General features: G+C 27.1%; 1 protein-coding gene across 2 annotated transcripts; it reads left to right on the top strand.

Moving 5' to 3' along the window:
- The first annotated feature begins 29,349 nt into the window (after positions 1-29,349).
- LOC100869915 (uncharacterized) lies at positions 29,350-58,662 on the top strand. Of its 2 annotated transcripts, XM_003695691.4 has the most exons (6): positions 29,350-29,731; positions 37,872-37,992; positions 39,594-39,775; positions 44,538-44,630; positions 54,598-54,689; positions 55,889-58,662. In XM_003695691.4, exons 1-5 carry the CDS (start codon positions 29,410-29,412, stop codon positions 54,672-54,674), a joined length of 795 nt encoding a protein of 264 aa, XP_003695739.2. In that variant the 5' UTR covers positions 29,350-29,409; the 3' UTR covers positions 54,675-54,689; positions 55,889-58,662. The 2 variants fall into 2 exon arrangements, with proteins under 2 accessions (XP_003695739.2, XP_012344797.2); XM_012489343.3 differs by lacking the exon at positions 44,538-44,630 and having other exon boundaries at positions 29,373-29,731.
- Positions 58,663-72,089: the final 13,427 nt, after the last annotated feature.

Raw genomic sequence — 72,089 nt, 5'->3', positions numbered from 1 at the left:
TTGTTAATTTCGGTCTTCTTAATCAAATAACTTGCGCCATTATTTGTTAAAAATAATTAAAAACACAAATACATACATTTTATTTGTTAACTATAAACTCGAACGATATTTTTTATTTCGTTTAATTAATTTTATAATGAATGTTACATCTAATTGAGAATTCTGGAAATTTGATAAGATTTATTATTATGTAATTTATAAACAATTTAAAAAGCGAACAGCAAAGTGTCAGGAAATATGACAAAGACAAAATGGTTCTATTTCCATCTTATTTAAGATTGCTTATAACTTAATAATAATAAAAAAACCAATCTTTGCGTTCGTTTTGATTTCTGATATATTAACACCCTATATAAATTTGAACCAAAACTACTTTACTATAAACGTATTTTTACTAAAGTTAATACATTCGATGCACTTGAAATAGCTTCATATCGCGTCCCATATTAAAAGAAAATATCGATTTTATCGAGAAAGCCGTTAATTTTTATGGAATTTTATCGAAAAATTCAATCATATTAATCAAAAAGAGAAGACGACATAATCGAAAGTTTCGAGGTAGTTGACGTCGATTATAGAATGTAATTACCAAAGGAAGAAAAAGAAAAAAAAAGAAAAAAGATTGCAAAAATAAATGCAATATAATAGACCTTTCAACTTTCGTCTGATCCTTTCTCTCTCATTAAAGGAACATTGGATTCGAGATGTTCGTAGTAGTAGATTTTTGTACATACTTTCAATTGGGCTGAAACTTTTCCAATTCAGATGTCTCTGTAGAATTTTAATAATACTATATTTTCCCTTATAACGACTTACTTAAGCGCTTCTCTTCGTTTCAACATCTAAAATAAAATATTAAAAGAAATTTATCCTTTTTTCGATTTGTCGTTCTGCAACTTTAAAATTTGTCATAGAACTTTGGACAAATTCAAATCATATTTTAATTCTCTTTGGAGCGAAAAAATTTCAATAAATTAGTAATCATAATAAAATATATGTATATATATATATAAATATAAATATTTAAAATTATCTAATTCACCTTTTTACTAATAAATTAACTTATTTATCAAAATTTTTCATAGATACGTTAAATAAAGTAATAAAAGACAAGAGCATAGCGCATTTTCGATCATCCAACAAATCTTAAAAGTTTCAAATAATTATTTTCTGCGCTCTACAGTAGTTTTATGCTTATTTAAAATCCTGAAGATAAAATCCTCTTCGTGAAAGAGCGTTTATTACCATTTTTTTCCTTTTCATATTCGTTATGTTTTTTATTACATTTTTATTTAGAATCGATTATATTCTCCCTCGCTTTTCTACACTTTCTTGCTCTTTCCGATATTCTTGTTTTGTGTAAAGCATAAAACTTCATTCAACTCTTTCCAAAGATATATACGTACTTTCATCATGGAACGGGAAGTGATATACGATCGAAGTTTTATGAAACAGTAGGAATACTAGTTTTGATACACAACCTCGTATCAAAGCTCGTAACACGGGCTTTCGAGAGAAAGGTCGAAGAAAATAATAATATAAAAGTCACAAACTTTTAAGAATAATCGAAGATTATTCTCGAGTCGAAAAAAAGAATTTTTTAAAGTTGAATTTAAATTATTGAAACAATTGATATTGCTCTTCGTGAGAGAAGATGAGAAAAAAAATAAGAATCGAGCGCGTATATTTTAACATTTTACCGCAAAATTAACAAATGAAAGGAACAACGGTAAATTAGAAACGGCAAAAATAATCCGGCAAACATATTTCCACGTTGTGTTATCCGGGAAGAATGTTTTGCAAAAGTTTCCTGACGTTTTTACCTTCACTCCTGGTGAAAACATGAACGTCGATGCGAGGAAAAACTGTAGAAACACAGTATCGCATTGCTGTTGCAACATGTACCGATAAATACTTTGTTTTACAACTCAAACTACACACGTTCGTTTTAAAAGTTTGCATACCCGTGGAAACGAACGGAGGAAAGATGTTTTAAAACGTCTTAAACAACTTACGCGATACTTCGTTATTATTATATTATAACGTGTCAATTAAGTTGAATTTAAACAACGTACAAATACTTGGAAATTTCTCATTTTTACGACTTATATAAAATAAACGAGCAATAAAATCTTGTGGCTAATAAATTTTTCCCGAATGAAGAAATCCTTTGAATTTTCAATCTTCGTTCAACTAAACCATAAATTTTAACTTTGTCCATTTCCTTCACATTCACAAAGAAATTACTTTCAAATAAAATGGAATGTTAATTTCTCCTGAAAACAAATGACTTGAATCGAAATATCGAGATTATCGAAATATCAGACGAAAATTTTAAAATTCTTTTTCCTTCGCATAAAAAAATATCGTACATAATCGTTTAAAATATTCAACTTAAAGCTCCATGTCGTTTCCATAGTTTCACACGGGGGGAAAAATTATCTTGTACGCGATCTTCGCGGAAAAAATGCGGAATAAATAATCTCCGTGGATAAAAGGTTTACAGGAACAGTAACGATATCCGCGAGCGAAAATCCCTTCAGAGGTACACGTAAATTTTCATTTCACGGATCAGATTGCGCGTGAATGCAGTTTGTCCCTCCCATTATGTAATATTAGTTGAAACTCACCGCTCCGTGTAAACTAACTATTCATCATCGTAGTTGTATTTAACGCGGATGGACGGGAACTAATTTCGGGTGGGAGCTGCAGATGCTGGACCGGCCAAGGGATTTGACAGAGTCCGGTGCAACAAACTTCACCGTGGAAACATTGGATAAAAGTTTAACTCGTGAACAGACGTGCACCGTTGACGAAATTAAAACTACGTTATGCAACTATGCGAATTTTGTTGTACGAATTAAACAGATATTTATACCCGCTGCGATCGGCGTACCGAATGAATTTCTACCGTGAAACGAGGCGAATCTTTTTTTTTCTCTTTCTCGTCGATAAGGAAGAAATCTAGATTTTCGATACATAACCTCACACTTTTACGTATAAATCTAAATCGCGCAATTAACGATAACTTTCTCAAAGCGAAAAAGAAAGGAAAGAAATTAGACGATTTTTATTCGCAAATTTTCCCCTAAATTAACCCCTTCCCATACCATTTAGCTCGACGAAATCCATGCTCAAAAACAGTTGCAATACGATGTGATATAGTCATTCGCTTACAGCTCTTGTGGACGTAAACAATAATTCTTTTTGCTGTTATACATATATATATATATTATAAATCTATTACTTTTTAATAAATGACAGTTTCAAAACTATATTTCATGAATAACAATACTTTAATAGAAATTATAGTCTTCTGAACGTCTTCAAATGTGCCTTTGTTCTAAGGAATGTAATAATACTACGCCTAAAAATAAGTAGTATATTATAAACAAAAAATTTAATTATAAGAAATGCCCATCTTGAATCAATATCTAATAGAAAAATATTTACTCTAAAAATTAATAGTCTTGCATGCTTTCTTATTGGTACAAACACTATCACTGGATTGCTACCAAATGTAAATGTTTCGCATCTTGCATTTTGTAAAGGTTTATTATATAAAAGAATAAAATTATTAAATCTTACTTCAAAAACTGAAATCATTACAAAATCACTAACACATTTGCTTTGCAACTGGTAGATTATATGTTATCTTCTCGTGATGTTTAGGTTTGCTATTCATGTTTGGGCCGAAATCTTCATCACGAGTCAGAATTGTTATAGGGAAGGGGTTAATAATTAAATCGATTCGAACGATTTGACGTCGCGTTTTCCCATCGCGCGCAAAATGATGAAGAAACAACGTAAAGAGACGTTGTAACTCCGTCGTCATTGCTCGCCTCGTTTCGTACATTTCATTATAGACGACAACCCATATCCCGAAAACCCATTTGCTTCCGGGCCACGTCCTTTGCATGGCTTATTTAAAGCCTTCGAAGATCGTATTGCGATCAAATCGGAGTTTCCGCCTCGATTTTGATGCGCGTAAAGTAAGAATGAATAATTGATGGCGCGCGATGCCTCGATGGTAAACCGATTCGAAGGACGTCCTCCGCTTTTCGCCGTTTCTCGCTAACGTAACGCATTGCTGCGTGCCTCCATTAATATAAATTAACGCGGAAAGTTGAGGCGAACTTGCGCTCCTCGGTATCGCTATGCTACCTCCAAGATTCTCTCTATTTTCGTTCGGTATCGTAGCTGCTTTCGTGCCTCTTATACGTACGCTCTGTTTCGCTCATCGTTTCCCTTCGAGGGACGCGTTAGTTCGCGATTTTCCAATGTAACCGCTGTTTTTGATATTCTTCTTACGATTTTTTCGAACTTTTCACATTCTTCGCGACCGACGGTCGATAAGAAATATCTTACCTAGCGATTATTAATATATATTAACGCTAGTATACTCGCTCTGCACAAGATGCCGCGTATTGTACGATATGACGAGCGATTGGAATTATTGCATATCTTTCTCTGGAAAAAGAGAGCATCGATATTTTTTGTTTTTATCACCAATTCTTTTTTTCAATAAAGCAAATGGCAACGCCTCGAATTATGAGATGTAAACGCGGCCGTTGACGTTGATGATTTCACGCACAAATTAATGTGTAAAACTTTTATATTTTTATATTTTATTTATCTCTTACACATAAAGGAAGATAATTTGTTGAATATTAAAAATCTATATTGTTGCGTAATATTTTAATAATAAAATAATTATTAAGATGCATCCTCGATTTGTCAGGGCAAATATCAATAAAATATTGTTACAAATCTTACAATCCCAATAATGTGCTTTCATTTATTGTGTAGTATTTTCATTTTTCATTTTCTTATATTACATCTTTATTTTTATCATTATTTTCCTTCTCTCTATTATCAATTTCTTGAATAGAATAGAATTGAATGATATAATTTTGTTATTTAACAACGAAAAATCAAACTCTTGAACTAATTTCATTATAGTATTCCATGCTTACAAAATTCAAAAACTTTGAAAATAATATTTCTGTCGCCACGACTGTCAAAATCGGACTAATGTCGAAAACGATCCGCGATCACGGTCTAATTTCAGATAAAAAAATCTAAGCATTTGATAGTATATTATTCTACACTTTATAAATTTATATTTAAAGAGCTTAGGAATCTATTCATGAAGCGATATTTTAAAAAATCAAACATAAATAAATATTAAAAGGATTAATATATATTTTAATTATTTTCCACGAATATATTATTGCGAATTTTTAATAACCACGATACGTCGATATACGTATTTACAATTTAGATTTAGATAATCGAGAAACGGCGAATCGAAACGTGCCAAGCGAAATCTACGAATTATTCACAATTTTGATTATTCGCTTTTGCGTTGTTCCTGATTAACCTTAAACGAAAGTGGCTTATTTGCACCTCATGATCGGAAAAACGCGAACTGTGCACTTTTATACAATACTTTTATCACAAATTATAATTCGACGATCCTCGTTATGAAACGCGAGAGAAACTCGTGCAAGATTTCCCTCGAATAAAGCTCATAAAAGAGCGGAGCCCTACGGTTATCGATATCGCTCGAAGCTACGTAACCTGGTTAAAATTCTATTATAAATAGAGTTCATTTCCCCGAGCGAAGGACGAATCCCGTCGGGGGTTCACCGTGGAAGCAAAGGAAACGCTCTATCAACACGATCGAAAAATTTACTCGGTCTTTTCATTTCGCGGTAATAATAAAGGAGAGGTGGACGATCTCTGAGGATCGATCCTCGTACTTCGTGATACTTGATAACGTTAACCACGGTTAATTAAACTTCTCTTTAAAAATGTTGATCCTGCCTTTTTCCAAGTTCGATAATCTGACTACCTAATTAATTTCACTTTGGACAAATTATATATCGTCGTATATACGATTGATAGTTTAGCAACGAATTTAATTTTAATTTTATTTATATAGAATTTTAAAAAATCGTATACTATTCTTAAAATTTTTTTACATTTAGAAACGAAGGAGATCTAGAGATCTAATCTTTTGACTACGTTGCTCGAATATATAGTACGAATATACGATCCGATAGAAGAGAGTATATTCGAATATATATTCGAAAAATGAGAATGTTAATCGGTAGCTTTTATAACACCCTCTCTCTATTCTTTTTTCGCTCGGTTTAATTTTATCGATCGAGTATAATAGCTGTATTCTTTAACACGTTCGTCGCTCAGCGTGATTCCGTTGAGTTTCTCACGTATTTTGTATATTTTAAAATAAAATTTGTACTTACATATATATCAATTCTTAGTTTTCATTAACCACTCGTAACACCGATTCTGAATTAATTCTTTTCCAAAGTCAATCTTAAGTATTCTGGTCTGAATATAAACTTCTAATTAATTGTCCAAGTTTCAACTTAGTTCTGTATTATCGATGGAATTTATTGTTCTTAAATTTTAAATTCTGCGATTCCAATGTACAATTTTATATTTATATTTCAATCCTACATTTTCTTATTATACATATATTTATTAATATAAATAATTAATAATTAATATGTATAATTAATATAATTATATTCTCAGAGACTCTCTTACTTGATTGGTAACCTTCTTAAATACAAGTGCAAAGAGTTATAATCATATTTTTCTTCAAGAAGAAAGCGTCACATATATGGAAGCATACCCGTGTTTTAAGAAAGCAGTCGTTGCTCTCTAATCTTTTTCTCGTTCTTTCGGCAGAACGCTGGTAGCAGCTGAGCCTACTTATTCAAAAGTCAATTGCACTTCCAATTAATCTTCCGTTTACCTCGCGCTCCTCTTATCCCTTTCCTCGTCCACGTGTCGTTTACTCCTTGCGCCCTCCTGCGCACGTCTGTTGCAACCTGTATAAATCGTTTCGCTATTCTTGCGCTGTAGATTTCTCGGTGTGCGCTTGCAAATGGTCCAACCCCCTTCGGGTACCGACATTGAAATATATTACACGCTCTCCACCGAAATTACGAATATCGTGGAGAACAACAAGCGTTTAATAAACACGGAAAGAACTTGTGAAAATTGTACTTGCGATGATGTTTCTTTTAGAATCTGTTTCTCTGCTTCTTCTTCCCTGCCTCGAAAATGATTATTTTTACGAAATTAGCAAAAAAAGGAGATACATATATCGCAATAAAAAATAAATACAATAATCTCGAATCGAAGACGTAATTAAATATAACATACGTAAGATTTATAATTCTATCGATCGCGATAGAATGGTTTTTTTTTCAATTTTTTAGCAATTAATAATAATAAGTTGTTCGAGCAACGTTAACACTTTTTTTTCCACAGCAACGATCGAGAGACAACGGATCAGATAAAAAATTAATCACGAGCCAGCTTTAGAAACTATCACGAACTCCCTGATCGAGAAATCGGGCGGCTTTGCACCTCTCACGAAAGCCACTTTCCTCGCACACCTTTGCCACAACATTCGATAGCGCATCGAAGTGCACACAGGGTAATTGCGCTCGACGATTTATAACTCGTACGACGTTGCACGCGGTTATACCTCGTTATTTCTCCTCGCGCGGATGTTTCCACCCCCTCGTTCCGTATATCGATCAAAGCGCGCCTTTTCAACTGTAACGTTATTTTCGTGCTCTTTAAAACCCGACAGGGAGCGCAAAGAAAAAGCCGCCGATTTTATCTTTTCGCGAAAAAATTGTCGCGCGAAGTAAAGTTGTTTCCTTGTTTCAGAGACGTTCGACGCGAAAGCGCGAAAATGGATTATTCGATTTTACGCAGAATATATCGAAGCTGAAAATTAGGATATGGGATGGTATCGTTGATCGAAATTAGTCCATTTACGAGATGGAAAAGTATTTGAAAGTATTTCTCGTATTCGAAAATAAAAGTGTTAAAAGTGTTAAACTTTTTAATTTTCAAATTTATATATATTTGACGTTTCAATAATTGTTCGACTATATTTTAAAAATACATTGATATTCCTGTTCGACCAAACTTATAAAATATTACAATTATATTAATATAATAAAATTTTAAACTTTAAAACCGAATATTTCATAATTATTTCTTCGATTCGATGTATTTCAATTGTTCTCGTGATTTCCACGACTTTAATTCTTAGACGTTGTGTTCTTATTATTATCTTATTATTATTATTAATTCCAAGGAAAGAATGTAATCGACAAAGACATTTCCACGATATAATTGGTCGACAAGTTTTTAATTCGATAAATTACAATAATATCGCGGACATCGTAGAAAAAGGATCGATCATTCTGGAACTATGAAATCTCGAGAGACGTACGTGTGTGCGCAAGATGACGCGAATACAGTGTTTACGGTAAAATAGTAAACGTAATAATTTAGTTTCAGAAGCTGTGAGAATCCTGCGAGTTTCGAGCGATGAATTTAGCATCTCTGAGCAAGGTAAAAAGCGTTTCGGTTCGCGGTACATTAAGCCCTCGTGAAATTAAGCACTCCCGAGTGCTTAATTTATCACGAGACAAATTTCCGCTAAGTCTTCTCTTCGTTGTACTAAACAGTCGTCAAAGGATAAAATTCCTTTTATACAACAGGTAAACAGGAGAAATGGAAAAAATCGTGGAAGCTCGTGTAACACGCGCCAAGTTGTTTCTACGAAATACCTCTAATTATTCGCCTGGCAAAATTATCGCGTGAAGTGCGAAAATCTGATTTCCAAGCGTTGACAAACTTTTGCAACACTTGCAATTTATGTCTCGGAATTTATACTTTCTCGGAATCTTTTGTTCCGTTTATAGCACGATTTTTCAACTAATTTTCCAATCGCTTACAAGTTATCAATTTTAATATTAACACGTGCGAAATATGTTTCTATCGACGACTGACAGCTTCCATCCGGGAATTGATCTAACATTTTAATTATTGATCCGTCTAAATATTTCAGTAATCAGGAATAGCGCGTTCAAAAGGAGAAGCAAAACTAACTTGAAATCAGGTTTCATCAAGATTGTCGAAGTACAAAAATGTTTTACGCTTCTGTCCGTGTTTCGCTTTTCTTATCCACCATCTTCTTCCAAAACGAATATATCACGCTTGATAGACGATTTTTTCGTTCTCCTGATCGACTAACCATATTTCATTAATATCCAATGGATATGTATTTTCTCATTTTATGTTAAGCTACGTACGTACGAATATTTTTCTTCAATTTTTGAAAGTTTCTGTTAGGCTTTACATATGTAAGAAAAATTTATCTCAATCGTATATTCATTTTGGATCCATCATAATTAAGAAATTTTCATTAATTCAAAGTATACTTGAAAACAAAATTAGAACGACAGTGATAAAGTTTAAGTGTGCCTCGTTGATCAAAAGTTAGGAAGCTTTCGTGAATGCTCGTTAGTTTTCATTTGAAAACGAGAAACATCCCAAACAACGAACAATACGTATATATTATCGTTATAAAAGTCATTTTATTCGAATTATTTAACCCTAATATATTAAAACTTTTAATAATACTTTTAATAATTACGTTGATCTAGTCGTAAATATGCAATAAAAGTTTTCAATAAATTTAAACAATTAAGTATTTTATTTCATTTTCACACTGTGCTCAAAAAATTTCCATACTAAAGTTATCATCATTGAAATATTATTTGCGATACGAAATTTGATCTTCATTATATTTTATGAAGCTATAGCATTTTCAAAGAAATTGTCAAAAGATTCGTGAATAAAAATTTCTTTCGATTGTTATAATTCTATTAAATCTGAACCTGAGAAATATCATTCGATTATTTTGCTAAAAAAAACTTTCCAATTTCCTAAAATTGTGACTTTTATATATAATATGACAAAATTATAATCGTTAATTTTAACCTTTTCTTTCGATTACTCTGATATTTTTCTTTTTCTACTGCACTACCACAAAACGATAAAATAATAATAATAAATGTAATCGTATCTTGAAAATTCTCGAAAAACAACGACACCGTTACGTTCCACAAGAATTTACTGAAAACTTAAGCCATGTTTTTCCAAAGCGTTAGCAAAAAAAGAAGAAGATGAAATCTGGTTCGAAGAAAAGACCGAGTGAAGGAAGAAGATCTTCTGAAAAGTTGGCTGGAAACTTTTTAGAGGAATGTTGATACAAAGTTAAACGAATCCGCGTCGAGCAAACAAATCGGTACCGCGTCTGTTTTCTCTCCCAGCTACGACCCTAAAATCCGAAATTTTTTTCACGCTTCTCACTCCCTTGCCTCCTCTCCACACTATCGCAGCTGGCTTTGCGCTTTCTTCTTCCACGCCGTAACTACGTTCCACGCACTCATTTGTTCCCTCGACCAAGTTTCCGGTTTGCCGAATCTTCCTTCCGGATAAAAGGAAACTGCGCCGACTGTCTGTCGCCGATACGTGTCCGCGGTAATTGACCAGTTTTTCGCCCCTCTTTTCGTCCTCTTCTCCTTTTCTCGAGTCGCGATAAACTTTAACAAGTTTTTGACGTGTAACTCGATGCTCAGAAAAGACACGTCTCGAGCGATAGCCCACGATTCATTTAACACTAAAGCTGCCGACAGTTCTTGTGCACCTATTTCTATCTCAAAATGACCGGTGCTTAAAAAAGTTATCGTTTTTACGACTTAACGTAGATAATGGTTAATTTATTATTGAATGTATTTTTATGTAATTTCAATTATAAACTTAAAAACTTTATTTTTCCCATATAATATATTTCTGAAAGATTAGTTTTCAACGTATCTAATTAATAAACCAGGTTTTACAGTATGCGTATATACATTTTTTTTACAAATTATTTTATTATTTCAAATGTATATTTTTTGCATCTCGAACAGATTTTTGTAATCTTTAGTTTAGTTTTGTAACCTTTACAATATTTTACTTGATAAATTTTTCGTACGAATCTGAACTTGTTGATAATTTTAGTACATGGTTTTCGATCAAGAAATGAAATTTTTTTGGGGGGACAGATTCGAAATGATCGATTTGTAATATTTATAAAATTCTTCTAATGACAGAGGCAGTTGATAAAATTAAAAAGTAGTATTAGCGAAATAAAATTGAAATACTGCTGAATAATTCTGCGATAACTATAATTGATAATTTTTAAATATTGAAAATTTATATTCTATCAATTCGTAAATATAGAGAGAACAAAATCAAACCATTACTTTATAACTGAAATTTTTAAGTTTATTAAAGTTCAAAAAATTAGATATACGAGATTCTGAACAAAAGAATCTCAAAGAGAGACGAGAAACATTTCTGTGTAAGTATTACAAAACAAAGTAAAAAGAGACTTCAAAAAGAATGATAAAATATTTACGAAAAAAAAAAAAAAAAAAGGAGAGGTCGAAATCTCGAGAGATCTCAAAAATCTAACAAAAGAACGAAGAAAAGAAAAGAAAGAAAAGGAAACGAGAAGAAAGAGTAGAAAAGTAAAACGAAATTAGGAGAATAGAATCAAAGAAACAAGTGTAAAAGGAAATGTGAAGTTTTAAAAAGAAGTTATAAAAAGAATAATAAAATACCGACAAGAATTCTTACAAATAAAGATAAGACGTCTTTTGTTTTGTATTTTAGATAAAAAAAAAAAAGAAAAAAACAAAGTAAAATAAAGTAACATCGTGCAAATCTTATAAATTTCATGGATCATTTAACGGGAAAGAAAATAAAACTTTCCCGTAATTTTTAAATATCGAAATTAATAGCGTAATTCAATGCAATAAGTTACATTAACAAATAGACATTCGCGTATTTAAATCATCGCTCAATTAAACGCCACTCTTTCCAATCAAATTAATAGCTATCGATCAAGTCTTTCAAATTATCTGTATAAATATCATCCTACCGTTATAATTTTATCGAGTATCTTAATTTAATATCATTTATCCTTCGATTTTTATTATTTTCTCGTAATAAAAATTTATAACTTGAAATATAATTCGATGAAAAATATGTCAAATAATAGTTGAATTGCAGCTGAATTTAAATATCTTCTTTACCAAAGAAGGATAAAACAGAACAAAATTAAAAATTTCATAAATTTTAAAAAATATGATATCAAGATATTAAATCCATCCATCGCGTTGCCATTTCGATATATAAATAAAAGAAACCAAACCAAATTCCATTTATCTTACAAAAAACAATATGTTAAATTTTCATCAGAAAATATTTCAAAATTCGCGAATCGGTACAACACAGATATGATTACACGTCGAAACAACGAAACAACCACGTAAAATCCTTGTTATCGATCCAGAACGTCGAATTCGAAGAGAGGAAAGCGCGTAAATTCCCTCCAACTAATTTAATAGATGGAGGAACCGAGTGTAGAAAATTTGATCCACGGTTGAGCGGCGAGAGGAGGGGACTCGCTCGCAATCTGGCGGTCATCGTGGCGCGGTGTCATTCGCACTGGCCGGATCGCTTCCTTTTCGTTTGCCCCGCCGCAAGTACATAGAGGAAAAGATCGAGGCGTAATCTGGATCCAAGGGAATTGCGTCCTTAGGAAAGCCGAGGAACCGAGCCACTTTAAGCCTGACTCGAAACACGGACTCCTTCCCGTTCCGTGAGATAAGGTGGCTGGCTCAGGTGAAAGCGTTTATTGTTCTTCCTCTTGACAAGATCGAAAGAGGGAAAGGCGATTCTCCCTCGAATGGGAGAAGAAAGGGGTGGGCGAATCAATAAGCACGATCTTCGCTCTCCCGCGCTTATCGGCCATTTCAATTCTTCGTCTCACAATTTCCGGGATCCGTATTGCTGCCACCGAATCGATTCTTCCAAATTTCGCTCCAACGTGTATCCAAGCATTTGTAATTGTTAACAGATCGTTGAAAACTTGTTAATTTTTCATTCTATGGTTAAAAAGTCACTATGATTTTGTAGATGATCTCTCAACAAGAAAGATATTTCGATAACTGCAGTAATGCTTATTAGAAATTAAAATATGATTGAAATCTTCAATTTTCTAACAAATTGCACTAAAACTATAAATAATATTTCATGAAGAGGAAGAATGTTCAAAAACGTTTATTTCGATCGTTACGTCTCACGCTTCTGTTTAAATAAGTACTTTTTTCGTTTCTGAGAAATAAAATAAATTTACTTAAAAGTAGTATTAAAAATTATATGCGCTCGAAAGATTGATATTCTTGATATTCGATAACGGTTGATTATAAAAATTAAATTAAAAAAGAAATCTTAGACGACGAATTCCAAAAATTTCGATTCGTTGGAAACGCGTAGAAAATAAAGGAGTAAAAAGAAAATCCCGCGGAAAGGGATCTGTGAGGAATTCAACGGGAGGAACCATATGGAGGCGTATGAAGTTACGAAACGAAGGAGAAAAAGTACAAGAGACAGAAGTTGAAAGGAAAAGCGGAGAGTGCATGAAAAGATAAAAGCTAGGTGGATATAACGTTAAGGGAGTAAACTCGGAAACACGAAAGAAATGTCGTGCCGTGCATTTTACCGAGAATGGAAAGTAAAATAGCGAGTTCGGAGGGCGAGGGAGGGAAGAGGATTAATATAAGGGGGGGGGGGGGAATAGCCGAGGAAATGGAAGAAACTAACGGATGAGGAAATGGAAAGTCGAAGGAAAGGGCGGAACGAAGGGAGAACGAAGGGAGGAAAATAGGATCGCGAGGAAAACGCGATGCAACGACGTAGAAAAGATTGTGCGAAAAGCTACGTGATATCGGTCACATCTTTTTAAGAGAGAATCCTCCTGCGAAATGGAGGAGGGAAAATAATTATACCGGAATTATTCAGGATGTAATACGGTATTTTTCTTTCTTTCTTTCTTTCTTTTTTTTTTTTTTTAGCATTTTATAATAATTTTTTTTCTCAAATTCTTGCATTTACGTAATAAAGAGATACTACGATTTTTGAAACGATCATACAATTAGATTTAGATATTTTTTCCATATTTTTTACATTTTAGGAAGAGTAAGATGTATATTTTCTGGAATGAAAAATTTTAAATTTTCTTGGGAAAAAAGGAAACGTAATTCGTTCTTTGACGTTAAAGTTCATTGGAATTGTTTTGCAATATACTTACGGGATATTTCTTCTTTGATACACAAGTCTTGTATCGTAAATATTTTAAATAAACGGCACATTTATTTATCGTATCTTTGACAAGTTCTCTTGGGAAAGAAAAATAATTACGTTCGAAGTTATTTCTATATTTCATCATAAATGCGATATAAAAATACTATATATATTTTAAAAATTAATGCAATTTTCAATTATTAATTTTTTAAATTTTTTCAATTATTGAAAATTCGTGATACATATATATATATATATATGTTTATTCGTAAAATCCAATTCGAGTATTATTCTATATAAATAAATATTTTTAATTATTTCGTATCAACGTAATTACAATTAAAAATAATAGCAAATAACGTTGTTTTATTTATCGCGTTTGTTAATTAAAGAAAAATTGCGCTAAACTGATTCGTGTCGATATTCGTACCACTTTTGACAAAAAGAAACACGTTAAATAAAAATCACAGGAAAGTTTAAAAGGAATGCAAGATGAATCAAAACTTTTTACCGTAAACTGTGCTTTTCTGTTCTTTCCAATATCACATATTGAATGTATAATTTATATTAATTTGCTCATCCTATCTTTTTTTTCTGCTCTTTTCTTTTAACGATATATAAAATCAGTATAACAAATAAACATTAACAACATATATTAACAAATAATAGCTTATTAGAAAATATTTATTTATATTCTATCACGATACTTAATCGTAAAATTTTAAAAGAGAAGAACGATACCGAGATGTTAACTGTTTCGTGGTTCGCTACGACTGTTTCAAAATTCATTTTCGCGACGAACCGAAATATTATGTTTACGTATCGCTTTCGACGAACGCTCGAGCGAAGGGCACGGTTTTATTCCGATATTTATTCTTTCTCCTCTTTTCATTTATTGCACAAAATTATACTAAACATGTAAAATCAATTTATTCATGCTATTTAAGCTAATTTGATTTGTTAATAATAAATTAATTTATATAAATAGGAAAGTATTTTATAGATCTTTTTATTTTTATTTTTACAGATTCATGATTTTTTAAAATTGGAAATTCTCAAAATTTCTGTAAAGATCGATCAGAACTGGAGGGAAGTAATTCACGAAGAGTTTATCGGCGCGTTTCTGTCAGTTAGCGATCCCCTTGGAAAGTTTGTCATTCCCTGTTTCTTCTTCGAAATTCCCTTTCCTTCCTTCGGCTCGTCACTCTTAAAGTTATAGCGAATACCTCAACGACTCCTGACTTTACCTGCAAGTTCGTTGATGCGGCGACACGGGCACCCGTAACTCGTGTGCAATGCAAACCTTGTTGCGAAACTTTTGCAACTTGACATGCATCATAGCTCGAGCATGCGTTGTCCCGAATCTCTTCAACTCTATTAACGACTGTGAGACTGCAACAACTTTGATTTTAACGTCGTTCCTTAATTCCTCCGATCATCGTTGTGCAATTCATGATTTCCAAGCTATTTGAACAATTTTTTATTTCTTAGAAAGGAATAATCAATTCTGCGAAAGTATTTTCTACAAAATTTACAATCACGAAGACTAATTCCAAAAGAATCGACAGATTCTTGAGAATAAGTGAACTATGGAAAATCATTTCAAGAAAAGAGTAGAAAGAAAAATCTTTTGGCAATCTGTCACACAAATGAACGGACGAATGAACGAACGTGGCGCAACAGAAAGTGGCGCAGCTCTATTATACGCTATCAGAATGCATTATAATACATGTGGGTGGAGAACCTCTGCTAGATGAAGACGTAAGGGTTAGTAACCATATAATCACAGTTCTAAGCACGGAACTCGTATCCCTCTCTTCCATTTCTCTTCCTAGCTACGTATATGGAGGAATGCAATGGCGTGTCTGTGAGAGTAACACGATTTGCACATGCCGTGTAAATGCACTTACCCAGGCGAACCACCCTGATTCCTACCTTTCTCCTAATCTAGTCTTTAGTAACATTCTTCGAAACGTGAAAAACGCGAATAGTTGAATTACGCAAAATACATGGTCCTTCACGTGATTTTAACATTCTTAGGAAAGATGGTGGATTCTTGAAATCTTATTCTTGTTTAGATATTTATTATTAGACTAGATATTATTCATAACAAGAAGTAGAAGAAAATTTGTTTATATAGAATATTAATTTCATACCAATCATGTTACGAACGTTTCCTGATTGGTATCGAAATTGCGTAAAATTCGATGAAATTTATAGTATAGTTTAGTAGAATGTATAGGAAAGATTTTACTTAACACTGAACCTACCACAGCGCGGTCAAATGACCGTTTTTGAAATTTCGTGTTAGAATTTCTTGCACACAAAGTTACTGTATCGCCATATGACTTATTGACTTTTTCTATAATGTAGATACAACCATTTTTCAATATTCACAACTTTCTGTATTGTTTACTTTACGAATCCAATTAGCTAAAATCTCTTTCTATATTAAGATACAAATGTTTCTTTGCAGCGGTCATTTGATAGGAATAGGTATATATGAAATGTCGGTAGGTTTAGGGGTAAAAAAATATAAAATTAAGAATATAAAAATGTGATCGCATAAAGTAAATTTTATATACAATCATTTTAACGTAACCCATTTATGGGTGATGTTTCCTTCTTCAAGAAAAATAAGATTTTAACCATTTACATTTGTATTTATATTTAAGAATGTTATCAATCAAGTAAGAAGAGAGCCCTCTAGAATGTTATATTATATTATATATAATTATATTATACATATATTTACTAATGTAAATACATATATTTATACACATATATATTAATGTAAATATATGTATAATAATAAAATATAGGATAGCGATTATATGGCGACATATGAATGCAAAGAGTTAAAGCGAAATTTTGAAAGAAATTTAATGGAATAAGCACTGAAATATAAATATAAAATATACTTTGGAATTTAAAATTGAAGAATATAATAAGAATAATAAAAACAGAAAAGAGGGACAAGTATGATTTGTTAGCGAATCATTCAGCATTTTTATACAATTTTAAATCTAAAATTATACGGTATATAGTAACATAGGAGGGTAGTATTACCACCGATAATATAGAACTGAATTGAAGTTGCCAATTAGAGACTTATATTCAGACCAAAATACTTAAAATTGACCTTGGAAACGAACGAAGAAATAGAAGTAAAGACACTGAAAACAACTAATTCAGAATCGGTATTACAGAATTAGTTAATGAAAATTAAGAACTATATATATATAAATATATTCCAACTAAATTTTATATTAAAATATATAAAATAAAAATATTAAAACTATTTCCATTTATCGCTCTGTTTACATTCTTACGGCTTAATAATAAGTTATTATTAAGATATAGTATATTATATTTTACTTATTACTAAGTGTAATATAATATAGAGATTATATTTATCCTGATAACATTAAAAATAAAAATAAGAAAGAATTTTGATGATATTATAATTAAAAATTATATTTCAATTCCTTTAAACGCGTAAAAATAATTCTATATTCCTTTCATTTAAAATAATTGCATTAATTTTAATCTTAATTTTAATCAAATATGAATTGGAATATTTTTGATTTTCGCCATTAAAAATTATAACACGTATATGTTTTATATTTTTGTCGGATCAATCACCTACAATCATAAATAATATAAATATAAGTAATTTTCATCTTACGAATCTTTCTTTCAAATCTTTTCGAAATTACTGCCATACGTTGTAAAATACGAATCACAGAATTTTCTTTTATAATTATTCGTTAATTTTCCTTGATCGACCGCAAAAGATATAATTTTCATCGATATCTAAATAATCGTGTTGAAAATTTGAAGCGAAAGTTTATTCCTCCTTAATTCTCAGCAGAAGTAACAGCTGCCGGTTGTATTAAACTCGGAACGAGTTTCTGAGAATACTCGTTCATTAGTCCAGGCCGATGACCGAGCTTTTTACAGAAGAATTATTTAATTGAAAAGAAATGAATGCGAAATGAAGCGACTTTGAAAACTAATTGCGAAATCTGTATGTGATCAGCGATTTTAATTAGTCGAGAATCAGGGTGTTACGATTCTATTGGAGGTGTCGCGAGAAACTAACGAACTTTATTTTTTCCTTGCAATCACGCAAACTTATTCGAAAATGTTGACCGCAAATTTTCTCGCTTTATCTTATTTCAATAAGATTCTCATTAGATTAGACTCGATACCTAAAACATTGATAAAGGAAGGAATGAAATAGAGATAAGAACAAAATACGAACTTGTTATTATTATTATTACAATTAACAAAACAGATACTTTTAAATTTAAATAAACAGATATTACCAAAATCTAAATATACACACGTAATAAATACATTTAATTGTTTAATTGCTTATATCAAACTTATTATATCGGATCTGCTTTATCGTTAAAAGATATAGATTAAAAATAAAACAAGCCTGTTCTCTCGATATTACATTCCGTCAAAAAAGTATACCCGACATCATTCCTATTTATTTTTCTAATTTTCCAACCAAAGAAGATCCAGGCAAAGATGTAACCTTCGTCTTATTCCCTCGCCCAAGCGAATAGTCATGGTCTCGTTGCATTATTCAAATTCAACCCGATACCCGCAAAATGGAGAGGGAGAAATTCGATGGAGCAGATGTATGTATAGGGAGGAAGAAAACGTAGGTCGTGTCGCGTTGCAGCATCGACGAGTATTTTCCTATTCGAACAATCTCTAGAAAGGGAGATTAATCGTGGATGTTATTTTCCTCCGGAATATTCCCGCCGCGACCGCTAATTGGGGATCAACTATTCCCCTATTCGCTTCTTCGTCGCGACGTGGACACGTGGAGATAAGTACACAAGCGACTCGACAAACACGAGGAATGAACACTGCGGCCGAGATGTCCCAACTTCACCGCCGCCAAAGTAATCGTGTTAATTGTATCGTGTTTGTGCGTTTGCGCCACCACCTTGCCGCGAAGATGTATACGAAACGCGACTCGATAGCCTCGATAAACGATACACCGGGGCCGCCACCACTTAACAAAATTACACGATCCTCCAAGGGCTAATAATTTGAGACGCGGGCGCATCGCTTCGAAGCAACGATGCGCGATAATTTATTTTCTTCCGCCACATCGAGAATCTTGACTCATATTCCGTGGTTTTCTCTGCAAATATTCTCACCATTCTCATCTATAAATCTTCGATAATTTTTGATCTTATGTCAAAAAGATCAGATTTTTACGATATTATTCAATTTTGGTTTCGCTAATAGTAAATATTTTCGAAATATAAATAAAGATACGAATAATAAGATCATGTTATATTGGGAAAGCTTTTTTAGAGAGGATAATAAGTTTTAAATTTTAAGTAAAGATAAATAAGCGAGGAAGATGAATTAATGAAATGGATATTTAAAAAAGCAATTTCGTTCGAATTGATTTGCCTAAATTAATTTTCGATTTGATTTTTATTAAAGATTTTTAAAAAGTTGTGATTAATAGATTAAAGAAATCAGATTTATTAAACTGTTGAGAAATTCTTTGGGAAGAATAAAGTAGATTTTAGACTTCATATATAAAATATAACCATATTTTAAATGATAAATATAAATGGATTATGAATTAAATATGCATATAATCATTACAAATTTGAATTTGAATCGAATTTAATACTCTTCTGATCTCTGCAAGTCAGATCAGTATCGAACATCGAATACTCGATCGAGTTTTCTATATTGTTTTTTTGATCGCAATTCTTTTTCATGCATGCAAGAATTTGTTAAAAACTTTATTCGATATTCCTATTCGGTGATATCCTAATCGACTTCACTCACCTCGAAACATATCACGCTATTTTGAACACAATTTTTCTTCAAAATTTTGTATATTTTTTAAAATGATACAAAAATGTCGATTAAAATTTATTTAATGAGTCTACTAGTCATAACTATAATGTACTTGATTATTAGTCATAATTGATTAAAATTTGCATCAGACAAAATGAAATAAAACGAGACAATTCTATTTCTATCATATCGCTTCTGTCTCGTTCTATTCCTATCTCGCTTCATCAAATTTCAATTACTTACAATCTAATAAAGAAGCATTAATATAGTTTGTTTGCCAATATCGATGATTATCGCTTTTAATCTTAATCTTTTCATTTTGATTTACGTACAAATAAAGAAAAAAAAACAAATAAAAAGGAATCGAATAATTTCAATAAATTTCAAACGACACATTTCGTATTATCGATATTAATTTTATTAACCGACGTGTATCACGAAGAGATTATCGTTTGAATTTTGTAAATCACGTGTATTTGTGCACGAGCCGTTACGACGTTGATGGACTCGCATCATCATCATCATCATCAATTCATTAACAATTCATTAGCCATTGTATATCGCAAAGATATCATTAGATGCATATTTCAACAAATATTGACTTTAGGGGAATTTAAAACATACGCTGTACTTTCATTTCTAAAGACCCAAAAATCCAAAGAAACACAATTCTACTTATTGTGTAATTCATGAAATTATTGAATTGAATTTTTTTAAATGATGCAACGTATTCTTAGAATACACATACAGAAAAAAATTGTATCATTTTTGTGTAGACATTTTTTTATCTAAACACATCGAAACACATCATGCTTTAATGCCAATTAACCGTTATGTTAAAATTATTGACAAATAATTATAACAACAATAATATATATATACATTGAACAAAAACTTATCGATCGAACAATAGAACAAATATTAATAAAAGATGAAAGAAGGAAGACGAAGAAAGAGGGTTAAAAAACGGTGATGGGTGAAAAAAGTAAGCGCGTTGTATACGTGTCAGATTAAGAGGAATCGCGAAACAAGAAAAAAGCGCGCAATTGGCGGAAAAACAATACGTGACGGCAATTCATTCCTAATTGTATGGTCAGCACATTGCGAAACCATGCTGTATTGTCCAACAAAGAAAATCCGTGTGACAAGAATTGCACATGCGTATGGTGTGAATCGAGTTAATATAATTTAACCTGCGCGTGACCGTGCATGTGAAAAAATAAAAAAAAGAATAAGATCAAATAGATGAAGGAAAACAAAGAGAGATTGGATTCACGAATGCTTCTTTCGCGTTTTGTCGATAGATAGGATTAAACGACCAAAATAGATTTATGGAATGGTTTCGATTTATCGACGTCAATTATTATTCCCTGGTCAATTTAAAGATTACAGAGACAAGTTTATTTAGAAATTCGACTTTTTCTATTTTTTGCACGTTTTTCAAGAGTCGATATACGATATCGATGTTTTGCAAGCGTTTTTGTGTAAGTTGCATAAGTAATCTAAAGGTTAAAAGTTTTATAAATTCTTATAGAAAATTTCTTACGATAAATCGATAAGTTGTATAATTGTTAAATGGCAGAGTAATTTACAGGTTTAAACAAATTTAAATAATTCGAGAGGGATGAAATAATTTAATTACTTCGAATGGAAATTTGTAATTTCTCTCTTCTTCTTTCTTTCGTCTTTTCTCTACAAATCAATAGAAATCATAAATTACAATCGTTGGAGATTGAAATAATTGTGAATGCATTTTGGAATCTGCATAAATTACCTCTATTTGCATATCAATGCAAATTTTATATCTTCATATAGAAAAGAACTGCGATCATTTTGTCAAAATTTCCTCCAATCTATATTCAATTTTCCCGTATATCTATACGAGACATCCTTTAACTTAATGCGTATCTTTCATAAATTGAATCTTAAGCAGAAATATCCAAGATCTTTCTCTATAAAAACAACTCGATCTTGACGCGAAAGATACGATAAAGTAAAATAAAATAAACTCTTTTTCTCAATCGTTTCTTTAGATTAATTATAGAAACTTTCTATTCGATCATTTCTTATTTGTCAATTTTTTTTTTTTTTTTTTTTTTTGCGAGAAACAAAATGTCTCAAAAATTATAAGATAGAGAAAAGAAGAGAAACGAAAAGAGGGAATACGATATAGTAGACAGGAAACGGATGAATCGAGACCGGGATATTAGAATATCGTTTCGTTGATTTATTGTTGCGGCCGGTAAAAAGAATTCATGCATATTCGGCTCGCTATTATCTTAAATTCAATCCCGTTTCCAGGAGGTTAAGCGTGAAAATTGTGTATGCAAATACGTTTATAAATTCTCCGCGCAGGAGAATAGGGACAGGAGTGGGAGATGGAACAAGCTACCTAAAATCCTGTTTCTCGATATTCTGGAAAATTACGTCTGAGTATGTTTCAATCGCGAAGATGGAAATGCGAATCATATCGTTTTTATTACACAAATTTCGGGGATAATCGAAATGGATTAGTCTCAGTATCAGGTATTCCGAGTGAAAATCATCGGGATTTGTCATTTTACCAAACGAAAGAAATCAATAAATTTTATCGAAGTCGTAAACTTGTTAAAAAACTTTTTTCCATATTTTCCATTTATCTTTTTTCGTTATCGATAATAATAAAATAATAATATGAAATATGGAATAAACGATAACTCTGATTTTCGTCGATTCTTAATTTTAAATCAAGAATCTATTTCTCATGATTCTCTGAATTATGTATACATCGAAAGATTGGTCCAGAAATGGTCATTCTTCGCAAACTTTTATCTTTAATCATCTAAAATCTTAATACATATTTATAAAAAATCATAATTTATATCAATCGTCTTCTACGATTAGATATCTCGTTCTATTAATTTTTCTTTTATCAAATTTTTTTTACGTTAAAAATTTACAAGAATATTAGAAAGTTGAATATTAGAAGAATCCGTGGAATTCTAATGACCATTCTTGAATCTTTCATTTTTAGAAAAAAACATTGAATCCTAAGAGTCGAGTAAACTTTTATCTACTATTTATACGCTCTATTTTGTCCACCGTGAAATTTCATTTATTGCCAATCGTTTTTCCAATCGCTGAGACAATTTCGGGCGTCAAATATCGTTCGAAACGATTCGAAAAGATTCACTCGCGAGCAAGGGATAGTTTTTGCATTCTTGAAAAATAACTCGGTTTCTACGCGGAGCAGGATTTTCTCGGCCAAGTACCTTGAATGCTTTGCATGAAAAATATCCTTCTTCTCGAAGTACACGTATAGATCCGGTCGTGCGATAGCTTTGAAGGGAAGAAATAAAAGAAAAAGCCGCGCAAAGGAGGTGAGCTTTGCAGTTCGGGATACTTGGTTCGTGTGCATATTTTTGTCACGAAGAAATAAAGTTATCGTCACTTTCACGTGCATCGAATCACTTTGAAGCTTCGTTCTTCGCATTTTTCATTACGTACGATCGTACGAAGTATCGTGAATATTTCTTATTGGGATTATTGAAAATCTGGAGAAAGTTTCGTACTTGCTCGAACAGTTATAATGGATATGGCAAATTACGATCCGCGGATTTTCATCACAATTTAAGAGATCGAGGAAGTAACTAAGAAAGTAAGAAACTTTAGAAAACTCGAATATCGAGGAGTTTCAATTTCAACAAAGTGGAAAATAAATTAATCGATTAATAATTTTTGAAAGATACTGGCATATCTCGCGTTTCACGCGAATACTTTTTTTTTTATTATATAAACGTATTCTTCATTCTTCTTTCAATTAAATGTTGCAAAGTATTTTCTAATATTATTTTTTTAATATTCGTTGTTATATATCTTAATATATCTAATACCGATATTTGTCCAATTAAAATGAGAAGAATGAGAAGAAGCTTTAATATTCGTCCTCTAGTGCATTCGTAAATTAATTAAAATGCTAAGCATTTGTGTAAACTTACCAACAATTTGCAATTCGTATTACTTTTTAATCGACTGTGTGTTCGCGAATAGATCGAAATGATGCAAATACAGATTTCCCGCCATCTGAATTCCTTACTAGAAATATATTTATATCCTTTATATATCTTATATTTATAAATCTTCTATTAAAAATTAACAAACTTGGTAACAAAACCATCATCCTAACGATAAATTGTAATGCAAGATTTCGTAGTGATACGTAGCAAGTTCGTGTGACGGAGTAGTGAAACTTGAATAACTGTATAACGAGCAAGTGAAGTATACGCATCGTTAGTTCTTCACAAAGAATCTATTTTAGAAACTTGCTTACGTATACAATATTTTGAATAATCATACCATTCACCAATATTAAAATTACACATTGTATAACGTAATATTAATCCAATATTTGTTGTTGAAACTTCCATTTCAGAAAAAGATATAGATACGAGAAGAAAAAAAAGTTTTTCGACAATTTTAAATCGATATAAAAATCAAGAGAAAAGATAACGAACAATAAAATAAGTCTAATTTTCTATCTTTTTTCGTTTCTTCTTCTTCTTCTTCTTCTCTATATTTTCAAACGAAAAACGCATCTTTGAGTCGGTTACTAAACATTCGAAATACACTTTGTTTCGATGCAAGCTCGAGATTATTGCCGAGTATAGGCCACCTAACCGAGTAAAATATTAGCGAGCATGACGTTCAACCATTTTTCGTATCGTGATAATCCAGGTCGAAGAGACTTTGTCCAGTAGTTGGTGATAAAGGATCGTTCATAAGGTGTGGGTGTTGATTAAGTCGGTAGCATGCAAATCGTTCATTCCACCTTCCTTCATCCACCCTTTTATCAGTTGGATAAACTGCCTCCAATTCTCCTCGTTTTATATGAAGCGTGCCGGACTCCGATATAATTATACGCAATTTGTCATAATTGAGGACGGTATCGCGATCTCGATCTAACGAAAACTGTCTACGCAATTGAGAAACATACACCACCAGCAAGATAAGATGCCACGAGGTTTTTTTATACGATACTTATATTTCGTAACAACATAATCGTAACAACATTGCAAAAAGAATTGTAAAAATTTAAACGAATTCATTTATGAACGAATTTCGTCGATCTTTGCATATATTTAGTTATACATATTTTTTACCAATAATGCGTTTAATATATCTATAATATATCTGGATATAAATACAGATTTCGTTTATTTTATTTATTAATTTTTATTTATTGGAAATATACCTTGCGAAAATCGACTTTTATTATTAATGTCTGGGATATTAGTAATTGTTCAAACGACTCTTTTATTACGTTCACGTGTCGATACGTAATGTCATTGCGACTCGATGTATGTAACGAAATATTGCGTGTAATTCAGAGTCGTTAACTCGGCTTCCCCTTATTATTTGTACTCGTTACAAATAATGGCCGGGTTGTCAAGAAAATCGCTTACTCCCAGGCTTAACGCCAGACAGATGTCAGACATTGGTTGCTGAGTCGAACAGCTTCGTTCGTGAAACACGTTCGAGAATTTGAAAATATTACCAATTACAAAAGAGAAAAGAAAATTTTAAATGTTCGATCGAAATAGAAGATCGTAGGTTAACTTTTCGGATGAATCGGGTCATAATTATACGGATGTTCGAATTGTTGGAAATTTCTCTTTCGAGTATAATATTTTTTACACTTTTATTCGATTTCTTTTTTCGATTTTTTGATCGAAAGAATAAATCATGCACGATTGCCTCGCATTTGTGAAGAAAGAGGGAAATAAAAAAGGGTTTAAAAAAGACTGGAAAGAAGAAACTAAGTTGGAGAGCAACGTTAGTCAAACTGAACGCAATGGAACGAGGCCATCAGGTCGGATTACGACGCGACAAGATGCAAGCGAAGTTTTTCTCAGCTTTCCATTTAAGCAATTTAACAATTTATGAACCACGAGCGCTTGAACATCGTGGAAACACAAGATTCACTCCTCCTCTCTTCTCGCTTTATTCTCGTCTCGGCTTTCATCAACCATCGAACGATGTAATTCCATCCCTTTGTTATCCTTGAAATTGTTTCACTATTATCGGCTGAACAAACAGCTGCTCCATTATCATTGCTATTACGATCGTGTTATAATATAACAACCGCGATACGCGTCCCCTTGTGCGGTAAACGTGCATAAATTGAATTCTTCTCGAACGAGAAACTCTCTTACTTACTTATCCCTCTTTATGCTTCATTTTCACGCTCTTTTGTCAATTCAAATCCGTCACGCTTCAGTTTTTATATTTTTTTTTGACTAAAATCCTTTGTGCTCGCTTCTTCTTGTCTAACTATCTTTCAAATCTTTGTTGGTTTTCAATTACTCTTTCTCTTTTTCCAACGACGAAGTGAATCCCCAGAACGAACGATCTAATGCAAACGATCTCGTCTTTGCTATTTTCAAACCAATCGTGCTCGACGAGAGACAACAATATTTCGATTAACTAAGAGTAGCAACGTACGGAAACGCCATTGCCTCGAAGCTATGAATGAAAATTGGTGGAATCTCGAGTTGAAGATAAACACATTGAACGGATGAAATGGCACCTGGTGGGGTTTATAACAGTATGTACAGAACTAGTTCAAAGACACTGATTCGCGATACACGGCGGAGAACACTCTTCGACTTGTGACGACCTTTCCCCCCAAGTTACCATGATGCATATCGTTGTAAACTCTCCAGTATACGTAGATTTGGTCCGCGCCGTCTTGTTTGCAACGTCCGTTATACATATCTCTCGTTGGAAAATGTAGCTTCGGTCCTTTGAAACTGCGCGGCCGACCAGCCTCTTAATCAAAGTTGACAAAGTTCCGCCTTCCTTCCGCGCTACTTTACGACTTATTTGCAAACAGAAATTACGAGCGGAAACGAGAGGTGGAAAATCTCTGGACGGAAAGTTGCATGTCTTTGTAATACGAAAAACTGATTTCACTATGCGAACGATTAGCAAGTATTTGTGATCAAGGGATTTTTTTTTTTTATGCTTTGGTTATATTTTCAAAATAAATTCGCTTGGAAATAAGAAAAGAGTTCTTTATTGCATCATAAACAGATATATTTGTTATTTAATTATTCAATGATTATCTGAAATATCATTGCGAATATTATCGTATAAATCAACGATTAATAAATTAATTAATAAACTTTTTATTTTATTGAAAATAAAAGAATACAATTTTTATTAATTTTTTTTGAATATAATTTTTCTTTAATTTTCACAAAAATTGTCATTATGTAAGAGTATTTCTATTATTTCCGGAATTATTAGAGGTACAATTTTTTTTTTAATTTTATTTAAAAGTAAAAATATTGGTCTTTTAATGAATTTTCTATTTTGATTCGTTTTATTATTTTTCTAATAAAATAAAAATATTAAAATTATAATATTTGCGAAAACCAAAAATTTCAAAAAATCTTGATCAATAGTGTTCGTTAATTAAAGAAATGAAATTTGAAGAGGAACGAATGCATTTCTTTCAAATCAAGACTCGAATCGGAGGTATAATTTACAAAATTATAAAAATCGATAAAGGAATAAAACAAAAAGTTATTAAAAAAGGAACAATTTTTTTGTGAAAATCTAATAATTTTAATGATAAAAATATTCGTCGCTCTGCATCATTGTATCTTGTCTTTTTTAAAAATTTCTTGTAAAATATAAAATCGTTAATTTCCATTTTCGTCTTCTTTCCCATTCTTTCGTTTCTAATGCCTCCACAATGGCCGAAAAATCCTGGCTACCGGTTACATTTCTCAACTATTGTGCTATCCTGACAAGATTAGAATAGGAATGCGAGTCGGTGGGAAAACTGAAAGGCACGATCACGCACAATTCCAGCGATGGATGCTGAACGTTTTCCACGTAGATAGTTTCGCGGTCGGCTAACTTTTCTCAGATATACGTAGGAACGTATAAGTTCCCCGTGGCCCAGCTAAAAGTGAAAATTTTCGCGCGACTGCCACCCATAAATTTCGAACTTTCGTCGTGGATAAAGCGACGTGTCTTTCCACTCCCGGAAACTTTCCAGCTGGCAAAAGAAGCGAGACACACAGGAACGTCCAGCGTTTACGCGTGGCAAAAAAGATACCGGATGGAGGGGGAAAGAGTCTGAGAAAGCTGACTGGATGAAAGAAGCTTACTTTCTTTCTTACGAGGCGAGTAAACTATTTCTTTCGCTAGAACGATATTTCATAATTATCACCGTCCATTTGCCTTTTTATTTTTCGCATAATTATCGTGGTTGCACGAAGCGCTCTCTCGCGACGACAGTGGCAATATCGGCGGCTAACTAGGCAGACGTTTGCTCGCATTTTTGATAAGATTCGAAAAAGTAACTGAGACGTGATTTTTTTTTTTTTTTTTTAGTATTTTCTTCTATTCTTTTCGATATAACGTTGTATTATTTTCTGTCGAAATACAATTTAAAGGATATTATGTTTTTTTTTCTTGTACAAATCAGTATTAGTAAAAAAAAGAATAAAGAAGAAAATAAAGATTAATTTACAGATTTTATAACTGTAATAAATACGTAAGAAGATGTACGCATGATTATATCGTAAACGCTGCAGCTCTACGAACGAGGTGATAAATGCATCACTTCGGTAAATGGCGATAAATAAATAATGTATTCTGAATTTCGCCATCGTTAACGAATCATCCTCGGTGAATATTCGCTTTTTGGACGTTGCTGAGAGCAAAATTCTAAATAAATATATTATATAAAGTGTATCGATCCACAAATATTTTCATTCTTTTTTAAAAATATGCTATTTTTCTTAAAACGTACTACTTTTTTTAATTTCACAATCGTGTTACAAATTTTTTTCAACCAAACAACATTTACGTATTTGTAACCTATACCATTTATTATATGAAATTCACCAATGTGCCACAAATATACAAATATCATTATTGTTTTACATTATTACATGTAAAACGCTTAACACGAACTTCCTTAACTCTGTACGATTTTTTCAAAGCGAGCGAAACAATGAACGAATAAAATATACGTCAAAGCTGATATGATTTTCTACCGTGTATCGCTCATGAATTTCGAAATATTTTCAAACTTTGTCCGTACTCGCGTAGAAAAGTGGATTGCTCGTAGAAAATTCGTCACAATATAATGCTGAAGGCATTGTTGGTCTACAATGAATAATTACGCGACCATCTCGCAATCAAACAATAATTAAATTTCCGTTTCGCACCATTTATCGTACAAGATATAAGTGATCAACGCAACGGTATGAATTCATTTGTACAATAATTGTTATAACATCAACGAAATAGAAAATACGACGAATATTCGAAAGAATTATTATTCTTTTTCTCTCGTGTAATTCTCATTTTATAAATTTGCCAATGCATAAACGAAATTAAAGAACAAGAGGAAAAAAAAGTATCAGAAAAGAATCATTCTTATCTTTGCTGTTTCTACTTTTTTTTTCCCCAGAATGTTGGCAGCTGGTAATAAAAACCGTGAACATACCATCGATGGTGAAAGCCGACGACACCGATTACGTGATCCTGGACTGCGACTACGATCTCGAGGACACGCCGAGCAAGGGATTAGTCGTAAAATGGTTCTTCAACGCGAACGAAGTGGCTTACCAATGGATATACGGTAGGGACCCTTTGGCCGGGGACATCACGCGGAAGTACGTCGACCTGAAGTACAAAGCCAGCGACGATCCGTACACCACGTACCGAGCCATGAAATTGAATAAGCCCGGTATCGATCTTACCGGCGAGTACAAGTGCGTCATATCCACTTACGCGGACGAGCAATCCGCGAGTTCCTCCATGGTTGTGTATTGTAAGTATCCACTTATTAATGACCCGACATTCATTTATCGTCCTTTATCCCCATTTATCCCGATTTATGTCGGATCGATTGTCTTTCTTGTTATCGTAGCGTTGTGCGATTTCCCTCTATCTCTCTTTTCCATTCTTCTCTATCAATCGTAACTTTTGTGAATGTTTTTAATTTAACTTTCTCTCGTGTACACCATCAATTAATTCTTAGTTATAGCGAATTTTGCGAATTGTATGATTTTGATATTCAAATTAAATTTTATTAATCAAATGATAGTCGGCTAATTTATTACACATCTTGTATGCTTTAATTAATTGTTATTTTTATAGCACGCGTATAATTGAATTTATTTCGTTTTATTTTATTTAAATAGGGAAGCATATCTTCAGATGCACCTCAAGCAGACCGATTATAAATTACAAAAATTTAAAAAAAAAATCTTATTTCTTTTTGAATTCATTTTCTTCTATCGTGTAAGATAAAATGCGATATAATATTATTCCATGAATTCGCAATGATTAAATATTTAAAGAGACAAATTTCTTTCTCTCCCCTGTTTAACCAGCTGACTCGATTGCACTCGGTTGCGTTAAATATTGAAATCTTGAATCGTAATATCGATGTCAATGATATGGACCGAAATGTTACGCCGGCAGGTTTTATCTCAGATTATTAATATAATCCATAGATTACCGATACTTTTCCTTTTACCTACGATATGAAATTGAGATCTTGGATATCGTCGAGTCAGAAGGTAATTACGTTACCTCTTTCTCGACCTCTGCTCACTTCCTGTTGGGGAGGGGGGGGGGAGAGGGGGAAATCGATCGTTCCTTAAGGAACCGTTTAAAATGTTTCAAAAAGGAATCGCGATGGTCGGTCACGTTCCTTCGACGAGAAGAATATTATCGGTAAAGTGCGGCGTAATTTCTCTTTTGTCTATTGTCGTTCGAAAAAGGGGTAATTTTCGAAGTGATTTAGAGGGAAAATAATAGCAGAGAAATCGGATAAAATCGAGAGCACGAATTTCGATATCGTTTCATCGGATTGAACATATTGTCCAGTCAAATATCGGGTATCGAGGAATATCGTTGGAAAAATGTGACGTAAGACACGATAAATCGTAATAAAAAAAATTTACAAGAAAATTTCGCGTGATCGTTTCACATCGATTATGAGATAATTCGAGGGAAGGCGCATTCCTTTTATAATGTCTTGCACAAAAAATAAAGATCGAATTTTTTGTAATAATATAAAATTTTATCATATTTTTTCCAGAATTCTTAAATCAACACGAAGAACAATTGTATAAAGTTTCATTTAAAATTGACATACATATTATTGATGATTCTTTGTAAATTTCAACTTTATTCTTATTTTCTAATTATTTTTTAATACAAGATAATTAAAAAAAAAAAAAAAGAAAGAAAATTTAGAGAAAATTTAATTTTAAGACGTGAAAAATAGAAAGAATTCATTCTATAAAATAAATTCGAGATGTATTTCTATAATAAGACCAATCGTTAATTATTATTCGTTATTGATCGTTCTTAGTATCTTGCATTGATATCTTACAATTTCGTTCAGACAAATTTATGATTCAATTCAACGATTAAAAAGTAATTACAATTTTTCATAAACAGTTTTAAAATCGTCTATCTTTCTCTCTCTCCCTTTCTCTTTCTATCTATCTATCTATCTTTTTTTTGCTTTCGATAGAATAGATAGAATAAATTCTTTCCACGGGTATTAAATACAAGAGGAATAAAGAGAACCGATAGAAAAAAAGGCTGGAAGAATAAACGGACGAACGCGACGTTAAACCACGATACAATTGCTACCGCGACATTGACTTTAACTCTATTTTTATATTTACTCGATAAAAGGTGTAAGCTAGTGTGTTGTGTGTCGCGTGTATGCTTTGTGACGAACGATAAATACGCGATATTTGTCACGTCATGTAACATTTTTACATGTCCCGTGTAGTTTGACGCGACGTCTCACGACTAAGAGTGATGTTGCGTGAAATAATTCTTGAAATAGCGACGCGACATGGAACAAAAAGTATTGCCTACTTTAATCGAATCAAAAGCAACGATCACTCTTTGTTTTCCGTCACTCGAATTTTAATTCTTTTAACTGACAATTTGTTACGCGTATGATTGATTCCAATATGTTTTCTATAATAATATAATAATAATTGAAAAATATGCGTCTTACACAATATAATAAGATTTTCTTCTTTCGAAGAAGAAAAGCAAGAAAAATGATATTTGAAAATATATGATTATTAATAATATAATTAAATATACGGATTACTCGAAAAATAAATAGTTTTATTGTTTTTTGTTTTTTTCTAAAAGTTTAAATGAATTATTCAAAAATTATACAAATATTTTTCTACGAATTAGAAAAATTAATTTCATTAAAAATATATTTTTCAATTTTTTTCTCAATATTACAAATTAATAACTTTTGCAAGAATGTATAATAATATATCGAACTCGATCCCATTTTTTTGTTCTAATTATTTTATATTAACAAAAATATCTTTGAAATTATCAAGCGTTATTTTCAATTTCTTGTTTATCAAATTCCGCGAGATGTAACATTATCTATTCGAGTATTACAAAATTTGATGCTCGACCGATTTTATTCGCGAAAGATATAATTAACTCGTTCCTTTTATTCGTTCCTTAGCTTCACTCGTTTCCCTTTCGATACTCATCTTTAATTAAATTGTTTCAACCATGATGCGCAACATTAAATCTACGAACAATATAAATTTTGTAATATTATCTTTACGATATAAATCTAATCAAAATTACAAAATATTTCTTTAATTTCATCTTTTCTCTTTAAAATATCTTATTCTTTTTTCTAATTCAAATTTCCTTATCTCTTCATTCGTCTCACAAAAGCATTCAACCGTTCTTCCAATACCAAATAATTGCCACTTCTAATTCCGCTGGATCTCTCGAATACGCGAAAGGTTTCTCGTAATTCAGCACGTATGCAAAGCAGAGAGGATATTTGCACCATGGCATCACATTCGAGCATTCTTACGCAATAGAGACAACGACTATAATTATCGATCGATGAAAGAGGAGTAGTAATATACGAGAGATCAAAACACCAAAGTAACCACTAAAGTAAGGGCAAATATTTGATCGAGTAAAAGTATAATGGCGTGTCTTGAACACAAGATTATTTCAACCAGTGATGGAAAAAATATCCGATCGATTCGTTTCATTTGTCGAAATTATCATATTTCTTGGAAAATCTTTTCAAGAAAAGTGTATACAAATTTTTTTACCATCATATTCATACATTCTCCTATTTTCAAAGATTCATGCTTATTTACCGAATAATGTTATAAGTTAACTTCTTCTTTATAGCTCCAATACTAACTACTTTAATCCTTAATAAATAAATTATCATATTAAATTTAATTAGATGATATAAATTTAAAAATTATTATCAAGTTTTTTATCCGATGAATTTACAAAATCCGTAATTATTTCTCGAAGAAGAATCTCGTCCAAAGCGAGTAATAATTAATTTATTGAGCCGCTGTTATTTCGTACGAAATTAGAATAAACTCGACAAACTGTTCGAGACCGATCTCTTGCTTGCTTGCTTCTTCTTTTTTTTTTCGCATCGTGTACGAGAAGTAGAAAGCGTGCACTTAACTTTCGCGAACATTTTAATGCTTTTTTCTCTTCCAACATATGTTTCCGGGGCGGAGGTTCGGTTTAAAATGTTTCGAGTTGTTTCGTTACGTTGCTACATATCACGCGCAATTTTGTGTTTCTTCGAGACTCTTCTTTCAAACATGAAAGTCAAGTTACGCGCAGACTTTTATCAAAGAAAATACCACTCATGAAAATTTCTCTTTAAGATGAATTTCAACCATCTCAATCCCGCCAATTCAGATATCTGATTTCTAAAAATTAATATCTTTCGTCTATTTGAAGAAAAAAAAGTAACTATAATTTCTCACTTTTCTACACTATTTACATTCTTGATCGTTATAGCTTGTTTTATCGAACACTTGGCATGTAGTCTAAGATTATCATTATGATAGAAAAACGATTGAATAATATTCGTTATCAATAATTTGATATTGTATTGAAGTTCATTATATCGGTATATCATACCATTTCATACCATTTTTTCAAATGATTTATAATAAATATATATATCCTTTTCGCGATCAATTTGATTAAATTTTGATTGTTGTTCAAATAATCGATGATTAACTCAAAAGTTTTCATTTGAAGAGAAAAATTATTTTAAAATTTTATCGTGCGAATATAAGGAAACGTCAATGTGTAATTTGAATGGATACATTATATTTGCAGAAAATCTTATTGCCAAATGTTAACTGTATTTGCACAATATCATTAAAATTACACATATTGGTATGTTTCCAAGTAATAATTTTGCAAGTTCGCGTGGAAAATCTTGATTTACCGCAAAACTTCTACGTAATTCTTAAGCCCATCTGGTTCCATTTATCGTAGATATATGTAAATGTTGCGGCGATATTGTATTCCATTAAGGACGAATATGAAGAACTTTTGTGAAGTAAGATAATTAAGATATAATAACTTTAAAATATTAAATGACTAATTCTGTACATCTTTTCTTCGAAGAACATGATTTCTTCAGGGACGCGGTTCCACGATGAATACCAAATTAAAGAATGTAAAACAAAAACACCATTTATTCGCGCGATAAAGCATTCAATTTGAATTTGTTTTTCAATTCTCAAACGAAAAAAGAAAAAAAAAAAACAAAAATTCGATTATGTTCTATATCCACAATGGAATCCGGCTTTTGAAGAGGTATCTCGACATCTAGGCTTTCTTTTTCAATGGCACCGATATAACGCCATCCAGGAAGGCTATATAATTTGAACTTTTCTGTCACGGTGACACGTGTGCAATTTATTTTTCCCGGCTCCCGTTTACTTTATCCCTTCGAAAAATAAAAGTTGCAACGAAATGAAAGCGAATAAGAGAAACAAAGCTCTGGAAAAAGGAAGAAAAAAGAGGGAGGGGGAGAGAAGAAGCTCAAACGAGAGAAGTCTAAGGCTTGAAAAACGTGCAGCATTATCGCGATAATACAACGACGTCTTCAATGGACAGCGCGCGACTGTATCCATTACTATTACCTTTTTATTTTTATTGCCATACGTGTGGCCGCCACGAAATATCCACTTCCGGACTTGTGTCGAATCGATGCACGATCATAAACTTCTTGTCTTATAGCCCCGCGTTAATAGTCCGCGCCAAATTGAATGTTCCATTCGAACGACGATTTCTGTCTGAAATCATTTCGCTATTACGTTTTCTAACGATGAAAACAGGAAAGAATCGATCGACTGACTCGACATTTCCAAAGACTTCTTTATGAGCCCGGGATGAAATAGAATGTTATATAATTGGATAAAAGTTTACGTGGAAAAAACCTATTATATTTTTTATTGCAAACAATAATTGATTGTTAAACGATCAATTTTATTTCCAATAAAATTTCATTTTAAAGATATATATTCCGTATATTTATAAAGAATATTCGTAAAGAAAATTTTATAGTAATTTTATCCATTTGAGAATCTCTTGTGATCTTAAACATCAAAAATATCAACGAAACTTTCTTAGGAATTCCTCTTTTCTCAACTTTAACCAAAGTGTAACGAAGATTAAGAACGAGGTATCTCAACTGGACAATCGTTGTAATCAATTACACAGGTAGGGGCATATTGAAGGAGCGATGTGTGGGTCATTCAAACTCCATATCTGTTGAATTGAAATCACTTTGTAACGATACTTGGTGAAACTGAAATTATTTCAGACGATTTATAATGCAGATTCGCAAAGGAAATTACCCTAAAATTACTATTGTACTCGCTCGAACACCGATCCTTTTTCGAGGAAAAATTGTTGATCAAGTTTTCCAAGTTTTAAATCTAGATAAATAGATGGAACAAAAGACAATTTATTCTATAAAAAAAATTGTTACCGAACTTATCCCTCTATCGATTGTCTATTTTCTTCAAATTGCATTGATAATCAAAATAAGAACAAAAGGAAATTTAACTTTTCTTCATCTTTATTTATTATTAGGAATTGCATTTCTATATTTAGGATCGAGGCGACTTGAATACTCGTTGTACGTGGAATTCTTCGAAACAATGTCTGAGTTAAATTAGAATTGATCGTAAATGCGGAATGTGGAAAAAATGAACAGGTGCGGACGAAGGATTCGATTTAGAGCTAATGGATCGTACATGTTGCTGAGTTTCTTCCAAGTGAAATAGCGTAAAATTGTGTTGGTAGTTACATTTATATACACCTTCAGATATATCCAAAAACTAGGACTAATAGTTTTTTTTTTTTTTTAATATTCACAAGAAAATTTTATTACTTTTTTAAATAAAATGTAATAATAAATCCGAAAGAGATTTTTCAGAGAAAAGATTGAAAAATATTAACTTTTAAAATACTTTTCTTTATAAACTGATCATTGCTTGTAAAACTAATTACTAATATTTTTTTCTTTTTATCCAAACAATTAATAATTATATCTAGATAATTAATTATTTGCGATGAAAGAAATTATTTTTAATTTAAAATAAATATTATTACGAGGATCTAGTTTTATTATTAGTTTTATGATGATTGTATTGTATGATGATTGAAAGTTTAATAAAGATGAGAAAGATTGAAATTTTAAGATTTAATAAAAAAAATTTATTATTAGATATTATTATTATTATTAGATATTAAACAATTGATTTTTAGGAAAATCTTGTATATCCAAGATCAAAAGCAACTAAATTTTTTTCGTTATTTATTAATAGTTATTTATATTGAGAATCATTTAAACCAAAATATTAATTGAAAACATAATTTTTTCTTATTTTTATTTTATTTTATTTTATTTTATTAATTTTATTTTATATGTTTTTATAAATAATAATATTAGTTTCGAAATATAATTTCCTTATGAATAATTAAAAAAAATATTCGTACGTTTCATGAAAATATACAATACATTTATTTTAAATAAGTAATTTCAAATTTTATAAAATAAATAGATAAATTATAATAATACTAGTAAGAAAATGCAAATGTATTCTAACAAAAAACTGTTATGATTTAATCATCTTCGAAGTTATAGCAATTAAGTAAAAATTTATTTAATTAGAGTATACATACACGGATCATCTTCTATGTTAAATACACCATAACTCGAAACAGTAATTTTTGAAAACAATTTTGAATATAATGAAAATTGTATTGAAATGGAAAAATAACATGTACGTTTTATGAAAATATAATGATTAAAAAATAATAAAATAATTCCATTGTACGATAGGATGAAAGAAATGAATATATGAATATTTATATAGTAATTTTAAACAAAGACAAAGACAATCAAATAAATTTATGAATTAAAATATCTTATTAAGAATTATTAATTATTATCTATTAAGAATTATTTTTTAAATCGTGAAGATTTAATTTCGAATTAACAATCTTTGAAGACAACCATCTAATGACCAGTATAATATTTCTATAATATTTCACTAGTCTATATATATTGTTAAAAAATTATATCAAAATTATTTGACAAATAATAGCTTTGAACCGAAATTTTATAATATTTAAAATTCTCTTTGTATATACGGATAAACTTTTTTTAAGGATTTGTCTACGTAAGACGTGAACATAAATATTGCCATGAAAAAATGTTGGTCGAGATTTATTTATCAAGCAATTTATATTTCCACTAGTTAAAGCGAGACCGAAATAATATAAAACGCTTCAATCGATTAAAAATTAAATTGCTTTTACTTTTAAATTATGTCAAATTTTTATCTCAAATATAATATTAAAAAGATTAAAAATTTATAGGGAAGAAATTTATCAAGCTTTACATGGTAAAATAATAAAAATAATAAGATAATTTTGTATTTACTTTTTCAAAATGAAAAATCATAATTTAACATCAAAAATATTATTATTAATATCAATATTGGTTGTAATGTTTTTAATATAATTATAAATTTTAAATAATGTAAATTAATATCTTAGCTAATAAATAAAATAAAACTTGTTTATTTCAGCAACGGAGAATAAATTCGATCTTGTATATAGAAAGAAAACTATAGATGATAAAGATGGAGTGGAGATAACGTGCATGGCAGAAGGGTTATATCCAATACCCACTCTGGATATATCTATCGAGTAAGTACTTCAACGAGCTTTCCAACCTCTAAACCATACACTACGATCAACTATCTTATTTTCCGATTTCTTTTAGATCTTGATGAAAACGAACTTCTCCTTCGTTATAATGAATTAAATATTTTTAATGTATAAAGTATACACCATATGATACGTTATTATTTTAATTGAAAAAAGAAATAAGATTCTAATAAATATACTTTACTTTTTTTTTTTAAATTATTCAAATGTAAACCAATGTAAATTATTTATAATATTTTGTAAATTTATAAAATTTTATTTCTTTATTAAATAGATAATTTTTAATAAATTATAGAATAGTATAATTATTCGATCAAAAATAAATTTCAATTAAAAAATATAAGTCAATGTATATATGTATAATAATTATGTGAAATTGTAAAATAATCTTCTTGTTAAATAATCGTGAGAAATAATATTAACAATTTAATAATCGGAATTCTTTTACAGGAATATCATAGAAGATATGATATAACAAAAATATAAATGATAAAAGCATTTAAATGAAAACGAATGGAGAAATCGTCTTATTTTTAACGCTGGAAACCTCTTAACAATAACACTGAAAATTACCTCGTAGCACTGCTATCTGTGATAATAAACCCATAGAAACACACAAATGAACCGCGTAAAGTATAAGTTAAACTGAATTAAATAAGCATCACTATTATCTTAAATATTCCTTATAATTTTCAACATTTAAGATATCATATCGATCGATTATCGGAATTATTTTACTTTTTGAGAAATGCCAGCATATATTTAGCTTATATATATGTTTATGTTCTTGTAATTTCAAAAAATGTATATAACAAATATTGGTGCAAACGAGTAAATATTTCTAGTTTATCAAATTTTGTTAATACCTATGTATATATTATTTTTCTTGCAAAAATTAAAAATAATTATCTTTAAACGAATCAAGAAATACGAATTTTAGTCGTTTCTATAAGATTAAGTTATTTCATATTTTAAAAGATTAGATTTGTACTAGAGTACGATTAAAAAATTAATTAAAAAATTTTTTATGATTTCAAAATTTTGCAATATTGAAAATTTTTTGAATATTTAAGATATATTTAAAAACTGTTTAAAAATCGTTTAGATTATTTTAACCTTGATTACTTTAAACGTTACTTTTATTCGAGTATTCGAATTTTAATTCAAATCTCAAGAAAAATATAATACATACAATATAAAGTTGAAAAAAGAACTTTGAATTTACAATTTATCAAATTTCAAATTATCTTCCATTTAAAATTTTCACAGTAACTCGAACTATACCCTCAATATTCTTCTTTATCCCACAACACGTAAACGTTATTATTATAGACAATCTCAAATTCCTCGATCCAAAGTAAAATTATTATTATTAACCAAGTCTGAAAATTATATCGAGGCGGTCAAAGTTTACAAGAGCAACAACAACAACAACAGTAACGAAACACAAGCAAGATAGGGTGTGCATCTTCGAAATAATATCAACATGCTAATGGTCTGCTCGTTTGGTCGACATATTGCATGATATTTCGGGTTGGAACGTGGCCACGATAATTTTGCAAACGTCGTTTCCATTGTAGGGGTGTCCTGGAAAAACAAGCAGCAAAGCCCACCGTTACGCTGCGTGCCGATGGACTGTACGATATCTTATCACGGACGGCCTTACTGGACGAAGATTTACCGGAAACAGCGATTGTCAAATGCTTGCTCGGTATACCGAAGGTGAACTACAACGTTTCCCGCAAAACCGTCTACTATCCCGGTTAGTATACACGTAATTTAATCTATTCCATTTATCTTGATCTTTCTATTTTTCCCTGTATCTTTCTCTTCTCGCACGTCCATCGAAAGTATATTTACTTGGATCTCTCTCCTGTATTTCAATTACGAGGAAGGAAAAAGAAAGAGAAATGAATAGAAATAAAATAGATATTTCATTTTCCTCGAAATCTTGCTTGGAAGTCTTGATTAATATTAATCATTTAACAAAAAAAGAGACTGGACTTGCTCGTATCATATATATTTGCCCGATGAAGTTGTTTGCTTGTATAACCTAAATAAGTTCGCTTGATTGTTTTAAATCGTTTATTTTAATCTTGTTTTTAATTTTTTTTTTTTAAATTATCCTGTTATAGTTTACGAAACATATAAGAAATATTTGGACGTTCTTAAAAGGACGTATGTCTTTTTATTTTTCGAGTAAAGTATATCGAAAAATTATAAAAAATATGTATTAATTTGAATAATAATGTACCAAATAACGTAGAAAATAAATTCGTTCACGTATATAAATATCATAAAATCTTTTTATATAAAAGTATTCGAAATAGCTAAATATATAAAATATAAAATTAGAGTGAAATAATCAATTTTTTTTTGTTCTAATTTAAAATTTTATTCTCATTATATTTGCATATTGGTATTATTGACATTTAAAAAAAAATTATTCTAAGAACAACTTAGAAAATTTTAATCAATGATAATTTTTGAAACAAGCTTCTCTAATTCTAAACTGTACAATTTTCATTTTATTATAAAGATAATTGTATTAAATTATTTTTATTATTGGCAAATACTCCATATTTCGTAATAAATTCCTTTGAAGTGAGTAGTTTAACTAAAAATGTGATACTAATTTATAAATATATCGAAAGTATAATATAACTCTTATCAATGTACATAATATGTATCCTGAGTCTATATGTTTTATGTGTCAATAACAATGAAAAAACTTTAAGATAAACGAAATATATCAATCATTTGTCATATCTTCTGTCTTCTTATTGTCTGTCTTCTTTTTGATAAAATTAAAAATTATTCAAATAAAAATTAAATCTAAAAAGAGGTGTAACTTTATAATTAATAATTTTTTTAAAATTAAAATATATTCAATCAAGAAATCAACCTTCTCTTTTTTAAAAATTAGATTCATCTAATGTTATACTTTATAAAAAAAAAATACTAACTTATTTTTAACATAAAAACTAACTTAATTTAAGATATATCAATTATTTGAATTATTGAAATTATAGAAAACAAAAAAGGTATAAAATAAATATTAAAAAATTTAAATTGAAATATTTTATGCAATAAGTTTCTCGTTAAAAATAGATCACTTTTTTATACAGAACAATCGATTAATAAATATATTAAAAAATATCTGATTCTTTATAAAAATAAAAAATTACAAAAAATTATTATCAGCAAATTACATGATTTCTGCTCCTTTTAATTTGTATCCTAAATATTTTTTTCTCGTCATCGAAACAAAGTAAGATATTAAATGATCAAACTATTTCGTTATCTTGTATATACGTGTTTTGTGTGTGTGTACATATGTTTACACACATATAGGAACATTATAGTAATATTTTATGTCAACGTTAAATCTCGAAACAATACTAAATTGTTAATAAATTATCCCCTACCAGTAGATCCAGCAATTTATATATATATTTCTTTTATCCTTTTAATTCTATCCTTTCGAGGACTCGTAAATGTCTGCATTTTCATTTCCATGAAGAAATATTGTAACACCATTCAGACGGATATTCGTTTCCGTTCGAATTAATCTCTCGGTAATGAAGTAACATTGAGAATAATGAAAACTACAGGAATGAATTATTCGGGAAATTTTCATTTCGAGAAAAAAATTCGAGACGAATGAATATTTTATTGATTCTTCAACCGAAATAGAAAGAAAATAAATAGAAAACACAGTAAAAAGTGAAGTGTATAGAAATAACAATTTTTATAGGAAAAAAACCTTTCTTTAAATCTACGTAAAACATAGAATCCGGTAGCTTTAATCACCATTATTCTCGATACAACCGCGACGCTGGCCTAAAATTATCTTAATCAAGCATGCAAGCGTTCCAGCTTATTATACGTATCCTTCCATTATCTCCGTAACGTCTGATCCCCGGTCCAAGATGACATTCCAGCGATGGGAATCGGGTTCAAAGGGCAAAGTCCTAAGAGGATGGCTCGCGTCGATGGGTCAAGTAGTGGGCGTCAACGAGTGTTGGCGTGTGCATCACGTTTACTCACAGACGACCGGGTATTTGCGGTGAAACTTGTAACCCTCGTCCTTCCTCTTACCTCGTTATCATCTCGGCCGAAGAAGGGTTTTCAGTTCGTCCGATTGCAGTCGTGGCCGTCGCGGTGTAGACTAAATTACACACAGGTTAAATTGCTTGTACTCCGCAAACCAGCACGCCCCGTCTATTATCGTCCAATTTTCTTCCGCTTTGTCGGGCTAAATTCTCGTTCCACAACTGTCCCACTCAGGGGGCCCCTCTTCTTCGAAAGATTCAATGGAAAAAAACACCAAGGAGGATGATCCTCCTTCGCGACACACGATTCCTCGTCATAGAATCTCGTTTTCACACAAGGGTAGATTCTTCGTTAGCCCTTTGTTCCTTCCACGTGTTTGCCAATTTGCGCCCGTCTATTCGACGGTCGAGCGCGTGACCAGCATCGCTGTTCGCCCTGCCGAGCTTCTCGTCGGCCGACTTATTATCGATACTTACTACCTACGGTAGATCAGCAGAGCGGATTTAGTGAAGAGAACTTTGACCGAATATATAATTGACTTCAGTCATTTGATGATAAATGAGAAGTGGTCAATCGAGAAACTTTATTCGAACGAAAATTTCGATTCTTCCAGATTTTCGTGTAGCGAAGTTTTGGATTGTATGATTGGTAATTGTCCTGTTTTATAAATTTTCATTGAAATTTTAATCTAAATGAATTTATGAAATGTGATACGTGTGAATAACATATTCGAGTTTATATCATTTCGAATATTTGCGAGTATTTATATAGAAACTCTCTATAAGGTAAATAATATGAAGCTTTTTTTCAATGAATATATATTGAAAAAATTATTATAATTATATAACAATTTTATTTAATCTTTTTATCGTGTATTTATTCAAAATTAAAATAAATTGTGAAAAAAAGTTTTTGATTTTGAAATTGTGTGAAAAATTCGATTCTAAAAATCCCTTGGCTCATTTTATCATTATTTATCACTATTTTCGAATAATCGCGAAAATATTTTATTACTTTACTATGTAAAGCAATCTGAACAAGTAACAGAATGATGAAATTTATCACATTTAAGACGTTGTATCTTTGATCTAACAATTCTTCAAGTTCGGAAACATTTCGTATTCTTTCTTCATTTAGTTCAGAAAATAATCAACATATAACATTTTTCAATCAAATTTAGAAAATTATACATAACACGATCGAATATCATTTTATAAGTTAAAAAAATTTAAGTAATTTTATTTAATTTGATATTAATATTTGTTTTAATATTGATTTTTGGTAAAAAAATCTTTCCAATTATGGATTCATATGGATCAAATAAAATAAAAAATCGAATAATATATATATAGGTATTTAAATATGTTTTCTTTAATAAATTTAATTTGGTTTTTTACATATTTTTAAATTTTAGATTTTTGAAGATTTTAGATTTTTCTTATTTCTTATCGAATAACTCTTGCTGAAAACTTAGTTTTTTTCATCATGATTATCTTCTTTATTTGTCAAGAAATTAACATTAATAAATTAAAAAAGATTCATGAAGTTTCTCAAATATTACAATGGAATAATGTAATAGTCATTTAACGTTTCACCACGAGACATTAATTATCCAGTCGAAAAAATTTCCATGAAAATATACTTATATATATATTTTCACTTAATATCATTATATTTTTATATTTTCTAAACGATAAAACTAAAGGTTGAAAAAATTTTATAAATAAAAAAAATATTTGTAAACATAATATAAAAAATTTCTTGCGGCAAATCCAAACTTGCGAATGATTCAATTTTCAATCATAAATTTGTTTGTTCATTTTTATGTTGCCATATTTGCACGTGATTTGAATATGTATGATTAAACGAATTTGAATGCATGCGCATATTCTTAACATGTTCTTAAGTTTTTCGTTTCTTCGTTTATTTAATCTTTCGATCGATCTTTTTCCTTCATTTGTTATTAATAACGATCGTTTTTGAATATTTTATATTTTCATCATTAAATTATATAAATAATTAAATTACATAGTACGTGAATATAAAATAATATAAAAATTCAATAATACCATAATTTTTGTAGAGTATACACAATTGGAAAGATATTTATAATCAACAATTGTCTCGTTTTCATAATTTCTATTTTTTATTCTTTCATTTTTTAGTTACTCTTTTTTATAACAAATTTTCTTCTCAAATTTAAATTTCGAAATAAATCACGATATAATAATAAAAAATTCAAAAACTTTACACTCGTTGCTTATCAATATACGTGTTGTTTTTTTCAAAATTTTTTTTTTTAAATTTTCACATGAAAAGGAAAAAAATTCCTTTCACCAAACTAACTCATTAGAATTAATTAAAATCATGATTGGCTGCCTTCGTTTCTAACATTCTGACTATCTCAGTTCGTAGAAATATATATGCTTACTACTTGATGGACGCGATATGTGGTGTTTATTGTGCAGGACCGCCTACTACTACTTCAACCGCTACAACGAAGCTGCTGCAAAAAATGGAGATCCAAGCGCTAGACAAGTCAGAGCCTGGCAATGGTGGTGGTAAGACTTGTAAATTTCTCCTCGTCTATTCACGACATCACCACCATAAGCCACCATCGTCCATGAGAATTGGAACTTTGACAAGATCGATAATGTTGTCTTTCTTGCACACGGGATTCCAATTCCCGGACGTTCCATGCCCAAATTTGCTCGTAAACGTCCGAAAACCTTAAATGCCCTGGGGTCCTGATTTTCCCAATCAAGATTTGAACACGTCACAAGAAACATGTGATATTTTCTCGCTTGAATGCGGTTTGAGGCTAAACGATTCGGATCCGAAAGAGATTCACGTGTATTTATCGACCGTAACAAATTGTTTTGATTATTTAGATCAATGTAGAAAAGTCGTAGAATGTAAAAAAAGGCACAGAAGAGTTTAAACATCTGCAAATAAGTGAAAATAAGATACTCAATAATAAAATCGGTTCTAATTCAGTTACGATTCAAAGTAAAACGAAAATCAAGAAAATCAAAATTCTAGTATGTGCTTATCTTATTTTCGAGAAAAATTCATTTCAAACTCTCGTGTATGTGACAAATTCTTAATTAAGAGTATGACTGAATAACCAGTAAACTTTTTACAACTAAAACGTAAAAAATACGTGAAAAATTAAAATATTTATTTATGTATAGATTATATATACACAGAAAATAATCTCAATCGTGAAAAGTTATAAATAAAATTTCGAAATTTTTTATGTAAAAAATATATGAAGAGAAATTAAAAATTTTGTCATAAAAATCCATTCAAAAAGTAAAGGAAATCATTGAAGTTATTTTTTTCATCTCAATCATTATTAATATATGAGAATTCAAAGTATTCTCATGATGACTCAAAGTAATGCAAAAATTATGAATGGGACACATCCAGGAATCGTATCTGTTATTTGTCCAAAATTAATTATTTGTCCAGATTAATTACTAATGAAGTGTGAACGAGAAATTAAAGCCATCCAGATCGAAATAATGAAAAATTATTCTCTTTCCTTACACAACAATATCTCGCGAATTAATTATCGAATTGAAATAAATTAAAAGAAATTTTAAAGAATAAAACTCCACATTTTCAATAATTCGTTGATTGTAAATCCAATATATATATATATATATATTGGAATTATAAAAATTTTTTTTAGTTTTAATAAAATTTAATTAAAAAAAAGTTTTAATAAATTATGTGATAGTTATTTGTATAGTTTTATTAATATTGTTTATAATTTTATTAATAGTACATTGAAAATTCTTAATTAAGTTAATTATAAGAACTTTTTTTTTATTAATTTCAATTGATTCGACTTTAATTCGACGTTATATTCAAAAGTGTTGTATAAGTTCTGTAAAAAAAAATTTTTATAAATTCAACAAATGAAGGAAGAGGATTCGTTGATGTCATAAATATTTAATCGTTAATAACTAAAAAACAAAATTGAAAATATAATTTTTTTATTCTTGATTTTCGTTCTTTAAACACTGTTTTCCCCATTTATACGAAGAATTACAAAACATTTTATATATTTAGAAATTTTATTTAAATACAAAAGAAAAAAAATAGTTTTGAAGAGTATTCATTTAATTTATTGTTTTATCTTTTTTCTTTGATTATTTTACGTTGTATACAATATATTTAATGTTAATCTATTAAAAATTATTCGTGAATATTATTTATTAGTGGGATAATTAATAAATATACTTCCTTTTAAAAAAAATGTTGACTCATTAATCGAATTTAAGTCTTAATTTATTATTTTCTAGAAAAAATATCATCTTTTTTCTAAGAAATATCTCGATAAAGAAAAATAATTTACAAATATTATAAATTGAATATGTTATATATGAAAAATTTATAAGTTTTTGATCATGATTTGGTTAATGTTAATTTTTAAATTTATTGAAAATATCCAATATTATTTATACAAATACAAATATCATTACACGTGAATTTTCTTTCTATTGAGAAAATCGTTCGCTTTGAACCAAATTTTGAATAATTTGTTTTTGGCATCATATTTTCTGCACTTTATTGCACTTTGTTTGGTCTGAGGCACTAATGCTATTCAACATTATATTATATTATATTAGAACATATTAACCACATCGATATGTCATTTTTTTAAAATTATTGCTTGCATATGATCTCCAATTTTTATCTCTACTCCATATATATTTTCAATAAATGTTATAATGTTAAAATGTTAATTTTACTTTTAATACAATAGTATAAAATAAATTACAAAATTATTTTGTTAACGTCAAATAATAATACATTATTATTTTATTTATATTATTTATTGTTATATATATAATTCAACATTTATTTAACAATTGAAATATAAAATTCTCTTTTCATTTTTCATTTTTATCGAAACAATGACATACGATTTAATCTTCTTAAAGTTTTTGAACGATATAAACTCAATTGTTTCGAAACTTAAATATTTCTAGCATGATTAATGATTAACAGTTCATAACTCATGTATTACCATTCTCCTTCATCAATAAGTAAAATATATGATAATTAAATACCGCTTATTCTAGTAAAGTGATCGATATTTGTATGCGAAAAAAAAAGCATGCATAATTTCTAAAATAGCATAGCAAATAAATAAATACGAAATATGCACAATACATTTTATAATGGAAACTATATATTTTATCGTAAATATTTTATAAAGATTAATATTTATATAAATTCAAAGATAAACCAAACTTGTAAATATAATAATTTTTTTGTACGTAATAATTTTCTTTCAAATATTAGATCATTCCATAAAAGTTCAAATTTGTAATTAAAAAAAAAAATTATAAATTTAATTTAAATACAATATATATATAATTTTAAATAAAATATAATTTAAAATAAAATCAAGTTATTGCAATTTTTGCAATTCAGGATTAAAGTAAAAAGAAAAACGAATATGCAATTCTGACAAATAAAAAATTGCTATTAAGAAATTTATAAATAAAAAAAAATTTGTTCCATTATATCAATATTTAATCAAATAAAAAAATAATAATTATAAAAAAAATTTAATAATGTGAATAATATTAATATATATTTTATATACAGTACGTAATGAAAGAATTCGAACGCTTATATTTACAATTTTTAATGAACGAAATATATTAAAGAAATATGTTAAAGAAACTTGTTTAAGATAATAAGAGGTGTATAGTACGAGGAAAATTTCAAAAATTATGTCAGCAAAATTTGAAAATAAATCACCAATTTGTGTAATAGATATAACACATTTATTATAAACACGCACTGTTAGTAGGTTACAAAAGTATTCGAAGGTTCTTGATAGTTTTTAAACATTTTAGCCAGAAATATAAATACTAACTGAGATTATTTTTACATTCAATTGATGTCAAATTATCATTCTATTAAGGATAACATAAAAGTGTGCGGTATAATATTCAAAATGAATCCGAAAAAGTTTAAAATACAAAAGTGTGTGAACGAGGAACTCTTCTTTGGTTGCATAAGGATGGGAAATCATATAGTGAGATAGCAAAAATTGTAGACAAAAGTAAATCTACATTATATAAAAAAAAATCAAAAACTGAAGAAACAATTGTGAATAAAATTCGTTCAGATCAAGAAAATTAAGTGAAAGAGACGAAAGAATTATTATTAGCAAAGTAAAAAAAAATCCTATCTTATATTTGCTATCTTATATTTGTTACCTACACTTTCAAGTATGATATCGGAAATGTTTGACAAAGATGTTTATTTCCAATTGTATCAACAAATCTTACAAAATAATAATTTTCATGATAAAGTAGCAAGAAGAAAGTCGTATATTAATAAGCAAAATTAAAAGAAGAGATTGATTTTTGTAAAATTATATTTATAACAAAAGATAATGCTTTTTAGGAAAAAATGATATTTTCTAATGAATCTAATAATAATCTAATAATAATCTAATAATAAAAATCTAATACTTTTAACTTGGATGGCCGATTATGTATGGAAAAGATCAAACACAGTTGTTCAGTCATGATGAGGTTGCATGATAATTAGTGGTACAGAGAATTTAGTATGTATAATAATAATTATAATATTTATTGACGGAATACTTGATAAATACAAATCTCTAGATATTATAAGGAACAATCTCAAAGATAATGCCCATAAGTTGGGATTGTTGGAGGACTTCTATTTTCAACAAGATACTAATGGATCGTATACAATATACTTCATATGTTAAATACTTTACCACAGAGTCCAAATATAAATCTCATCGAAAATTTATTGTCGACAAATTATTACCACCAAAGATGGTCCAATATATTAATGTTAAATAATACTACATATATGAAGCGTTCGAATACTTTTGTAATTTAATAAATATATAATAATTGTAATATTATAATAAATATATTATAACTAATGCACAAATCGATGAATCATTTTCAAATTGTGACATAATCTTTCTTTTCTACTATATACCTCTTATTGTTTTAAATAAGTTACTTTAACATATATGTATATTTTGTCCATCAAAAATTGTAAATGTAAGCGTTCGAATACTTTTGTTATCCACTATATATACTTTTAATAAGGAATTATATAACCTTTTTATATTTTATATGTATGTTTTTTTACTGTAAAATTGTTTAAATAACATAAAAGGATCACAAAGGAATTATAATGTTTCTTTTTTAAAACTGGATTATTAAAACGATATTAGTTATAGATTAGTAACTTATAATAAAATATAAATATTCATGAAGAATGAATATTTTTATGAAATAATAATTTTTAACGCAATCATTTAAATTGCTTCTTTTTCACTTATTATATCTTCTCTTTTTTCTTTTTTTTTTTATTTTTGTTTTGCACTTTATTTAAAAATATACGATGAACGTTCCGAGTAATGAAAAAAGTTCGTCTGCGATGAAACATTTTAAAGATGAATATTCCAATATATTCGCGATCGATATTACGATAAACAACGAATCATCTGAAATTTAGTTGGACTGTTCGATTTTCCACGATGCAATATCGCTCATATCGCGTTTCTCATTTCCTCGAAAGAAGTCTTATTTCCGTGATAAAAAGAAACTGACGAATTTTTTTGTGTATTCATCGACTTCTTTCGTCGTTTCTCATCGCGTGATGGAAGCACGGTTCGCAATTTTATTTCTTTTTTAAATAACCCAAAGAAATAAAAAAAATCAAATAATACATATTATATTATATTATTTATAATATTATAAATATAATATAAATATTTATAATTATATTATATAAATATAATATAATTATTTATAATATAATATTATTTAATTTATATAAAAATTCAATTCAAAAATTTTTCAAAATTAGGAAGAATTGAAAAATATTGTAAAAATGAAAATGTATGTGAAAAAAAATTAAAAAAAAAACTCATTTTAATTCAATGGAATAAAAATAGGGAAAATCACACGATAAATGCTGTTTACTTTCGTTTAACAATTTTAATGTATTTGTTTGAAAACCAATCGATTAAAATTTAATTTCAATTATATTGTACGCGATAAAAAATGAGTATTTTAATTTTATAGAGAAATAAAAAAAATGACTAAAATTGATAAATCACATTTAAATTGATCAAAAGTTTTACATCAAGAATTATTTTATAAAACATATTTGTTGTTTTACAAACTCTTTTCAAGATTAAAGATAACTTGGATCGATAAAATTTAAGTACAAAATACATAAAAAATATTGTTGATAATTCAGTTTGATTAAAAATTTAAAAACACGAACAAATTCTCTATCATTAAAATTCAAGAAATTATGAAATTCTTAAGATGTATAAAATATATAAAAGATAAAAAACTAAATTCGTTCAACATAAAAATTAAATAGCTTTATTATTTGATACGTTTTTAAATTGATTAAAATCAATAATTTTTATTTTAAAACATTTTTATTATTTCTTTACATGTGCTTTACGAATTACAGAATCGAAATACAATGTACTGATTTTAATTCTTAACTTTAACAATTAATTTGGATAGGAAAAAATTGGCTATTATCATATATATCCAAATCTAAATTCATAATTTCATATCTTTTTGAATTTTCAGAATGCACAACTTTTCTTATAAATTTCAATGAAAATTCAATTGAAAATGGAATTATTTTTTTTTTTAAAGAAAAGAGAATTCTGTGAAATTACAAAAAAAAAATTAAATTTATTTTAGCTGAAATATTAACAGTATATTACAAACACTTTAAATATTACATTATTTTTAAATTATAAAAAATTCTAAATTCTAAATTTCGTAAACTAAACATAGATTTAGATTTAGACAAACTCAAATTTCTTGTTAAAAATCAAGTTTTTCAATCGTGAATCATCTTACTTCTTATTTATAACTTATTTCTTATTATATTTTCAATTCATTATATTATTTAAGTTTATTATCATGTAAAATGTATATTATCTAAAAAGAAAATTTCAAACCCTAAAAATAAATGCCAAGTTTTAACAATATCATGTTTTAATATTTTCGTTCACGTACAAAATTTTAATTTTCTCTGCAAGTTATTAAAAAAAAAAAAAATAGAAAAGAGAAGAAAAAATTGTTGAAAATGACTGAAAATGTGAGTATGTATATATATATATATATACACACTTATATATATATATACACTTATATCGTATATATATATATATATATATATATATATATACGATAGATTAATCTTCCGAGTTGATAATCGAGCATCATTGAAAGATAAGATTAATAAACTAACGGCGGTGTAAGTTCTGGTCGAAAGGGATGAAGGAAAACGGGTATTTCCTCTTGAACCTCATCAGCTGGCATTACTACACCATGCTAATAAATAGCCGAAGTTGAGGTTGCATTAATACCTTCTCCTCTTACACACTGGCGCAGGAGTTTCCTCGGTGATACTATCAACCAGTTTGCGGATCCATATTGCGGGAATTTGTTAAAGTTTCCAGGCACCAGAGGAGATGCGTAATTTTCTTTTCCTATGAAATTTACAACATAGTAGTGGTTCTAATAAAAAAAAGAAATGAAAATATACGGTCTGAAAAGATGCATATCTAATTTAATTCTATTTTATATTTTCAAAAAAATAACCAAATCACAATTTTTCTATATATCGAAAGTAGTTTTCGATAAATTTTTAATATATTAAGAAAGAAAGAAGAAAAGCAAATATTTAATATTAGTAAAAAATATTTTTACATCAAAATTCATTTTAAATTTACGACAAATTTTTAATATCCTATATAGAGAAAAAACATAAGGCAAAAATAAACATATTTGATTTTAATTTTAATAAAACAAATATTAAAAATAGATAAAAATAGATTTATAATTTGATCGTGATATAAAATATTTAGAATTTCATAAGATTATATATATCGCAATTTCGACGAGATTGGAACATGTTAATTTAATCTCCAATAAAATAGAAATTCTAATAAATCTATAAGAAAATTCTCCTCTTATTTCATTTATTTTTAAATATGTAGTAAATAAAAAACCTTGAATATTAATTATTACGTGTTATTAAGTTAGCACAATTGAATAATGATCTTAACAATCTACACTAATTAGCTATGGAAGTTAGACCTCGTTTGCATCAGATATCCCTTGAATCATTATCATATAGATATGCTATAATTGCACCAAATCAACAGCATTCAACTCCCTATTGTCTGTATGATTATAATGGACAGAAAGTTGAATTGTTAATATTATTATTTTATTATTATATTGTTTAATATTATATTAAATTATTTGTACGTATAAAATATCTATTTACATATATATTATTTTATTAATTATCAATATATATATAATTGTATATTATACTAGAAATTTGATTAAATATATTATTTAGAAATATATATCACAAAATCTATATTCTTCGAAATCTTGATCATACGAAAAAAAAAAGAAAAGATTTTGAACGGTTCACGAATAATATTAAAAATTTTGATATTAAAATGACTATAGTAGATAAGGTCATTCATAATCATTTTATATAAATAATAATTTTTCTATATTTAATCTCAAATAACTATTTTTTTCTATATTTATCTTTCTATATTTCTTTAAAAAATGAAAAATGCGCAAAATTATTTTTCCTTTTTTGATTTGAATGAAAGATTTCATTAAAGCTTTCGTTTACGCGACGATTAAAAATATATTCCAAATATTAATATAACAAATATAAATATTTTATTATTTATTTACTTTTTTCCGAAACTGTAAAGTGTATTTAAAAAAAGAAAACTTTTTTTTAGGAAAGAAAATATTTTTCACCGGAGATGATTTTAACAATTTAATCGTTCCAGCCAATATATTTGCGCGACACGTGATACACTTGTTTTATACAATTTTTTTCATCGAGTTAATATTAACTTCTCGAAAATTCCTTTGTTACACAAGAGATTAATTGCTCCTTCGTGTTCCATTGGACGATTAATTTGATAGAACACATTTCTCAATTCCTTAACAACTTCTTTTATGAACGATAAAAAAATTTTACATGCAGACATTTTTTTAAGCATTTTATATCTTCATTCGTTTCTCACTCTTCTCTCTCTCTCTCTCTCTCTCTTTCTCTACCCATTCTTAGCGAAAAATTAAATCAGTCAACCATAGAAAAAAGTTCTCTAAAGTAGTAATGGAAATATTTTCTATGGTAGTGATAGGAAATAAAATAAAGCTTACAAATAATAAAATATTCTTATTCGAGAAGAGGAAAAATATTAATTCTTATTGCTAACTTTCTACTGACAAGAATGAAAGAATAAGAGAAAGATACAAAGAAGCCTGATAGAACGCATTGCATTAATTTAAGAACATACGATTTACATTAGCGGTCTGTGACTTAATGCAACATCGATATGATGGATAAAGTATAGCAGTTTTGTATCGTATCATATCTCATAAACTTTTGTAATCAAAACTTAACGCGAACTATAAAAGAAAATGATACATGAATATAACTTCCAGAATGTATAGTGTTTTCCTACGGTTGTATCATCGATATATTTATTAACTTTTGACAATTAATCAATTGATCGGTTAATATCGATAAATTGAGTTTGAAATAATAATGCAAATTATTATTGCAAATTATATATTATATATATATAAATTATATATATTATGCAATAATTATTATATATATGAGAATTATGCAAACTATTATATAATTATTCAAAGAAGAAAAAAATTAAAAGATGCTCTTTGCATCAATTCAATAGTATATATAGTAAAAATTATTTTATTTTCTCTTTAATGATAGTTGATATCCTATTAATCAGTTTTAATTCTATATCTTCTCATTCGATTGCGCTTTCCTATCGTTAAAAAATTCTTATGTAGTTAATATAATTAGTTTTGTTTTATTTAAAAAAAGAAAAAATAAAATAAAATAATAATAATTATATATGTATACTTAATAAAAATAAAATAGAATTTTTTTTATAAAATTAAAGTAAAATAGAGAGATAAATTAAAACTGCATAAATATATAATTTATATTTCTCATATAAATGATTAAATTAATATTATTAATAAAATTTTACAAAATATAAGATACAATATACTAATATAGATATATATTTTTAGATAACTTGATAATAAAAAAATTAAAATTTTTAAAGTAAATTTTACAGATTCTAAATTATCTAATTATTCTATATCTATTTAAAATTATATTTCATTATTTCAAAAGAATTATCTGTAACGTAAAATTTGGAATTTATCAATTATCTTACAGAGCCATATTATTATACATATTAATCGACTCGAATCATTTTTATATTTATGTTTTAGTTGATTTTTTACGTATTATACATAATTGCACTTGATATATTTTAAGAATTATAATTAGAGCAATATATTAAAAATATATTTCCAGTAAATATTAATTAATAATTACATGTAATTTTTTTTGACACAAGCTATGATTTAATTGCAGGAAATTTGGCTGGTCGATTGTCAATTAACGTCCTGTTAGTCGTAATACATCTGGCACTAATCAACATGTTTAATTGATCGTTTAATCATTAGGTAAGTAAATTAAATGTGATATTTTTCGAAATAAATCATCTTAAAATCAACTTTATTTCATTCAATGTTTAGCATCTATCTTTAGCATCAGTTTCATCTGAAATTTTATATCAAATTTTATAGACAACTTTGTTTACATTTCTTGAATAAAACATCAAAGACTTTTGTAATTTTTTTAAAAATTAGAGATGCACGAAGCGATTTCCATTTGATCTTTTACATTTTTCGACTAACGATCTACTTTGTTATTCCAATTTGACAAAGTTTAATTTAATTCTAAGTTTAAACTTTTTTAATAGTTTGGACTATATTTTCAAAGACTTCTTGCTTCAAAATAATTAATTAAAAAAAATTAATTTACATATTTATAACACAACAAATATTTTTATTTTTAGCTTTTGCTTTGAAAATCTTTTCCGTATAAAAACTTTTTAATAAATTATCATTTAAATACTCAATAATTTTCTCTTTAATTTATATTTCCATACTTCTTCAACTTTAAATTATGCTTAACGAAAAAACAAATGCTTCGCTTAGATGCATTATTCATAAATACAATATCGCATTTAATAATTAATATAGTTAAATAATTAGATATTTAATATATACAAAAATAGTTCATTATATAAAACTTGAATGAAAATTTATTTAAAATTTGACTTATATCTTAATTTAATAACAAATCGTATCCTTAATTATGTGACGAATGATGATATCTTAAAAATATGAATGAAGACTTTATATTTTAAAATTTGGAAAACAGAAATAATTAAGGAAAAATTATCAACTATATTAATTCTTTACTGCGAATGATTGAATATATATACTAAAATATATAAAAATATATAAACTAAAATTGTAAAAATATAAAAACTAAAAACCAGAATAATTTAAATTAATATATGAATAAAATTGATTATTCTAGAAGTATTTGTGCAAAATTTAAAATAAATGAAAAAAAATAAAAATATATATATATTAGAAGAATAAAATATTATTAGATAGAAATAGTAGATAAAAAAGTTATTAACGTATAAATCAGAGAATATCGTCACATAATTTTAATGTTATCATTATATTTATTATTAAACTTGTTAGATTAACTTGTTATTATCGTATACATTTAAAAAATTTTTATGTCTTGCATTTAAAAATACAAATTCACTTTGATCAAATAATTCATTATTATCTGATTTCAGATCATCGCCTAAAACGAAATTCCAAACGAATTGCGAATATGTACGTGTAAAAATCCATCATTTCGATTTATCATCTACTATGCCTAAGATACTTATCGACAGACACGATGTGCCCATTTTTAATGTTGTTTCACAAAATGCGATAAAATCAAGTGTCGAACGTTGAGCATCGATCAATATTCACAATCATTGTTCACATTATAAAATTTTGTTTATAATTATACATACATATATATATATCTAAATACATCAGAATTAACGAGAATACCAAGAAGATTAACAATGATACATCATAATGCGCTGTTTAGAATATTATTCACAATGAAATCCTAATTTATCGTGACATTTAGCATGGATGCGATTAAAGAAAAAAACCAAAGATACAGAAATCGAAAGATCAAAAAAAAAAAAAAAAAAAAAAGAAAAAGAAAAATTTTTGCACGGCGTTGTAAATAACGTTCGAGATTTGATCATATTATAGTTCGAATTATATTGTAGATTGTATTTGTTACTCTTCGTGTTACGTCAGATTCATAATATATTGAATAAAATGTATGGAACTTTAAATAGGATATACAGCAGATAAGATATATATATGATATATATATAAAAGATGAAACAAGACACACAAAAAAAGAAAGATCGAGGTATATATATATTGATTATACGTAATTTGAATGTGTAATTATTTTAATATGTGTAAATAGCTGCGACAATATGCGGTATCGAAATGCGAACAAAAATTATAATGAATATTTAAGAAAAAAACAATATAAAATAATAACATCCTTGCTCGAGAAAACGGATTGTACAGTTTCTGCGACGATATAATCTATTATTGTACATGTTATTCCTAATCGCAAAACATGACAATTATATGTAATTATAATAATGCGAGAGATAAAAGTATACCATAACGGAGAAAAAATAATTAAGATTATTTCGATATGTCAAAATGATGTTACGCTAGTAGTTTCACTAGTATGGATAAGTTTAACATTTCGATTGATTATAATTAAAAAACTTGGAAAGTTCGCTCAGATATTTCTATCTTTCTGATTTAGTCGATCCAATGAAAAGACCAAAAAATTAGTATTTAATCTTATCGATAAAATATTTAATTGTTATTTTCATTGTTGAATACCAAATTATACCAAAGATAAAAATCGAAAAATATTCGATTGAATAAAAATTTAAGCTATGTGCACCAAAGTACGTGATTAATTAAATTAGGCCTAATTTGTAATATATATGTTTGCTTCTATGCGAGGAATATCAACCAGCTTTTGAAAAAATTAACGTTAACGCTAGAACTATCTAATCGAGCAAATATTTTGTTTTTATTAATTTTATTACATATTAAAAATATGTAAATGTTTAAAAAAAATTACATTATGGAAATTATTATTAATAATAATTAATTATTAACGTATCTCATTAACAATAGACGTATCGTTATTATTAAATTAATTTTTATTTATAATTATGTATAATTATATACGCGTAACGTAAAATTATCTTCATAATATTATTTTAATTCTTATCGTTCATCATATGTACAATTTGTACATAATTAATAATTATTTAAATAATTTTATATAGGTATATATTATGGATAGCAAGTTCTAGCATTAACCCATTAAAATTTAAAGTTATTTTTCGAATAAAGAAGAAATATATATTCTTTATATGTATTTGAAACAAATAGAATGTACTAAAGCTGCGTTGTAATTAATCGAGTCGTTAATCGAATTTAATCGTTTAAAAAGCTTATATTAATCGTTTAAAGCTAAATATTGATGCACATAATGAATAATATTATAACTAATAACACTAAACAAAAAAAAATAAAGAAGGAAAGAAGGAAAAAGATTATAGTTGTTACAGTTGTAAATAAATTCTCTATAGCACTTCTAGTCCTTCAAATATGAGAAGCCTATCAAACAAAGAAAAAAAAAAAAAAAAGAAAAGAAAAGGAGGAAAGAAGAAAGAATTCTGTATTATAATTTCATGTACAATATCCGTGATTTCTATTTATACAAATATTTAGAAAAAAAAAAAAGAAAAAAAAGAGAGATTTTCATATTTGAAAAGTGAAATACATTTCTGTAAGAAAGATATCATTGAGCAGTGTACCTATGTCATTCAATATTTTGCAAAATATTCGTATCCTTCAAAAAGACATCTAATCTAAAATAATCGATAATTAATATTCATCTTTTTTCGACATATTAAAAAAAAAAAAAAGAAAAATAATGGCACAAGGAGCATTATGCAAGAAAATGCAAGAAACGTATAAACGAATCGAACTTAATTTCTGGAGGACAATATAGGAAATATGTATATGTATATGTAACGCGTGCCTCAAATTAATAGGGTAGCTGATAATTTCTCTTTTACAATTTTAATAATTTCTATGTATAATTTAATATTTTTTGTCTCGTCAATATTTTTAATAACAACTTGATTATTTTTAATTATTATTCATTTTTCTGCTTTAATTAATTCATATTAATCGTTTCAACGTCGTTTTTTTTTTTTTCTAACATTGAAATCGTTCGATAATCTTTTCAATTATTAGCGAATAATTTTTCATTGAAGATCGAGCACGCGATTTCGATGATAACAAATTTTAATCTTTAATTTAAGTGTTTCATTGTAAAAGAATTCTTCGTTCCTCGATATTTTTTATAATATTTTAAAGCGACGTTTTTCATAATGTTTAAAACTTTGAATGAAAATGTAAATGATTTTAATAAATGGATTTTATTCAATTTCAACGATATTATTTCTTGTGTTTATTTTTTTTTTTATCTTCATTTTATTTCTATCGTGTTTATTATAAATTATTATATATTATTTGATTTTTATTTAATCGTACTACGTAATAAAATTTTGACTATATATTTGATTCAAATTTTCCGTCTATTTTTCTATATTTTTCTATAAAATATAAGAATTAATATTCGAGAATTCATTGGTTACCCTGATAATAACTCTTTGCAAATTATACTTTAAAAAGATTAGTCAGTTCAAGCGAAAGAGTCGTAGTAAAAATGATTTTGTAAAACAAGAATGTACATGAACAATTTAACGATTCCGACAGTGTTCAATTCAAAATATTAAAAAAAAAAAAAAAAAAAGTTAGGCCAAAAACTCATACGCAAAGGGTTGAACTTTTGCAATTCTTGTACAACAAAGATTAAAAAAGAATAACGCACAATGATATTTATTTAATTATTCGCGATAAATGTCAATAAAATAAATCGATATAGAATCTAAAAATTATCTAAAATAAAATATAATTATTTATATGAATTCTATTAACCTTTTGCGTCTGTGTATTTCGAATAATTAATACCACATAATTTTATACAAAGCCTTATATCTTATAATTACTTCTGTAAATAATGCATGAATATATTAAAATTCACTTATACGTATAGGGATTGTAAAGAAATTTTCGATACAAATTTTATAGAATAATAGAACTTATTGAAGAGAAATGAAAAATATTTTAATAATGATAATAATTTTTAAATTTTTCATTTAAAATACTTTCTAGCTATTTATTTATTATTATTTAGAAATAGATAATGTACATAATTAAAATAAAATGATATCAAATTTTAGAATTTAAAAATTCGTATTTATACGTTTTAAGAAAAAAATTAATAATTTTCATTAAAAAAATAACTCGTAGAAACATTTCTTTTTTATTTCAATATGTTCTATCAACATATACATATAAAACTTGTAATCATAATTTCTTTACTTCTTGTATACACATTGATAAAATATTTCAAAATTGAACAGAGTATTTCTAAAAAAAAAATATATCGTTCGCAAAAAATAAAAAAAAAATTTCATTAAAAAAATATCTTATGATTTTTTTTATTTGATTTTTTTAAGGAACAATGAGAAACATTAGAACTTGAAATAATAAAAAAGATAGATTTTAAATATATTTTTTAAATATTTATCGAATTAATTATATAATTTCTATAATAAAAAGAATACAAATACATAAACGAATATATTCGTTCGTTTATAATATTTCCTATAAAAATGAAAAGAATATGCTTTTATGATTGTCTTTCTTAATATTATCTCTGTGTAATTTTGAAAAATATTATTGCATATGCATTCGTGTGTACGTACATCGAACTCGAACAATTCACGCATATATAAAGAAAAAATTTATTATCTGAAATGATTTAATAAAAAACAAAAAATAAAAAATATTTCGATAATAAGAAAGTGAAATAGAGAGAGAGAAAAAAAACAATATTAAAATTATTTACATATATCGTGATATCTAAAATAAAATCAGATAATAGAACAATAAAATAATAGAAAATTATTAAATGATAATTATTAAATGAAATTAATTTGAAATAAAATACCGAATATTGTTCAGATTGCAAAAAATTATAATTAATTTCCACATTCACAGGATTACATTAATCAAAAAAGACGAAAAATTTACTCAACACACATTCAATTAAATATATTCATAAATATTCAATTAATATAAATCGTGTATAGTTTGTGCCAGATGTACGTTTTTACGCTGAATCACAATTAGCAAACGCGCAATGAAATCGCGACCAATTGTATTAACGTTGTATGTAACCGTAATCCATATTGTATGTATATATCTGTGTATAAATGCGAATTAAAACAACTATAGAGGTAGATTATTTCGTACTAAATACAGATGTAATCAATGTTTTACATATGGAATTGCATTTACAAAGTGTACTCGCTTAAGTCCAAGGATTCCTCGAAAAATTCGATGACAAAGGATAATTTACCGATTTTGTTATTCCTGTTCGACACAACCCTTCGTTTCATTCCACTATCAATTTTGAATATACACATATTATAATACGAGTATTATGTTTAATATTTAATCAAAATATAAAAGAACAAAATCATTTGTTTTTTATTATTTAATTGAAAAATTTTATTATATAATTTTATCCTATAATTTAAGATTTAAAATATTATTTATTTATTTATTTTAACAATGATACGAAACAAAAATCAAAATTTTAAAAAAATCAGTGAGAATTATTATAAGAATGTATAAGAATAATACATTGAAATATTAAAATTTTATCATATTAAAAAATACGAATTAGTACACTTTTTCTTGTATAGATAGTTTCAAAATTAGAAATTTTAAATTATACCAATTATACTGCGATAAATATTTGTTTTTCTTTCCTTTATATTTTACTTTTTTTTATAATTGATTTATTTCGATCGAAGCTATTATTTAATATGATATTGAAAAGAAAATTGTATGAATTTTCATTATGATTCTTTATCATTTTATTATTTACTATCTATTTATATAAATATAATATGTTCGTAGTAATGTAAAGCTTATTTAAATAGCTTTAATTTAAACAAATATTAAAGAATTATAATTTAAAATTTATTCGAAATAAGATAATATCATAGGATAATAAATTCGATAAGATTAATTAAAAAGTTAAATATTTTTTTATTAAATATTCACATAATTTGTAACTTATTTCAATAAAATTAATGTGAAATATTAAATTCAAAATATAATAAATGAAAATGAATTTAATTATGTTTATTATTTTTCTACGTTATGAAACGAAAGGTTCACGAAAGATACGGTGAAATGTTATAAACAAATAAAATAGGAATACGAACACGAATAATTTTTATCGTGATTGTTGCATAATAAATATACTATTAATGAGTTAAAATAATTAATAAAATAATTAAAAAAGAATTTCGACTACCGCTATATTAAGCCCTGATCATTTAATCAAATTGAATCATATAATATAATCATGTACTTTTTTTTCTCACGAGAAAACCATAGGAAAGACTTTATTTGAATTTTTTAATCATATGTTTAATTAAAAATATTATTTAATCAAGATAATTCAGGAAGATATCATAAAAATAAAAAAAACGAGAAAAATTATCATTGTATATTTTCGCTGTGTTTTATAAATAAATAAAAAATATATAATAAAACCAAAAATATATGTATCGTTATTATTTTATTAATAAATTGAAAGATATGCTATTTTTGTAATAAGTATAACTCATTGATTTAATTAGCAAAAATAATTTTTTTGTACTTTTCGAAATATATGGAAAAAAAAAGAAAAGAGTAAAATTATCAAAAACATTTATCAAAGAAACAAAATTTTAAAACTTTTAAAGAAATATAGAATTAAATTACAGCTTATACTATTGGCTTATATTTGACCAATTATATATACATTATCTATTGTGCTTAATTTTAATTTAATTAAAATTTAGTTATAAAAGTTTTGAATTTTTTAATTATTGAATATTCAAAAATTTAATAAAAACAAATTAAGAATTTAATTATAATAAAATTATGTATATTATATATACATTATATATATATATATATATATTATGTATATGTAATTATTATAAAATTTTATTTCAATTTATTTTAATTTAAATTATAAATTCTGATTTAAACTTTAATCAAATTATATTATTATATAATTAGACAAAAATAAAAAATTTCATTAATATAATCGAAATTATATTCATTAATTGAAGAATAATTTGGTATATTAAATATTAAGAGTAATTAATTTATTGTTTAATAAATTATATTAATTATATTACAATTTATAAAATTTGTTAATAGATTTTATATGTTATTCTAAGGCTTTTTTTAATAAAATTTTTAAATATTTATATAATATATATAATATTTTATTCACAGCGATAAATTCTTTACTCGGAAAACAGAGAGAAACATGTCTTTAGACTTATTTTTTAGTTGTTTTTTGTGATATTTTTTACTTATTTCTTGTTTTATTTTTATTTTAGATTTATTTTTTAATTATTCTTTAGTTATTTTAATTTTAAATTAATTTTTTAGTTGTTTTCTAGTTATTTTTTGTTTCATTTTTATTTTAGATTTATTTTTTAGTTGTTTTTTCTTTTATTTCTTAATTGTTTTCTAATTATTCCAATTTTAGATTTACTTTTTAGTTAATTATTAATCCTATATGAACAACTAATGAAATTGCTATTATAGATTTTATATTGACATGTTAATCTTAAAACTAAAACTCTAAATGAATTAATAATTATTAAAAAATTATTTACATAATTAAATATTAACTTAAAAATTATTATTAATCATAATATTCCATATTTTTCATATATAATTTTAATATAATTGATGCTAAAATTATTGAATAATAAAATGCTTCAACATGAGCTTTTAATTATCAATCATAAAATATATATAAAGAAATTTTTACTAAAAATGATATTAATAAATAGATAAATAATAATAAATATAAATCTAAATTTACTATTTCTATTAATAAAAATATTAATCTACATTGAATTTAATAAACATTTATAATATAGATAAAGAAAAAACTATTATATAAAATATTAAATAAAATTCTAATAATTATCAATTTTCTCTATACCCTCTATATTTCCATTTTACAACTATATAAAAAATTAAAATAAACTTAAAATAAAAAAATTAATAAAAATTCATAAAATAAATAAAATACCAATGAATTTATAGATATAAAAACTAATAATAAAGAAATTATTAATATATTTTTATTAATAAACAAGATTTATTAATATATAAATTATTCAGTTTCTATTTAATGAAAAATAAATTAATTCAAAAATTCACAAAGTTAATATAATCAATTCATATGAAAAATAATTAAATCTAAAATTATAAAAAACCTTAAATTAATCGAATCAATTAAAATCAAATACATTAAGATTATTAATATAATTAAATTTCCAATAAATATATTTAAATTATCTTTTTTAATTTTATTAATAAATATTCTTATCATATATAAAATTAATATAGCTATCATTTAATTAAAAATTGAATTTGCTATAATTAAATTTTGATGACCATATTCATAATTCATTCTTAGTAATAATGATAATTTAATTACATACTAATTCATACAGAAAAAATTAAATAAATTAAATAATAAAAAACAATCAATTTAATTCAAAATAAATTATGTAGAATAGAATAATGATAACTATAAATCATAATTATAAACCTTAAAAAATAAACATTATAATAAAATATAAATATTATATAAAATATTATATATAAATAAATATTATATATATTATATTAAATTATATATTATATATAAATAATATTATATAAAAAACTAATATAATAAATATTGACTTGATAATTTTTAAATAATTATTTATTAAACTTTGAAAGTTTTTTTCATAGCATATAATTTAATTAAAAATATTAATTTTGTAAATTAAATTTATAAATATTAATTTATTTTAGTTATATAAAATTTATTTAAATTCCTCAAAAATAATTATCAACAATTTATTTATCAATAAATATTAATTGCATATGAAATTTTGATTCAATTCTTGGAATTTTTTTAATGATTCAGATTATTTCAAGATTTATTTTATCAATATATTATTGTTCCAATATTAATATTGCATTTTTATCTATTACTAATATTATAAAAGACAAATTCAGATTGATTATTTCGTTTAATTCATATAAATGAAATTTCATTTTATTTTATAATAATATATATTTATATTAGATGAAATATATTTTATTATTCATTTAAATTAAATAAAATTTGAAAAATTGGAATTTTAATTTTATTAATATCAATAGCAATAGCATTTATAGGTTATGTTTTACCTTGAAGTCAAATATCATATTGAGGAGCAACAATAATTACTAATTTATTATCAGCAATTCCTTATATTGGAGATAAAATTGTGAATTTGAAGTGGATTTTCAATTGATAATGCAACATTAAATCGATCTTTCATTACATTTTATTCTTCTGTTAATGATTTTATTTATAATAATTTTACATTTATTTGCTTTATACTTAACAAGTTCAAATTCAAATCCAAATCAAATCCAATTGAATCAAATTTTAATAATTATAAAATTTCATTTCATTAACATTTTCTAATTAAAGATTTACTAGGATTTTATATTATTTTATTCAGTTTTAATAATTTATAATTATTTAATAATATATATATATATCCATAATATTTAATAATTATATATATCCATAATATATCCATAATATTAATAATATATTATAATATTAATAATATCCATAATATCCATATTATTTAAATGATCCAGGTAATTTTAAAATAATAAATCCAGTAAAAATGTAATAAATATTCCAACTCATATTAAACCTGAATAATATTTTTTATTTCCATATTCAACTTTACGTGCAGTTTCAAATAAACTTGGTAGTATAATTAGATTAATTATATCAATTTTATACATTATTATTTTATATAACAGTAAATAATAAATAATTCAATTTATTTAATAAAATTTATTATTGAATATTTATCAATAACTTGACTTTATTAACATAATTAGGAAAACAATTAATTAAATATTCATATACAAATATTAGCATATTTACTATTATTTTATGTAAAAAAAATATAAGAAAATTTAATTTGAAAAAATTAATATTATTAATTAAATTCAATATAAATATTTAATTTAAGTTAATGAATTTTGTTCGCAAGTACTTATTGCTCGCGAGAATTATAAATAAAGATTTGTTCGGAAAAGTTCCCCATGGAAATCCTTTCTTGTTTTTATGGTTATCAGGTCTGTGTTAAATCTGAACAAAGAGAGATGTTTGCTGAAGGATTCTTTTGAGAGTTTATTCGATTCTTGCAATTGTATATTTTGACATAATCCATGATTACCTATCGTCATTTGCAATTAGAGTCTTATGGTGATCATGGTGGTCATAATCTGACCGCCGAATATGACAATTAGGTAGTTTATAAACACATCGGATACGTTTACCTACTGCAACATTGTGAAAGATCCTGCTCTCTAATAGACAAAGGCTCTATACGAATAACTTATACACAGTCCACAATTAAGAAATATACTTATTACCACTAATTGAAGGTTATTCGATAGTCATTAACTTATATCCATCAAATCAGTACAATACTACTATTGCGGGCGCGAACAAACTTGAATAAGAATATATTCTGAAAATATATTATAGAAATAAAATTTTCTATTAACTTTTTTATTTTTAATTTCTATGATAATTTTTATATTAATATTAACATCATTTTTATTTTATTAATTATTGAACTAATTATTAATTACTTAATTTTAAATTAATTTTTATATGATATAATATTATTATTTTATATTTATTTTTCATATTAATAAAAATTAAAATTTATTATTAACTTCTTTTTCAGTCAAAAGAGAAAAGTTACCCACTTGTAACCACCTCAGAAAATCATATGTATCGCTACTATTTTCGGAGATACAGCGGTTCAAAGTTTACACAATTAAAAAATTGCAAAATTACGTTTTCTTTATACGAAGACAATACCTAAAGACATAGAAAAACGATTGAAATGGGGTTCGGAAAGCAATGTTTCCGGTTTGCAATCAGATCACAAAATCATATGCATCTTTATGTTCGAAGATCCAGTGGTTCAAATATTCCAATAATTTTAAAAATTATGACTGAATAATATATAAGAATATAAGAAGCCGTACCACTTCAGCCAATCAGAAAACTGCTAAAGTTTAACATTTAGACGAATTTAGACGAATCAGTGTGTATATCCTTAGTTTATTGTCAAAAATCATAGAGGAATTGTGTTATATTGATATAGTTATATAAATTTGTGAAATTTGATATTTATTAGATTTGATGGTTTAATTTTTAGATTATTAGTGCTTTTTTTAATTAATATATTTGTATTAAATCATTTTTTACAAGTATCATTACATTGGAATTGAATTGATTTTCTGTTGTTATCAATAATCCGTACTAAAAACGTCCGAAGTCGGATTTGAATTTAGTTATTGTTTTATTTTAATTATGTAAAATTGATTTTATAGTTCTAATTTCTATTTATATTTGTGCAGATTATCGTTTAATTAAATAATTGAGATTAGATAATTAATAGAATGATTTCAAAGGTATAATAGGTTGTGCATCATGACTTTTGTACAAATATGATAAAATTTAATTTATTTTAAGAGAAGACAATTATTATAACTATTATAAGTTTTATTTCTCTTGATTTTTAATCATATATAAAGTAATTAAGAAATAAAAGTAATTAGATGAGATTTTCGTCAATCAATTTTATACATATTCTCATATTCTCATTAAATGTGTCTATTTAGCATTCGATTTAAAGCTGAGAATGTTTCTTATTGTCTGTTTAGAGAATAAAATGTATCGTTTTTATATTTATTTTGATATTATGTTGAAAGTAGAAAATATTTTGTTTTCAGATAATCGATGATTCATGATTGTACATCGTTCGACATATTTCGATTTATTGCCGAACTTCAATATCATCTCCCTCTTCGTCCAATAATCGAAATCGCAGTGCATGATGTCATTCTTCCATCAAAAATGATATCTTTGACACTTCGCTTCAGGTGACTAATCTATTGTGTAATTTCTTTTCATTATATTCCCTGATTATTTTACTTTTCCTATATATTGTTATTTAATTTATTCAATAATTTATAATATTATTTATTAAATTATTATTATAATTGATAATTCTTTCAGCAGAAATAATTTATTCAATTTTTTTTATGAAGCTATTATATTGTTAAAATTATTCATGAAATAGATATTATTATATTATCAATTTCTAAAATAAAATTTGAATTTTTATTATTGGCTTATTTTAATATAATTATATTAAAACATTTTCAAACAAATTTTATATATTTATTCTAAAAATTTTATTATTTTTTCTGCAGGTTATTAGTTTACTATAAGGCGGGAAAAAGAATTTTATGAACAATCGTTCAACACGATGACTAATCAAATAAGTGGTAACATTTAATTTTTCATATGATAAATATATACATTTTTATTTTCTTTATTTATTATTTTTTACTGTAACAATACATATTTATTTGGTAAGTAACTCATAATAGATATATATAAATTATTAAGAATATTACGATAAAAATAGAAAAGATTGAATAAATTACATTCTTATTTCGAATATTTTTGATTACGTTTCGAATATATATTGGAATTAGTACAATTATCGATTATGCGAAGAGATATCTTTATATATTTTCCATAAATTTAGAGTTTCATCTTTCTTATATTTTTTTTAAAATAATCATTATATATATATATATATATATATATATATATATATATATATATATATATATATATATCTTGTTTTAAATTATGATTTTCCATTTTTTTTTTTATATAGATTCATTTCTTGAGACGATACTTCTAGCCATGCCAGTCTCAATGGCTATCAGCATCATTATATCTGAAAAGAATTGCTGTAAACATTTGCGGAACTGCTTCCTAGAAAAACGACTTGTGAATGGCGTAGCTATTTTGACTCATTCCAAGAAATTTTCTTTAGATTGATCGCTCAATCAAAGTTCAGTGTTATTGGACACTTATACACCTCACTGAAGACCCACAAACTCACGAAATGAATTAGAATACCAGTTTTTGGGAGAACTTTTTAAACAATCAAAACTTCAAACACTAGAATTAATGAGAATTGCGAGAACTACCAGAACTTCCAAAACACTAGAACTGCCAGAATTTCGAAAATTACAAAAATCGTCAGAACTTTTAGAACTCTTTGAACTTAAAATTTTTTTCAAACTTGTAATTTGGAGCCTAAGTGATAATACAAATCGTCAGTAGTCATTCATATGAACTTTGCTTTTAATCGTCTTGTTAATCGAAATAATTAATAGCGAATTTTGTAATAATTTTTATTATTATATACCATAGTTCTAGAAACAGGTTGAAACTATAACACATAGATTAAATTTATTGCGAGCGCATTTCATACAAAACACATCCTCTAACTTCGAAATGTATAATTCTCTATATTTTTATTATATCAATTTTAAATAGCTAGTTATTTTTACTTTCTTTTTATCAATTATTCTTCAAATCTAATTTGAATCATTATCCATCAATCGTCACGCAACAATTGCAAGAATTCATCGGGTTGGTGCTTTACTTCCGATGACCAATCGAAAGTCCGCGCTCTTATCGATTGATACCTTTGGATACTAATTGATTTGAGATAAGTTCTGTATGTCGAATGCGATCTTGTGTATATCGGCCTCGGTGGTTTTAGGATGACTTCCAATTCCTTCCTGTATGTCGTTAGGATGGCGTCTTGGTAATTCGGCTCCTGTGTTTCTGGAACGATTTCTCCTTTCTGTGATCATTATGAATATCATGCATTACATTGAGCGACTACAAGGCCGCTGTCTTAACCTTCTGTTGGTCAATGTGAATATCATCCGTTTGATGAATCAAATAAGTCGATTGATATAAACCGTGATGGAGGTAGCAAAAATTCGAATTTTTTATTCTGTCTTTCATTACTTTTAATATTTAAGTTTAATTTTAATTTGATTTAACTTTTTTCGTGCGAAGTAAGAGATGAGTATAACATTTAAAGCGAATCGTAGATTTAAGATTCGTAAGATTTTTTGAGATATAGATTAAGCTAGATCATTGTAAAATATAATTATATTAATTTAAACCAGTTTTGAATAAAAGATAAATTAAATTATAAGATAGATATAGATTAATTAGATAGATATAGAATAATTTATTGCGAACAAAGATATATGTTTAATTTAACTTAATATATTATGTTTAACTTAATATATGTTTAACTTAAAATAAAAAATAAAACAAAAAATTCTCAATTTTTTTAATTTTAAAATAGATTTAGATGTGACTTAAATTTTATTATAGTTTTTGTTATTTTCCATTTTCATCTCCAATTTCCATTTTTATAGTTGTTCCAAGTGTTTATTTCTTATTTCTTCTTGTACTTATCTCTATGATTATTTTTATGATAGTTTTTCCTAGTTTTTTATTAATTCACTATCAATCACATGTGTTATTGCCGGAGCCAGTATAATGTTATCGCGTGGACTAGTTAGATGATGAACGATGTATTATGAGAGAACTGTGTCTCACACGTATATACCAGTATCGCGTCCGATAGTCGGAGCACAATTTCACTCGATTCACCAATTGACTACGACTTGCTCTATCCGAGAGTTTGTGCGGTACTGAACGTTAGCCAGGAAGAAAGTGGCTCGAGATCGATTCTCTCCTTCCAACTAATTGGAAGTGTCCTAATTCTAAGTGGGGCATGCCGGTATCCAATGATATTGCCGGCAGCACTTAATTAGTAATATGAGTCAAAGTCGGTGAATTCCACGCCCGGCAGACATCTTGTATATAAACCGCGGATGATAGCACGTACGCGTACGCCCTGGTAGACCTAAACAAAGAACTCCAAGTCTTTTTGGTATGCTTTGTCGGTGGCCTTGACGGCGATTACGGTTTTTGTTTAGGTCTACCAACAACTCGCTGTCATGGGAACGGAAAGGATCTTGACAGAGATCTTCCCGAACGATCGTTTGTTTACTATCCGCGAGAACGCTCGCGAATAGCGACAGTTTTATAGATCAAATAAATTAAAATAAAATAGAATACAGATCAAATAGCAAAGATATGGTTCGCATCAGAGCGCAGTTAGAATCACTATAATTAGCCGTAAACAGTTCAAGTATTATCATTTGTTTATTCAAAACTTATAATATAAATTATGATAGTTATGGCAGATTATGATAGGTGGTTCTTAGCTAGGATAATATATATCAGTTCAGATTACTTACACTACATTTGTGCAATATTTATAAAGTCGTTTAGTTTAGACTTTAATAAACAACAATGTTATGTTATTTCTGGTAATATGAGCATGAAATATAATATATTTTATCAGTGTTAACTTAATATAATAATGTTAACTTTTTTAATATTAAAATCTTTTACAAGGAATATAAAATATTTGTATTTTCTTATTTCTGCAATCAATAAATGTATTTATTGTACTTTATTTGTCTCCTAAACTACTAAACTATCATTAAAAATTTTAAGAGTTTGCATTTGAATTAAAAATAATGCCTATAAAATAAAATATGATTTGTTGATAAATGCTTTTAGAGTCATTATAGTGTTTTGCATATTTTGTATTAGTTTCGCAAATTATACAATAATCTCTTTTTTCGTACAAATAATATTTTTTGTATTTTTTTGATTTTATTTCAAAAGCTTCTGTGAATTTAATAATATTATTTGTATTAATATTTTTTTGACACAATATTATACATTTACAAAATATTTACAAAATACATTTGTAAATATATTATATTAAATAAATTTAAAATTTTTATCGCGAAATAACTTTTCTTTAGTTTGATATTAAAATACTATTAGAAAATTAATTTTAATTCATTAAATAGATATTGCAAATTTCAGACATTAATCCATTTTGTATATTATATAATTGAAACACATTTTTCAAATTTATATTCCAATATATACAATATATACAAATATAATGAAATAAAATTCTCCATAAATTATATTATATTTTACCTCTTTTACTTATTTTACTTCTGTGCTCAAACTTACTTACTAATACTTTTACAAATTTTCGTTTTTTGTTATTTAAATTATTAGACATCTCACTCTAATATAATATCAAATTTAAGTCTTAAGTCATAATCTTCTTTTCAAAATCTTGATTTTCTTAAATAAGGTATCTTTATAACAAGATATAAAATTCAAGATATATCTATTTTCTGGAATGTAACATTTATATTCTATTACACAAAAAATCGAACAATGTTTCTGCATTTTTTTTTCACAATTATGTATTTAGGAAATTTTTTCAATATCAGTTTTATTATCATTTGCAAAGAATATGTAAAAAAGTATTCGTATCTTATCAGCTATGTATTCTTATACATTATATATTATATTTTATTTTTATTATAATACTATATTATGGTTATTAGAAATAAAAATTATTGGTTTTCTAATACGATTCAAATTTCATTTAATTAAATGTATTATATTTTGAATGTATCCGGTACATATTGATACATATGAAATTTCATGTAATGAATTATAAATAATTATGTACAACATGTAAAATATAAAGTCTATGTATTTATATATTTTATGATATTGAAATCGAAAAAATGAATAAAGGAATATAAAAAAAAGAAGCAAGAAAG

The sequence above is a fragment of the Apis florea genome, unplaced genomic scaffold (genome assembly GCF_048593485.1).
Source record: "Apis florea isolate Af1SG1 unplaced genomic scaffold, ASM4859348v1 contig_1794_pilon, whole genome shotgun sequence".
Taxonomy (NCBI): domain Eukaryota; kingdom Metazoa; phylum Arthropoda; class Insecta; order Hymenoptera; family Apidae; genus Apis; species Apis florea.
Note: the sequence above shows the minus strand (reverse complement) of the source record. Positions and strands in the feature narration are given on the sequence as shown.

Bases quoted from the DNA above. Each gene is read 5' to 3' on its own strand.
- LOC100869915 (XM_003695691.4), top strand. From the start codon at position 29,410: ATGGTGAAAGCCGACGACACCGATTACGTGATCCTGGACTGCGACTAC. The intron at 37,993-39,593 runs GTAAGTACTTCA...TTTCCATTGTAG, and splicing joins ACTCTGGATATATCTATCGA to GGGTGTCCTGGAAAAACAAG. The intron at 39,776-44,537 runs GTTAGTATACAC...TTTATTGTGCAG, and splicing joins CAAAACCGTCTACTATCCCG to GACCGCCTACTACTACTTCA.